Source organism: Lissotriton helveticus, chromosome 7, assembly GCF_964261635.1.
Source record: "Lissotriton helveticus chromosome 7, aLisHel1.1, whole genome shotgun sequence".
Classification (NCBI taxonomy): Eukaryota; Metazoa; Chordata; class Amphibia; order Caudata; family Salamandridae; genus Lissotriton; species Lissotriton helveticus.
The window spans coordinates 1,724,049,794-1,724,121,882 of NC_136068.1; the positions used below are offsets into that span (position 1 = coordinate 1,724,049,794).

At 47.1% G+C, this 72,089-nt stretch overlaps 1 protein-coding gene across 1 annotated transcript; it reads left to right on the plus strand.

The window, feature by feature from the left end:
* The first annotated feature begins 9,204 nt into the window (after window positions 1-9,204).
* Window positions 9,205-49,208, plus strand: LOC144767646 (transmembrane protein 91-like). The gene is made up of 2 exons (XM_078651044.1): window positions 9,205-9,498; window positions 48,815-49,208. The coding sequence occupies exons 1-2, from the start codon at window positions 9,247-9,249 to the stop codon at window positions 49,004-49,006; spliced, it is 444 nt and encodes a 147-aa protein (XP_078507170.1). The 5' UTR covers window positions 9,205-9,246; the 3' UTR covers window positions 49,007-49,208.
* Window positions 49,209-72,089: the final 22,881 nt, after the last annotated feature.

Below are 72,089 nucleotides of genomic sequence, written 5' to 3' on the forward strand. Positions count from 1 at the left end.
TATACTCTTTTACCGCCCCTTCTCCAATGGGCATTTGGTTTACCTTTGGGTTGCGCCAGCAGGCCACAACCAAGATAGCCGGCTCTCTTTAAGTTAACCCCCTTTCCGGTCAACAGAGCCACAGGTGAATAATGTGCCACCACTTGTGGCAACCAACGGCTTCCGGGGTAGGGCTGGAGAAGCCGAGGCCACCAGCAGGTCAGCCCCAACTCTCCCGCCAGCCCGGAGTCCATGATGATTTCGAAAACGTGTTCCGAGATAAAACTGTCACTGGACAAGAAGTTCCCGTGGTATTCTTGTCCGGAACCCCGCCACAGGACGAGGCGCTTACTGGCGGACTCGACCTCCCCCCCCACACTCGAGGGCTTCGGAGATGGCTCCTAAGACTGTCTGTAGAAATATCTCGGTGCCCACCTCAGAAAGGTGCACTCCATCCTTCGCATATAATTCTAACCTGGACGTTTGTATTAATTTGTGCCGAATAGTTTTAATGCTGGATTTCTGTAGGATCTCCGCCACTGACTGGTTTAACCTTTTTATCGATTTATTTACTGCCTTCGCGGGTGCGCCCTGCGACCATACTTGCCTCGGGATGACTTCAGACCATAGTAATACGGCCTTAGGCAAAATATTTTTGACAGCCGCTAGCGTAGTGAACAAGAACTCCTTCACACCTCTCCTCCCGGCCGGGATCATGTCATTGCCCCCACCGTGCAACACGAATACATCTGGAAAAGGCATGCCTCTGGCCAAAGCCGCCTTTAAATCGTTGGGGACGTCAGCTAGGAGCTGCCCGCCTATCCCCACCCAATGATGGTCCCATCTCTGCGCCATGTGCAACCTTTTTTCAAGTGTCTCTTTGAAGAGCACCCCCGCCCTGCGAATGAAGGAGTGGCCGCACCAACATATTTGGATTCTCTGAGGAGAAGTACCTGTAGTAAACGTTAAGAAACACGGTAAGAACAGACCTAGGCAGAAAGACGGGAAAAGTAATGATAAAGACCGTTAGACTAATTGCGGGCGTACATAACGTTCATAGCAAGCTGATTTCCAACGACCTAATCTCTTAATCGCTTGTTCGGGCAGCCCTAGACCAGCCGCTGTCGTTGCTGCACCGATGCGAAAAGAATGGGATGTAAAGTCGGTCGGGTCAACCCCGATCTTTGCCAAGGTCATTTTTACTACCCTTGTAAACTGGAACCTGGTAAGGGGTAAACCATCCATGTGCACTAGTACTCTATCATCAGCCCCATAGGGCCTGATTTGCATGAACCCTCTCATCAAGGTAACTGGACAATAAGATTCCCCTTCTACCCTACCCAATTGTAACCAAGCCCCTTTTCCTAAAGGGTCCGTTTTTGACCTTCGAACTCTGAGCCTAAGTACATCGTCCGACTCTATTATATCTGAACACCTTAAGCCTCCTTCCCTATCTGTTTTTGATGCCGGGAGTAATTCAGAGACCCGTAGAGCTCCACAGAAGGCTAACACGTACGCTACCCTAAATAATTGCGTCTCGTATGGGGAAAAACAAACGAGCGGCAATGTTTCCAAGATCTTAACCAATTTTCCTACATCTATTGGCCTTCTGGAGTCCTTCACCCCGGGCGTCAAGCGCTCCCAACCCCTCACAGCTCTTCTCACCCTCTGGTCCTTCGTTGGATCAGTGACTCCCTTCAACCCCGCATAGAATGCCAACGCTGATAATTGCCTCTTCATAAATGCCACTGACTTCCCCTTCTCTTTCTGCTGTACTATGAATCCCAACACGCTCTGCGGGACAAAAGCATCCACTAGGCCCGCTCCCCTTAAATATGCCTCATAACATTCCCAAGACTTCTGATACATACACTTAGTCTTGGGGGCCAAGGATGCCGCTATCAACTCGGAGGCCGTGGGGCACCAAACTTCCATAGATCCGCTGGGAAAGCTGTCATTGTCTTCTCTGCTTGCGGCCAATGTACACGGAAGTCTGTCAACTTAAAACGAGACAAAGCATCAGCTGCTTGGTTCTCCACCCCAGGAACATGCCTAGCAGTAAAATGAACATTGTGGCGCAAACATTGCAATATTAACTCTTTTAAAAGACGAAGCACCCATGTGCAGGTTGCTCTCTGGTTATTAATCACCATCACTACTGACATGCTGTCTGACCAAAAAACGATGTGCCTGTTTGCCAGCGTATCCCCCCACAAGTGCAACGCCACCACTATGGGGAACAATTCTAGAAAAGTAACGTTACGGGTCAGACCTCGTTGTAACCATTCATCTGGCCAATGCTGCATACACCATTTAGGACCCAAAATTGCTCCAAAACCAATACTTCCTGCAGCATCGGTGAACAGCTCGAGGTCGGCATTTGGGGTGCTGGCTGACCGCCACAACACCGTGCCATTGAATTCCTGCAGGAAATGCTTCCAAATTAATAAGTCCTCTCTCACCTCAGCTGAGAGTCTCACTCTGTGATGTTTTGCACGCAGTCCAGACATCGCCCGTGCTATACCCCTGGAGAATGCCCTGCCCATTGGTATGACCCGCAGGGCAAAGTTCAATTGCCCTAAGAGGACTTGCAACTGGTGTAAAGTTACTTTCTTTGCTCCTAAGCACTTATCAATAGCGGCCCTGAAAGCATCCACTTTTACCCTTGGCAACCTGCACACCCCTAATCTGGTATCAATTTCAATGCCCAAAAATGTCAGACATGTGGTTGGGCCTTCGGTCTTCTCCGCTGCCAATGGTACCCCCAGCGCTTCAGCCAGGTGCTGGAAGCCCAGCAGGGCCTTCCTGCATGACTGGGAACACTTCGGGCCCATGAATAAGAAATCATCCAAGTAGTGTACTACTGCATGGGACTTGTCTGAGGTCAGGAATTGCTCCAAAGCCCACTCTAGGAACCTAGCAAAAGTCTCGAAAACTGCACACGCAATGGAGCATCCCATGGGCATACACAAGTCTATGAAATAATTGTCATCAAAAGTGAAACCCAATAACCTGGTATCCTCTGGGTGCACAGGAAGTAACCTAAACGCCGACTCAATATCAGCCTTGGCCATTAAGGCTCCCTCGCCCAGAGCCTGCAATTTCTCAATTGCTGTGTCAAATGTCGTATAGCGAACCGTACACAGTTCCGGGTCTAACTTCTTGTTGACAGAAAACCCTGGTGGGCTTGATAGATTATGTATAAGCCGGAATTTGCCCTCCTCTTTTTTTGGAACTAAACCCAACGGTGAGCAGATCAGATCAGGGGTAGGCAGATTTTTTAAAGGACCCGCGACCCGCCCCAAGGAGACTTCTTTCATGATCTTGTTTCGTGCTGCTTCCATATTCCGAAGCACCGAACTCTGATTGCGAGGAGGGACATTAGTGGGGGAGGCTGAAGACGGGATACGGAAACCAAATGTAAAGCCGTGAAGCAGAAACTGCGCCTCCTCAAGTTTGTCATATTTACTAAGGAGGTGTGTAACCACATGACGTTTAATGGGAGTTGGTAGCTTTGTCGGATGTTTTAGGTGGCTTACCTTTTGGGGTGGTATGGGTGGACTGATCTTTGGGATTTCCTGCTTTCTTGAAACATTTGATTTCTGGGTGGGATGTCCCTCCACAGAACGAACAGCAGTGTTTGAACCTGCACGAGATCCCCCTAGCACACTCATTTCTGTTGAACTGCCAGCAGGCCTGTTTTTTATCACCGCCTCCTTTGTCACTCCGAAAGGACTGACTCTGAGCCGGGGAACTAGCCTTGGACGTTGAAGGTGAAGAATAAAACACTGTGTGCCAAAGATTGATCTCCCGTTGATCCCATGCTATCCCCGGGTGGACTGCTTTCATCTGCCTGAACATTCTATCATATTTTAACCAATTCAGGCCTGGAAACTCAGCTGCCGCGCCATGTATCAGGGATATGTAACTCATCATTTGAGGACCCAAGACGGGATATTTTTCCAGCATAACTGCTGCATAAATGGCAAAACCCGTGATCCAGTTCTTCATGGACCAATCCACCCAATTCCTCTTATGATTGTGTTCGCCCTCCTTCACTCCCCTGGACTTCCCTGAGGCCACCCCTGCATTAATGAGGTCAAACACCTCGATGTATTCACCCCTAAGGATCTTTTCCTTTATATCTGCTGGAACGTGCCAGGTGATCCCCGTAGATGGTGATAGGGTCATTGAGGGTGATCCAAACATTAACGGGCTGAACGCCAACATCGGTTGACCGGCCGCCTGCCCCCCTTGTGTCTGGCTATTACTAGCCACCACTAAGTCCACTGCGGTGTTAGCTATTGGAGCCTGTGGTGGACACCCCAAATTTGGGTAAGCATTAATCATTACGGGCCCCCCATTTGCCGGGTAAGTCGTGGTGGGGATCATCGGGCCTATAGGACCATTACCAATCGTTTGCCCATGTGAACCATATAACTGCATGCCTGGTAGCTGTGCCACCCCCCCGGGTTGAACCCAAACTTGTGACACCCCGCTACCCGGTTGCGCCACTACTGGCGGTAACGCTACCTGCGAGAAAGGCACCCCCGCATGAGCGACAGGGTACCCTCCTATGTGTGTAGCCTTGGCATTACCGTGCTGTCCCTCCACAGTGTCCTTGTCTTTATCAGCCACTGAACTCACATCAATTGTCTCTAGCACCTCCTCCTCACCTTGCGATGTTGACTGTGGCTCAGCCGCCCTGGGCCTCTTGTCTTTAGCCGCCTCTTTGAACCTTTCCGGCGTACGTCTCATTCTCTTGCCTCTCCCTCTTTCTTCCTGTGACTTCGCGTGTGCTCTCGTCCCTTCTCGCATCATCTTTAGCGCCCAGTCCGCGCCTTTTTCTTTCGTGAACTCCAGAAGCTCCGAAAAAGCGAGCTGCTCCTCTTTTGAGGCTGGGGGCTCTTTGCCCTTCCGAGCCCTTTTTGGCGGCATCCTGCACTTGAAGGAAACAAGCATTAGTAATCTTTAAATGACAGTACATGTATTGCCCAAGTTGAACCGGGTTGTGCCCAGGTGCTATAACAAAGAAACCCGGCTGTCAGCCGTCTCCAATGACATGCTTCACATTACTGTTCTGAATGGTCGAGTGCACACACCAAGTGATCTTAAGGCCCCCCTTATTGATTACAAAAACGGCCCCGCAAAATAGCACATTAACCATCATCTGCACAGCACACCTCCGTCACTTTCATGGAGATATAGATATATCCATACATACTAGAGCCCCGCTGGAGCCACACAGGCTCTGAACACCACATGCCCCCAAACGGTGGAGCTCTCAGGCTCTCAACAAAATAAGGCCCCTCTGAGCCACATAGGCTCTCTCGAACTGCGGGGGTCGTTGGAGTCCCTCACGGGGACTCGAGCAAAAGAAATGTGGCAGGGAGCCCCTCTGGCTCCAAACCGACCAAAATGCACAGATGTGACCGGCTACTAAGTGGGGCAAGGATGTCTTTTGGATTGGTTGCTTCCTGTGTGATGAACAGGAAACTGCAGCTTTTTGGAATATTTAAGGCGCCCTTTAAATTTGAAGGGTATGTTAGCGCTTCGGTGGGGCGGCCCGCTGCCATCTCGGGCCGCCCTTCATACTAGCAGCCCACGCGGGGACTCGAGTAAAAGAAATGCGGCCGAGAGCCCCTCGGGCTCCACACAGACCAAAATGCCCCACGAGCCTCTCTCAGGGCTCAACACCAACCATACTTCGGTGGGGCGACCCGCTGCCATCTGGGGCCGCCCTTCACGCTAGCAGGCCACGGGGGGGGGGGGGGACGGGGGGAGGGGCGTTCACCGTAATGTGCCCCGACGCCACAACTCCATCTGCTCCCTCGCGGAGCAGCAACAACACTGCTTCCCCGCTCACCCGACCTTGCCTGCACACGCAGCCGCGCTTAAGGAAGGGGGGGGGCGCCCACCATCCACACTTTCCCGCGCCCCCTCCCCACATTCACTCTCGACTACTGGCGATAACCACGCTCTCACCTGCGCCGCGCACACACTGCAATGGCCCACCGACCTCCAAGAAAGCGCCGACTTGACCTCGCTGCCGCCTCTCGACGCGACGGTCCCGCGATGTCCTGTCCCGCGATGTCTTCTTTCGCGAGACGTCCGAGCTCCTTGGTGGTCGGAAGACGAAGAGGGGGTCCCCAAGATGGACGCAGGCTTTTAAGCCTGGCGCCCTTATTCTACTTCCGGGGCGCTAACAAGCCCCTCTCCCATTGGCCTTTTGTCTATCTTTGCCTACTTTCACTTCCGGGTCCAGCGACCCGGACGTGATTCCCTGCCGGGGTCGGCCCTTTGGCTGCCTCTAACGTCGCCACTCCCCTAAGGGGGGTGGCGCCTGGCATTTAAAGCACAAATATCTTAAATCTAGTTTCTGCAGTCGCATCGACCTCTGATCATTTGACAGAAGCCCGCTCGGACAGGGGATGTCGTTACCAAATGCTTGCCGTTGTAGTTTGCAAAAAAAAAAAAGCTTTCTTTGTATGTGTTTTCCTATTTCAAAAATGTGTTGTTTTGGTTCAGCTTAATGTTGTATTTGGGTGGGACCGGGGAATTTGAGAGTTCCGTAGACATCATCTGACATGGAGTAAAGGAAGGGGGTGGGGCCGCCTGGCCAGGGACATGTTTGGCATTTATTGCAGTTAGGCCCAACCAGGTGTACAGACACAAAATAGAAGAAATAATAAAAAGCAACCGACGAGGTGTTGAAGCGCTTTTCGACGAGTAGCACGAATTATTGTATCTATTATACGAAGAACAAAGCCAAAAGATTCAATAACTGACACCAGGAAAACTATTTGCAGTTCTGTGGAGAGGTGCAATCTCCCACATCCTGCAAACCTGTCCTCCTTAAATTAATTATCAAGTTAGATATAAAAAAAATGATAGGGCCAAGAAGAACAGTACGCAGTGTCCTTATGCTTTGGAAGATAAACTGTCAAAAACCAGGCAGAGTGAAGCGAACGTTCTGTCTGTCCTCGGTACATCTGAAGCGCCCAGTGAAATGCTGCTGAACGAGAATACAGACTCCCCCGTGGATGGCATGAAGGAAACAGGCGTTAAAACTTGCTCAGAAATGACCAGATGCTGTGTGGTTTTTTTTTTGTGCAGAATAATCTGGATTGTGTCCATATACTGGAGGTTATCTGCCACCCTGATTAATCACTGTGGGGCATATTACCAAGGGCAAGTATCGCCGCTTTTTCGGCGATTTGTGCCGAGAAAGCGGCGATACTGCTAGAGCCCTATTAACAAGGGCATTTTAAAGCCTGGCGCAAGCCCACTTTGCATGTCGGCGATTAACATCGCTAATGACATGCAAAGTGGACGTTCCCACGTCCAACCACATGTAAAATGTTGTTGGAGGTGGGAACACCCTATTACCTAGGCAGGCGTTGGGAGAGGGAGACCTGCGATAAAACTCGTTTATTGCAGGTCTCCCAACGCCTGCTCTGACCAGGTGTTAGGGCATTGATAACATGGGGGAGTGGATCATAACGCTGAATCCACCCCCCCATATTATCAAGGCAAACATTAGCGCATGAAAACAACGTTTGTTTTCATGCGCTTATGTGCCATATTGCCGACTATCGCCGGATTTCAATTCGCCTACGTGATGCGCATTGGTAATTGAGCGCTAAAACGGCGATGAAATCCGGGGATGTGCGTTGTGCGTTTGCTAATGCACTCCTTGGTAATATGCCCCTGTGTTTTCCCCAGCCCAACCTACACACCATTCACATGGGGGGAAACCCTGCGTGAAGGAGGGTGGGAAACCAGACTAGCAGATTACGTCAAAGGGTTTAGTGAAGCCTGCTAAAATATAGCTTTTTCAAGACTGTCCGCCGCTGGCACTGGTCGCCAGAGAAACTATGCAGGGCTAAACTTTGTCATGATTTCAGACATTGGAGAGGCATGGAACACAAGAGTAATATGGTGCACATCTGTGGGACAGCACGAAACTTGACGAATACTGGCTTTAGGTATGGGGCTATTTGAAAGCTGCCCTTCATACGCCCCCTGCCTGCATGGCGCTGCTGTATAATGGTTCATTTTTATCTGCACTAACAAGACATGTAAGATGATTGACAATTGCATTGGGCATTGCTAGATTGGTTATCCTACGTCACTAAAGGACAAGTACAAGCCTGACACTTTTATTTAAGTATTAATTATTTAAAAACATTAAAAGCCATTGTTATTTGTAAAAGCCATATATCTAAGTCACGTATATACAACACATATTGCATTACAAATGCTATAGGTGTCACATTTGCCAAAGTTATAACTATTGGCATTGTAAATGACAAAGCTATTAATTTCGCTATTTTCAAAACCAACACATAAATACAAAATGTGTCATTTGCAATACCATTAGCTCAAACTTTCCTAATGCGAGACCTATTGCATTGCAAATGCTTGTTACTTCTGCCAACAGCTTACTTCACTTCACGTCTAACCTTTGTACATATTAAACATCTTCTTATGCACTTACCTTCAAATGCTTCACACATTCTGCATCACCATTACAAGATGGCCACCATCCTGCCATTGCCGGGATTCCCTTTTTACGTAATGGTCAGAGAAATAAAGACCAGCTCCACGCTATTTATCTGGCAGCCAGACAAATAGGACATCATTGCAGAGACAATGCACTATTTTGCCGGACGCTGGGTAAATAGCAGAGATTATTTAGTATTTGGCCAGTGGATGGGTAAATAGCCACTTTCAATCACTCAATCCACCCATGCATAAAAAAAAATGCAGGTGTGCTTATGTAATGTAACTGGTATTAATATAAAGCACTCCAATACCTTCTGGTCAAGTTCGGACTATATAAAACTGCAAAACAAATCATGACCCCATTCACCCTATTGTTGAAAGATATCTGTGAAGTGTGCAAAGGAACAGTAGAAACAAGTGTTTGCCCTTTACAATGAACAATAGTTTCAGTTCTTCAGACCAGGGATTACAGTCTGACACCCAGGGCAACAGAGCTAACTATGCACAGAGATAGCTTCCTTTCTGTTTTGTTGTTTACAAAACCAAAGGCAACAAAGCTACATATCCATAGAGATGGCTTTCTTTTGGTTTTGTTGCTTAGAAAGATGTACAGGTAATGCTAATGGCTAAGATTTGCCTCAGAACTGATAGCAAGGAGGAATGAAGACAGTGGACTAGGTAGGAAGCCGGTGGATCTGAGGCTGGCACACAAGGGGATCAGCCGACACATTGAGTTGAGTTGAGAACAAGAGATAAGAGATGGAAGAAAGTACAACTTCTCAGCATCCTCCAGCTTACAGCCACAGTTCTCCAGCCATGGCATCCAGTCAGCCTCCACCTTATGCAAATGTAGTCACTGTCCTTCCTGCCACGATGCAGACCACGATACAGACCACGACGGTGACAACCGATCTGCCTGTCTATGTGCCCGACTATATGAGATTATCCACCATGTCCATTCTGTTGTGCTTCCTGCCTGTGGGAATAGCAGCTCTTGTCTTCTCCTGCAAGGTAAGCTCTTTCTCCTTCATCCTTGTCACACATGGCTAACCTTGCAGGGCCATTCGAGAAACCATCGAACACCTACTCTTGGGAGGAAGACTTCTACCCGAATGTGTAGATGTCCTCCCGGTCCTCATCGGTGACACCATGGGCCCGAGTCCCAAAGACAACTGTGCCCGTAAATGTACAGGTATAACCACATTCCTCTTTTTTACACCTGCCAGGAATCCACAGAGGGATTCCTGACATGTATACTCCAATTTAAAGCAATTTTAATAGCTTTTCGTCATGAGTGCGGAGATCTCCAAACCTGTACATTTCAAGCAAGAGGTGGGAAGTGAGCATTCCAAGGCATGGTTTCATTTAGACTTTGGGACTCCTCTAAAAAATTTACATTTGTGTGCATTCCCAAACTTCAATCTAGCCCGTTGCCACTATTGAAAAGACCGAGCATTTACTCTAACACAGGGTTGACATAAATTCACTTTCAGTGTGGAAACATATTGGGTGTGGGTGTAGGGCTCTCTCTATGGAAAACAATATTTCTCAGAGGGAGAAAAAAATGCATTTCCGCAGGGGATCCTATTACTGCTTTACAGTCTGGATAGAAAATCACATGACTTTACCAGAAATGCTCCTAGAAATCTGTGCCTAGTGCAGCATTCCAGATGTACAAAGAAAATCCGGAAAAATCTTCTCTGCCCCTGTTCCTACTTTTTCAGGGCCTTCATATTCAGGGCACCCTACCCTGTGGTCTGTAAATCAAATGTTAAGCAGGAGTTCCAAAGTAGTTACACATAAGATTATTTATTTCCGTTTTCCCTCTTACATGCCTTACCTCATTTCTTCAGAAGATGAAGGGTACTTGATAATGATCAAAAATATATTATGATTTGTTTTCCTTTCTTTAGAATGGTCTCCTTTCTCACTTTCAGCGGTTTTCTTCTTTACTCCGTTTGGAGTCAGGTGCGCAAATTCCATTGCACTGAAAGGGTTTCAGGCTCCCCCAACTGCTGTACTGCCATGACACATACAGTTTTTCAACTGATGTGTACTAGACTTTGCTCAAGATGGTGTTTCAGCGACAGCCATTACAAAGTATTTTCCAACTCATCAAAAGGGCAAAGTACATAAAAAAGTGTTGGAAATGTGTCAAAGTAATCCATGGGGAATGTGTTCTTTTATGTTATGACAGCTCTGTTCAATAATATGATCAATGCATATGTCTTTGTTTTTATAGTGCTGGACAGCTTCCACTGGAGCATGGTCACAACTGATTTGCATATAGATGGGTCCAAACTGAGGTGGCACTGTGTGCAAAATACCAATGGACTGGGATGAGTCCTGAATAATTACCAGTGCCTGAGATTATTTCAAGCATTCCATCCATCACTTTTTTTACACGTTAGGATATCTATACAGGACAAATACCTAGGGATGGTATGATATGCAGTGCCTGGTGAATATTGACTTTGTGATGTTTTTAATCCTGTTATAGATATCCACTAATAAATACAGGCCCATATTTATGAAGTCTTTGCACTGTCCTTCCATCATGTAAGATGATGCAAAGAAAATGAGCTTCAGTAATATTCTCAAAGCCAAGCCGGGCCTGATTTGCATGGCCTTGCTTGACTTTGTAACGGAATGTAACGCAAGGCAGCTACTTGCACGGCATCACATTTCAATTTGGGAGGTGTTTCATGGGTGGGGCATGGGCATTCCCATGCATCCACCCATGAATTTTGGCACGTTCCGAGATGTACAAAAATGCTACGCTTTTGAGGAGAAATATGTGTATTTCCGCTATGCATTCCCTCTTTACACGTGTGTTTCATTCAGCAGCACACATAAAAAGAGGAACATGCCTCTCTAAGAATTGTTTTTGTACAGGAAGATGGCCCTCGCTGTTCAAAAACAATCCTGCTTGTAATGCAGGCACCCTTTTACTATGGTGCAAGGGTTCCAACATTGTTGCTAGGCTGCATACAGTGCAACAGCACAAGGAGAGAGTAGAGTGCTCCATATCTTTGCAAATATGGAGCATTTCTACTTTCTCCCTTTCAAGCACCACATCGCAGCAATTTTGCTTACGGCTCTGCCTTCTGTGAAGTTTTAGCAAATGTTTCCTTCAAAAAGAATAGATATCCTTTTAGACAGTTTTAGCAATGTTACTTCAGATCCCTAAATATGATCTCGAGCTCTTAAGAAACAACAAAGCTAACAAAGCCGTATCAGCATGGTGGACTTGGAGTCCCTGACTTTTATCAGTACTTTTTACTTGCACAGACACACTATGCCTATTACTGGTACCACCCGACGCCCGTCTGCAGTATTTTAAACCAGAATGGTACCCAGGCCCGACCCCACTCGCTCTCCATCCTTATGCTGCACGGAGTGCCCAGCGTGCCCTCTGAAATACAGACACTCCATTCAACATTCTGGGCCTGGACATGAATGTGCTGATACCTTCGGGTCGACCTTTTATACTCCCCACACATAAGATAAGTTAACCCATAGCTTCCTCCAACCATGGAAGCACTGACTAAGAGAACGCTATCCTGGTGTAGGTTACACAGTTTTTCAAAACGCTCAAGATCTACCCATGACTTAGCAGGGGAACAGGAAGTGACATATATGGACAGGTTTCCTATACACAGAACACGCGATGCATTGATAGTCGCACTCCTTACATCTACCGCAAAGCCAATGGACTTCCTCTCCTTTCACTCGTTATTACATCTCCCTCTAGCACCCATCTGATTTCCAGATATCTGGCTCTAATACACGGACCACAAGCAGGCACTGGGGCTTGAACTGCTTGGGAAGCACTAATTCTCTCACGCTTGGATTACGCTAATGCTCTTTATGCGGGTTCACCGCAGTCCACAATAATGAGCCTCCAGGCGGTGCAGAATTGTGCAGCCAGACTGCTAATGAACGTCCCTCGCAGAGAATCAACCAGAAGAGCCATAGCCTCACTGCATTGGCTGCCCGTGCCAGAAAGGATCCCGTTCAAAACCCTCTGTGTTACTCACAAGATCCTGACTGCAAAAAACCCTCCAATACTTCAGGCACTCATTGTCCCTTACCATCCTAATCGAACTCTTCGCTCAGGCAATAAACGCCTAGCAATGACTCCCAGAATTCTGAAAACTAGAAGTGGAGGCCAGTGCTTCTCCTATGTTGCTTCCAGAAGATGGAACACCCTCCCAGACCCCATTCGCCTGGTGGACAACCACCTGGTGTTCCGCAAACTTTTGAAAGCATTTCTATTTCCATCTAGCTAAATGGAGCATTCACAGTCCAGAGTCCACAGCGCTGGGAGGCCTTATGGTAGCCATGCGCTCTACAAATGCTGTTACAATTACAATTACAATTACTTGGGTTACCCACTACCCGAAAAAAAATGGGGCCTATAGTTGTGAATAGATAGATACATCTCACTTAACCATCGCACAAGTTGCTGCACTTTAAGTATATACACAGAGTGCACATCACACCCAAGCTATTGGCAAAGATAGACCCCACCAACCCTCATACTTGCCCTAGAGGTGCTGCAGAGGCTGCAGACTTCTCCGGTATAGCATGGAACTGCGCACCCGCACTAGCTCACTGGACTGAAATCTTCTGCTACCTTGCAGAGATGATTGAGACTGACTTGACATCTTCCTCATCAATGGCGTTACTGGTTTATGTTAAACCACTTCAATCTGGTGTGCATCGTGTTTCAACTATCGCCAAACAGGTCTCTAGGCACAGGTGGTGTCCCATGGTCCCAGATGTGAAAGCCTGGCTGAAGGACCTATAGCCAGATTCATCAAACAAAAATCCACTCGTAAAGGGCCAGATTCTCTGCGAGCGGTATTTTTGCATTTGGGATGCATCATCCCAAATGCAAAAATCGCAATTCTAGAAATTCTAGAGATCGCTAAATTGCGATTATTTGCATTTAAGGAAGCTCAATTTGAGATTCCTTAAATGCAATGCATGAAAGTGTTTAAAATTGCGAATTCGCAAATAGGGCACGCAAATTACCATGAAGTACAACTTTGTGGTAATTTGCAAAAACTTTGAAAAATGCACTAAAGTGCATTTTTCAAAGTTCCATTTTGCGCACACACATACCCTAAGGGCATATGTGTGCGCAACATATGTGCACATATCAATTTCAGGGGTGCTACAGGGTGTCCTTTGGACATCCTGGCACCCTTGAAATTGTGGCAAATTTGTGATTAGCTAATTGCTAATCGCAAATAAGGAATGGCCTATAGGAATGGCCCATAGGAATGACCCATAGGAATGAATGGGAAAGCCATTCCTTATTTTAATCGCAAATTAGGAATCAGTAGGAATCGCAAATAATATTGCAATTCCTACATGCATCCCGTTTTGCGAGTCGTTAATAGCGAATCCATACAATTCGCTATTAAAGACTCGCAAAACATGACTTTGATGAATCGGGAGGCTAATGTATTGTGACACCACTAGAGAAATCTACACCTCTATGCAACCGCTGACTTCCAGACCCAAAAATATTTGGCAACTACTTCATACCTATCTGCTTTTACATTTACACCTTAAAGAGATGGTTTGAATGCTACTTTCAAAATATTACATACAATTAACCACATTGTATGCCCTGCAATATACACCTAGCATATAACTGAATCGTGCTTGTAATAATTAGGATGCAACTTGTCTTGGACTGTCATTTTCTCATCTCAACGCTACAGCCTACGACTGGACAGTATATCCATGTATGTTCTGTTAGTTCTGACATTCACTTGTCTTTGTGGATTTTCTTGAAAATGCCATAAATATGTAGGAAGCTGGCTCTGTATATGTGTGCACAGAGTCCAGTGGAACCCCAAAGGTAGACAGAGGTAAAAGTAGATAGCACCTTACTCTCTATTTGTGGTAGTGTGGATGAGCAGTAAGGCTTTATCAGAGGGCAGTGTTAGGCATTTGTTGTACACACTCAATCAGCAAATGATTGCACACTCAAAGACTGAACTCAGACCAATTTGCTTTGTATAAAAATATTATTTAGTTATATTTATTTCTTAGAACCGAGCAAACGTGGCACAGGTAAGTGATTTAAAATGTGCAGTAACAATACAGTGTGAATTGCAGTTGTATATATACTTTGGTGTTGTTACAGTAGAATTACTGGAAATGCAAAACCTTAAAATATTGTACATATACTTTATAATGACTTTTCAATAGCAGGTCATGTATTTTAGTTTGCAGATTACTTTTCTTACACAGTGTAGTATACCTGGATACTGCACTGGGACATTTCCTGTAAAAAGGTAGGTAAATACGTTTTGGTTATTTATACACAGATGTATAGGCTTTTATAGATTTTCCAACTCCACACTCAGAAACTTCTTAGAAAACAGTCAATATTATCATATGGGAGTAAATAGAGTTATCGATTAACAGGTAAGTACTTTGTTGTGAGAGTTGGTTTTCTGGGGTTAGACTCAGGGGTCTACCAGGGTCGAGAATGTATTCTCAAAGCACCCTCAGTGGCACTAGGGTGGTCAAGTGCAGAGTGCTGAGTCTCAATGTTATCCAATTGGGGACATGGGGGCCTCCGGTTGGTGGCTGCTCAAGAGCAGGCCACAAGGTTGTGGGAGCAAATCTCCTGAACTTTAGCTCAGGGCAAATGGGGTTTCAAGTAAGGACCAAAGGTACATCCTCAGCGGCACTAGGGCAGCTGGATGCAGGGTGCTGTTTGGCATTGGGTGCCCTGTTACTTTCAATGGGGACTCTCCGGTTTGCAAACACACTGCAGTCTCAGGGACCAAGTCTTCTGGGAGCGACCACCACTTGGAGAGGTAAGTTGGGATGCTGGAGGTTGGTTAGACACCATCGGTTAGGCCACCCAAGGCCATGGTGTGTCGGGGGCAGGGGTGTCCTTTAGGGTTGGATCTTCTTACCAGCTCCTGGTGGCGGTTTGCGGGATCCTCTGGATTGAGGATGCAGGCGTCAGCTGGAGACTTGATGCAGGTCAGGGATCACCGGGTCTTGGGTCAGGATCGCCGGGGAGACCTCCTCGTGGTGTTGGACCACTCAAACTCCGGCCATGGGCATCGGGTGCAGATTCGCTGATTTTGCCAGAGCTGGAGTTTGTTGGTGAACAAATCTGGTGTCCACAGGAGACAAAGTATTTTCCTTGGAAGGCAGGGCAGGACCTCGGGGTTCTTGAGGTCGCTGGCTGCAGAACACACCAGAGTTTCGCTTCTACAGGTTCGAGGTGGGTACAGGCCGGTAGGGCTGGGGCCAAGTCAGTAGGCATCCTCCTCTTCCTAGCTTCAGCACAGCTGTTTGGTGCTTCTTCTTCTTTTAGTCATTCCTGGTCTGAGGATGCAAGGTTCGGGTGTGCTCCTAAATACTAAATTTAGGGGCATTACAGGTAAGTAAAAGGTTGGGACCAATGGGTCCCTTCCATGTGGTGGGTACACCCCCTATTATTCCACCCTCCAGTGGGAGGGAAGCATATGCCTCACTCTGGTTGGCTGGTCCCCCATCTGCAAGATAGTGGGAATTTAGAGTTGTGTTTCTTCTCGCCTCCCCCACCTAAGGGGCGGGGTTGGCAAAAGTGAGCACACCTCCCTTCCTCACTTGGTTTTCCCACCGGTTCTCCCGCCCAACATGGGGGTCAGAACCGTTGCAGACCAGTTGCTGGAAGCAGCAAAAGGGCTGGGGAAGCTCACAAAGGAGGCAAGCATTTGAAGCTTCCTCATAATGGACCCTGCCCATCCTGGGGGAGGAGGCTTGGCACCTCATCCTAGGATGTGCATTGTTTCAGGCCCACAAGAGCAGCAGGCTCTCCACCCAGGGGTCCAGAATCATGTCTGGTGGTGGCAGCTGGGGAGCAGCCACTCAGCCTGGACACTAGTGTTAGGTCATTTTTCAGGGGGCACCTCTAAGATGCCCTATGTGTGCATTTTCCATTGAATCCAACACTGACATCAGTGTGGGTTAATGTGCTGAGAAGTTTGATACCAAACTTCTCAGTTTTCAGTAAAGCCATTATGGTACTGTGGAGTCCGTAATGCCAAGCTTCCAGCACCATACCATCTGTTTTTTGTAACCTATTTTTATTGAAACATGCTCAACACAGTATACAGGTACCGAGTGGAATAGCTCGGTGATTTTGACCTTCCATTTGTAACACATCAACATGTAAGATATCTCTTCAATATAGCCAAGCTGTGATCTTCCCCATTTGAGCCCTCCATCACCCCCATCTAGAAATACAACTGATCGCTAGGTTGTTGCAATTTGCAGTGTGCACCCCGTACACCATCTCTTTCAGCCTTCGAGAGAAGAGCTGACGATGTTGTGTTAGGGATTCCCTATTGATTTTTAGCCCTCTATATGTTTGCCATCTACTCCAGACTTTCCCCCACTTTTTTGGGCAGCTCCTACTTTATTAGACTGATTTTTTCAGCCAGGCTACACCAGTCCATATCAGGCTTCCAGTCTGCAAGTTTGTGAGAAGTCACTGCCCTCCTGCATCTTGCCACATTTCGTTTTGCCACTTCCGCTGCGAGGGACAGCCACATTTTCGTATATCGAGGCCATGCTTCCACTCCCATAATGTGCAACAGGAACCATTTGGGTTTTATGAGTACCGGCTGGCATACTTTGCTAGTCAGAATCCCTCCTATCCTTTGCCAGTATGTCTGAATGACCAGGCACTCCCATAGGATGTGGTAGAAGGCCCCCTCTTGGCCACCCCCCTCTGGCACTGGCCTGTCACCAAGTGCCCTGCTGATGTAGCAGCATTCTAGCATAGTGTGTCCAGTGTAAAAGTTTAGCTATATCAGTCTAAACCTGAATCTTATTGCCGCCTCCGTAGACCTTGCAGTGCCTCCACCCATTCCTCCTCATCCAGGCTACCCAGGTCGCCCTTCCATGCTGTTTTCAGTGGCCCTATCTTATCAGGAGAGTTGTTCATTATTTTTTTGTATATTAGTGATATTGCTCCAGACGTAAGCGGGTCTGTGAGCAACCGATTTTCTAACGGGAAGACATCCGCTAGTGCACCCTAAGGGCGTGGCTAAGCTGTAGGTATTTCAGCCACTCAACCCTTTCCATTTCATATTCTTGATGTAGTGTTTCATATTTAATATAGGCCTGATTCCTCCGCACATCCCCAAGTCTCTCAGGGCCAGTAGCTTCCACCTACTAAAGTCCTTCAGTTTGCTGACCTGTCGAAGTCCCTCCTTATCCCATAGAGAGGTCATTTTGTCAACCTCCCTTCCCAGCCTAAGTACTTATTAGCTGTACTCCCGACTGAAACTTTGTGGGTGTGGGTGGGCAGCTCTCTATGCTCCCTCGTTTTGTAGAGCAGTGAGAGGCACTCCTTTTCTACCACCGTCACTATATCCAGCTTCCATGTAGGGTCAGTTCAGTCCCCAAACATTCAGTCATTGGCCATAACCAATTGTGATGCCCTATAGTAACTTTAAGTGCAATGCCACCCTCTTAGACTCCCCTCTGTAGTTTCAGAAGCCGTATGCTCGGGGCATCTCTGCCCTGGAGCAAGGTGCGTACTTTGGCCTCCATTCTCAGAAAGAGTGTTTTGGGTATAACACACCATATTTTGCAGGATATAAAGGAGCCTAGGTAGGGTTCTCATTTTTATAAAGGGCTGCACGGCCCATCAAAGTAAGGGGCAGTGTTTGCCACTGTGCCACGTCCTTTGTGAGCCTATCTAACTGTGGAAGAAGGTTCAGCTATTAGAATTCCTGCAGGCCTCTAGTCACCCTAATGCACAGATATTTAAAGTTCCTAGTCTCTATGTGGATGTTGCATCGGGATGTTAGATTAGGGATGCCACCTGCCAGTGGGAATAAGAGGGACTTGTCCCAGTTGATCTGATAATCCGAATATTCTCCAAAGATATAGTAATCTTCGTATAGGGAGATACGTCCCTCCCACTCCCCTCCCCCCCACTGGAATCTCCCAAATCAGGGGGTACTGCCTGGTCCTTGCCACCAGTGGATCGAGAGGCAGAACAAACAGTAACAGTGAAAGGGGACAGCCTGGTCTTGTTCCCTTCGCCAGAGGAAACTCCCTGGACACTGTGTCATTAACCCGCACTCTTGCCAGTGGCCTGCAATAAAGTAGTTTTACCCAGCCGATAAAGCTTCGGCCAAACCCTTGGTGTCCCAGAACCACATGGAGGTAGTTCAACTCTACACCTACAAAAGCCATTCTGGCATCCAACGACAATAGTGCCTCTGGGTCTGGCTCTTCCCCATCAAATGAAGGGCCCCAAACAACGGCCATAGGTTTAGCCTGATATTCGTTTGCGGAATAAATCCAAACTGAACTGGGTGGATTAGCGTAGTTATCACCTTGCAGTCACATGAAAAGGATCTTGGCCAGCACTTTCACCTCATAGTTCAGCAGGGAGATTGGCCTGTAGGAGCTGCAGTCTGTTGGCGGTTACCCTTCTTTGGGGATTCTTTGGGGATGATACTACCAGCGCTGTCCTTTGGACACGGGGAGAACTCCCTTCTCCTGCGCTTCCATGAACATGGCTAATAGATGGTCTGATATTTTACTCAGTGTGCATTTATATAGCTCCTCCGGGAGGTCTTTCGGTCCTGCCACTTTCCCGGATTGCAGTGCATGGGTTGCATTTCTAATTTTGCCCCAACCGCCGTCATGTGTAAATAAGTAGTTGAGTCTGGACAGGCTCCTATGGGCTGCCGACGTGTGTCTACTGTTTAGTATGGGATGTTGACTTCTCCATAGGTCCGTATGGTCCAATACCAGCAGGAAGTCTTCCAGTTTACCCACTTTTCTTCCCTTGGCGGGACATCCCAGCACATCTAAGTCGGTAGGGATTATGTAATTCCTGCTTCTCTCCCATCAGCAGGCACGCCTCCGGGAGCTCTAGGAGTATGTTCCCTAGCGAATCTAAGGTGGAAGTCTGTAACCCAGGCGGTGAATACACCGAGCAGAAATTGAGCCGTCGTTCCTCCCAGTAGCCACTCACTGCAACAAATCTGCCCAGTGCCTCTGTCCATGTCTTATCAGATAGATATGGGAGTGAGGTTTTACACAGTATGCCCACCCCCCTAGAACCTGTTGTGTAGCCCGAATGTGCAAGGACGGTATAGCCTAAACGATTCAATTCTTTACATCGATTACCACAGAGATGCATTTCTTGCAAAAGGACAATGCCTGGGACATGGGTCTTGATCAATTGCAGCACTACTGTTCTTTTAATTCCATTATTCAACCTATTGACATTCCAGTACCATATTTTCATTCTCTTTGTTTGGGCTTCCTGTGCTTCTGAGATATTAATATGTGTCCTTCCTTACTCTATGCGCCTGGGCCTGTCTGTCTCTTAGTGTCGTGAGGTGCCCATTACGTGGGGGGGGGGGCACTCTGTCTACTTTGACCTGTGTGAGCACACCAATGAACATTTGTAACACAACAATCATAACATTCCCCCAAATAACAGCAATATCCCCCCCTCCCTGGTTCCCTGCTACATCAGCTTTTTTACACCCCAACTTCCTGAGCTGCAGAGAGCCTGTCGCCCTAGAAAAATCTTAGCCCGATCACTCTATTGAAGGGGTGTGCCTCAGCTGCACCATGAAGAACTTTATCACGTTACGAAACCTTTCGATCCAATACTTTACGTTACTTTTGAATTAGCCAAACATTGTCTCCAGTTCGATTTTTATAGTGAGTATTGGACAACTCCTTGCCACTATGCCCTTCATGTCCTATCTACTCCAAATTGTCCTAACTTCCCAATTAGAAAGTTCCACCTTTCTCAGTTCCCCTCCACCTTGTTCAGTGAGTCTGATCACTGCTTTAGCAGCTGTCGGGTTGGCCCCCTGCCTCGCTTCTATCATAATGTGCCATCATCTTTTTTCCTTGCATTAGGTCTTTTTTGACGGATCGGTGACCTTTGTTTCCACGCTGGGAGGCCATGTGCCAGCCCTCCAGCCATTTCCCTGCCTCTCATGTGACGTTCCATGTCTTGCCCTCCGCCATTATTCAAAGTCGTTCTGGATATAACATCATGTATTTTATTCCCTTCTCCCTCAGCTCTCGTTTTTGCCCCTCAAAGCTGTGACGTTCCTTTTGCACTTGTGGGGTGAAATACAGGAAGAAACAGATGTGGGTGTTCTCAAATTTTATTTCACCTTTTCATCTCGCCGCTTGAAGGATAGCGCCTCTGTCTCAGTAGTTGCATACCTTTGCAATAATCATCTGTGGGGGCACCCCTGGCATGGGCGGGGGAACTGGGTCCCAGTGTACCCTCTCAATCGAGAAGAATTTTGACAGCGTTTTTGGTCGCAGCCTATTGGTTATGAACTCTTCAAGAAATAGGTCTGCGCTCTGCCCCTCAACCCTCTCTGGGACCCCCACCACCCGAATGTTGCTTCTTCTTGCCCGTCCCTCTTGATCTTGAACCTTGGCCACCATAATCTTGGTTGATGGGTCAACGTTTGTACTTGGGATTCTAGGCGTTTGTTCCTGGATTGTAACTGCAAAATTTGGGTCTCGACTGATGTGACTTTTTCAGTCAATTTTTGTAGGTCTGCTCTGATTAGGGTGGCCTCCATCGTCACTGAGTTGATTTTTGGCTCCAACACCCCCTTAAAGTCTACAATGGCAGCCATGATCACTCCCAGCGAGGGCTCTGCCGCTTCTTCTTCTTCACTAGTCTGGGGGGATTTGAGGATTGAGTAGTTGTCCATCTTGTTGGTCTGGCAGATCCCCGGCACTTTTGGTTTCACCACTGTTTCATTCTGCACCATGACTAGGGCATCCCCCTCCTTGTATCTGCAGGGAAGGCCCCCTGGATAAACAACACTCCATGTGTTACTACACTTCAATACCTCCAATGTCCCCCCTTCAAAACAACAGCAGTGCATTAGTTAGGCCTCTCCATCTGCCCTCTGCCCCACCAGGCTCGGATTCCATCCCCGGGTGCCGTCTACATCCTCCTCGTGGCCTCTGGGAACCACCAGGCCAGGCAACACGAGGGGGTAGGCGAGGCAATAAGGAACTCAGCACTGCCACGCCATGTCTGTGTCCGGGGGGGTGGGAAGTTTCTCTCCCTTCAGCACTCCAAGCTATTCGCCCCCTCTCACTTCCTCTCCAGCTTACATTTAGAACATCAGCTGCCCCTCCTTTCACAACAGGCCAGAGTTACTCCAGGCCCTGTCTCTGCTGTGGGCCTCCTCCTAACGCCCTATCAAACGTAGACACTGAGCGCTCCTGGCCTCCTCCCTGCGCCCGGTGCTGTGGAGGCTCTGGCGTTTCGCTAGCGCATCTGTGACTGGGTTTTTGGATCTAGGGAGAGTTCATTTCACCTCGGCTCTACCAGTTGCTCACCGGGCTCACTGCTCTACAGCCATGGCCTTTACTGGCCACCGCACCCCAGCTGGGTTTCGGCTGGCCAACATCACTGCACGCTTCTTCCTCTCAACAGGCCTCAGTGCTAAACTTATTTCTCCACCGAATGCTGAGGATAGGGAACATGAACCCCCCTGGCAGCCGTCCTGCACCTGATATTCACTCTCCCACAGTCGCAGGAACCATACCACGCTTCCGGCCCTCCTCTCTGCATGCTGATCTTCATCTACGCACTTGCTCGATGCCACGCCAGGTAGGCTGCCACTATTCAATCTGCTATACAGTGCTTAGTTGTTGAAAACACAGACCGGGGGGCCCACAATCTGGCCACTGAGGTCTGCGGGCTACCTCCTACCTTAGGAAATTTCTGCTGGTCCAGATTGTGCATGGATAGTAGGGGTCAGGTCCTATGTTTTGTGGAGCTCCTTCAACTTGCAGCCAAGCCCCCGTACTCCCTGGCCCTAGAAACCAGATGGCGGATGTCCACCACCAGAGCCTGGTCTCCATCTGCGGTTACTGATCGTGAGGCTCCCGCAGCACAATTTACGGCGCGAAAGACTTCCCCCTGAGGAGCGGTGAGGCAGTAGACCAACCGTCGGCACCTACGGAGCAAGTCACATTGCCTACAGGAAAGAGCGGAGCCGGACTGGCAGCTGCGAATGGCCTCTTTAGCCCAAGGATTCAGACCCGCACTGGCTGACGTCGCGGCAGCGGGCAAGGGCCACTGCTGATACGGCCTCAACCTGGATTCCGGCACCATTGATCGCTCACAGACGCTTGACTCCAAAATGGCACCCGCTATACATCGTGGCTGATTCTGGGAAGAGTGGAATGTTGCAGCCCACCACCGGAGCACTCTGATAACCATGAGGCGGTAGGCTGCCGTACCCAGAGACGTCCGCTGCCCCCACAGAGTGGCCACCGCATCCCTACATGCGCCCAGATGCTGCATCAACACTGGACCGTGCCTGGCCTTAAAATGGCGACCCACACTGGACCTACGCTCTGGAAGTCTCCCCCACACAGAAGCAATCAGTGCGGATAGCGTCTGATGCAGTGGTGATCGGAGGAAGGAAGGCATCGGCCGCCCCCTGTTCATATTTGCGGACTATGTCTCCTAGGGGTGCCCAGCACAACCTACATTGGGCCGGAGCTTACAATGATCAGCAAGCATTAGTAAGATAGGCCCGTGGGTTGAGCACATGCTACAGACAGAGACTTGGATGCAACAGAAGCTGTAAGAAGGCGGATGGAGGCACATTAGTACAAAATGTAAAAGTTCTGAGCATCATCTTCTGCACCCAAGAACATAATATGAAAACATCTGAATTGCTGATGTGCAGCGTACTATAAACTTCTGTGAATTGTGAAAAATAATTGGAATTACAAACTGTGTGCTTCATGTCCTGGATGGCAAAGCTTCTGGAATGACCTGTGCTAGGTTTTTACCTTAGAGATGGGGCAAACTCATGTCCACAGAGTGAAAACAGTCTGTCCCCCTAACTGATGCTGTGTGTTCTCATTTAGTACTCTTTCTTTCTTTGTCTACTTCGTTTGCTCCTATCCCCTCTCACCTGAAGCTCTCCCCTTGCCAGCTACACCGCATAGCCCCCTGTCCTTTTGTGCCTTTTGACTAAGCACTCCTTCTCCCCTTGTTGGGGACAGATCCAATATTTATACTCTGGAGTCCCAGCGAACCTGCTGAGAGAGTCCACTGCGCCAAGGGAGCCCTCACACTAGAGGTATGGTATGGCACCCCTTGCCAAAGCACTCCCTCTCCCCCTTTTGGGGAAGGATCCAGTATGTAGGCCTTGGAGTCTCAGAGACCCCTCTGAGAGAGTCCACTGCGTATAGGGAGCCCCTCGCAACAGAGATGGGGAAATGACACCACTTCGCCTGGGATCACAGCTTACTGAACTTTGGACGCAGCTTTGACTCGTCTAGCGGTTTGTATCCCCGTCACTCTCCCCCTCCTCTTTCCATGCTGTGTCTCTCACCCTACCCTCCTCTTTCCCTCCTCCAATCTCTGTTTTCTTACCCTGCTCCTACTCCCCCTCCTCTGAATCTCTCCCCTTGCCTGCTTTTTCCCTTACGTATATGTCCTTTTTGTTTGTCTCGACCTTACAAGTAACCATGTTAGCCAAGCTCTAATAACTGTGTAACCTTTGTAACGATGTAACCTGCAACTATGGTCTGATACTCATGTAAAGCTCTCTGATACCTCCGGGTCTAGCCAGCGCTACATAAAGCCTTAAAAATGTATTTATATATATATATATATATATATATATATATATATATATATATATATGCCACATTCCCCTTCCGCAAGAAAAGAGACGTATCCCAGAAGAGAGACTTTTCAGGAGCACTTTATTACACCATGGGCTCAGGCGGATGCATTTCGGCTATTACTGCCTTCCTCAGCGCCCCTCTCCAACTGCTCCTGGTGCTGCGAGGCGTCGTCCCATCACGCTGCTGTAGACAATCACCTGGCTCCTCCCACTGGGTGTGGATCAGCTCTCAGGTGTAGTCCCGTGTGGTGGAACTACAACTCCCACAAGGCTAGTGTGATGCCTCGTGTGGACGTGAAAGTGCTGTGGGGAAATCACTATGGAGCCGGTATTCGTGATGGACGCAGCCTTCAGAGTTCATTGGGAGGTGAGGCCAAAGTGCAGTTCAGAGCCCCCTCGAGTCCCCTTCTTAACCGCTGCAACCTCTCCGCCTGGTTACCTTTACGGGGGTTGGCACAGGAATCCCGGTCACCCATAAGAGGATACAATACCCTCTGACCGCGTTGTGTCACCAAGCGTCCTGGTGGGTGCTGGACTCCATTGCTGACGCAATGCAAACAAAATTGCTCCGACGAGCTGGCCAGTAAGTCCAAACCACATGTGCAGCGGGGGATCACGTACGTAGCGCTCTGGCAAGGCGCTCAATGTCTGCCACATTCCCCTTCCGCAAGAAAAGAGACGTATCCCGGAAGAGAGACTTTTCAGGAGCACTTTATTACACCATGGGCTCAGGCGGATGCATTTCGGCTACTACTGCCTTCCTCAGCGCCCCTCTCCAACTGCTCCTGGTGCTGCGAGGCGTCGTCCCATCACGCTGCTGTAGACAATCACCTGGCTCCTCCCACTGGGTGTGGATCAGCTCTCAGGTGTAGTCCCGTGTGGTGGAACTACAACTCCCACAAGGCTAGTGTGATGCCTCGTGTGGACGTGAAAGTGCTGTGGGGAAATCACTATGGAGCCGGTATTCGTGATGGACGCAGCCTTCAGAGTTCATTGGGAGGTGAGGCCAAAGTGCAGTTCAGAGCCCCCTCGAGTCCCCCTTCTTAACCGCTGCAACCTCTCTGCCTGGTTACCTTTACGGGGGTTGGCACAGGAATCCCGGTCACCCATAAGAGGATACAATACCCTCTGACCGCGTTGTGTCACCAAGCGTCCTGGTGGGTGCTGGACTCCATTGCTGACGCAATGCAAACAAAATTGCTCCGACGAGCTGGCCAGTAAGTCCAAACCACTTGTGCAGCGGGGGATCACGTACGTAGCGCTCTGGCAAGGCGCTCAATGTCTGCCACATTCCCCTTCCGCAAGAAAAGAGACGTATCCCAGAAGAGAGACTTTTCAGGAGCACTTTATTACACCATGGGCTCAGGCGGATGCATTTCGGCTATTACTGCCTTCCTCAGCGCCCCTCTCCAACTGCTCCTGGTGCTGCGAGGCGTCGTCCCATCACGCTGCTGTAGACAATCACCTGGCTCCTCCCACTGGGTGTGGATCAGCTCTCAGGTGTAGTCCCGTGTGGTGGAACTACAACTCCCACAAGGCTAGTGTGATGCCTCGTGTGGACGTGAAAGTGCTGTGGGGAAATCACTATGGAGCCGGTATTCGTGATGGACGCAGCCTTCAGAGTTCATTGGGAGGTGAGGCCAAAGTGCAGTTCAGAGCCCCCTCGAGTCCCCCTTCTTAACCGCTGCAACCTCTCCGCCTGGTTACCTTTACGGGGGTTGGCACAGGAATCCCGGTCACCCATAAGAGGATACAATACCCTCTGACCGCGTTGTGTCACCAAGCGTCCTGGTGGGTGCTGGACTCCATTGCTGACGCAATGCAAACAAAATTGCTCCGACGAGCTGGCCAGTAAGTCCAAACCACTTGTGCAGCGGGGGATCACGTACGTAGCGCTCTGGCAAGGCGCTCAATGTCTGCCACATTCCCCTTCCGCAAGAAAAGAGACGTATCCCAGAAGAGAGACTTTTCAGGAGCACTTTATTACACCATGGGCTCAGGCGGATGCATTTCGGCTATTACTGCCTTCCTCAGCGCCCCTCTCCAACTGCTCCTGGTGCTGCGAGGCGTCGTCCCATCACGCTGCTGTAGACAATCACCTGGCTCCTCCCACTGGGTGTGGATCAGCTCTCAGGTGTAGTCCCGTGTGGTGGAACTACAACTCCCACAAGGCTAGTGTGATGCCTCGTGTGGACGTGAAAGTGCTGTGGGGAAATCACTATGGAGCCGGTATTCGTGATGGACGCAGCCTTCAGAGTTCATTGGGAGGTGAGGCCAAAGTGCAGTTCAGAGCCCCCTCGAGTCCCCCTTCTTAACCGCTGCAACCTCTCCGCCTGGTTACCTTTACGGGGGTTGGCACAGGAATCCCGGTCACCCATAAGAGGATACAATACCCTCTGACCGCGTTGTGTCACCAAGCGTCCTGGTGGGTGCTGGACTCCATTGCTGACGCAATGCAAACAAAATTGCTCCGACGAGCTGGCCAGTAAGTCCAAACCACTTGTGCAGCGGGGGATCACGTACGTAGCGCTCTGGCAAGGCGCTCAATGTCTGCCACATTCCCCTTCCGCAAGAAAAGAGACGTATCCCAGAACAGAGACTTTTCAGGAGCACTTTATTACACCATGGGCTCGGGCGGATGCATTTCGGCTATTACTGCCTTCCTCAGCGCCCCTCTCCAACTGCTCCTGGTGCTGCGAGGCGTCGTCCCATCACGCTGCTGTAGACAATCACCTGGCTCCTCCCACTGGGTGTGGATCAGCTCTCAGGTGTAGTCCCGTGTGGTGGAACTACAACTCCCACAAGGCTAGTGTGATGCCTCGTGTGGACGTGAAAGTGCTGTGGGGAAATCACTATGGAGCCGGTATTCGTGATGGACGCAGCCTTCAGAGTTCATTGGGAGGTGAGGCCAAAGTGCAGTTCAGAGCCCCCTCGAGTCCCCCTTCTTAATATATATACTCTTAGTAGCATTACTGTATTTACACGATCCAAGAATTGGCTTAGACACTTTAGGGGTACAGGGCTCATGCACCTGTACCCTCCCCACTGGTATAGTGCGCCCAGCTAGAGGGGTGGCTGATCTATGCCAGGGCAGTGGGTTGTAGGCATGGCACACAGGTATGTGTGCCATGTCGACTCTTCACTTTGTTCTGCACCAAAACACGCAGCCTGCAAAGGCAGTGTGTGAGTGTAAAGTTACAGGGCATCTAAGGGTAGCAAAATAAGAGCTGCAGCCCTTAGAGGCCTTCCATAGTCACAGATCCCTGGGTACCTGTGGTACCATTTACCATGTGCTGACCTGTGGCCAGAGTGCCCTTTTGGGTTTGGTCTTCAATGTAGTTTTAGGGAAAGAACATAGGCCTTGGGTACCTGATTATCAGAAGCCCAGGGAACACTCAGTCAAAGTACATCAGTAGTTCAGCAACAAGTGGGGGCAAACATGCAGAAAGAGGGCACTTTCTCACAATGGAGCTTAAAAAAAACCCAACCAAGCTCCACCAACGTTCACAAAATATGTACAAATGATTAACTGTGGGCGAGAGCACCGCTCCGTCCGCAGACGGTGCAGAGTTTTGCTTACTCTGCGCTTCGGGAAGTAGGCAAAACTCTGCACACTCCACAGCAGCAAGGAGTTTGCAAGCCCCTGCCTCCCTCCTGCCCTATTAATAATTAAACCAATTTAAAAGTAAGGAAAATGGCTTACCTTAGCTGCGGCGTCCTGGGGCTCTTTCTCATTCACATTTTATTGCACCTACTAAAGCATACAGCATGGGGCAGATGGTCAGCCCACTTCAGCCACTGATAACTTCACTTTGAGTGACTACATTTTGCTCTTTTACTACGAGCACATCCGCAAACAATCTAGTTCCTTTCTGGGCTAATGTTTTTGCTTTTAATTTATTAATTTGATATTTCCTTTGTGTTTAGAGTCTGATGGGACAGTAGGATGCTCAATACCAGATGTATGCAAAAGAAACAATTGATTGACAGAATGCTGAACAATGCAAACATTCACCACTGGTCACAAAGTTAAATCCATCATTCCTTTTCTCATCACATCACCCCAGTTTGGACCCAGCCATATGCAAATCAGTCTTGACCCTGGTCCTGTGCTCACTACACCATTGGATTCAAGCTACTCTGGCTGATGAAGGGTGATGCCCTGAAACCGGTCCCAGGATGCTTGTTTCTGGTCCACGAAGTATCTGGCTAGGAAGTTAGGGCTGGACTATTCCCACAAGAAACAGGTTCATCACTGATTTGCATATGGCTTGGTCCAAACTGGGGTGGTGTGGTGAGCAAAAGAATGATGGATTAAACCCAGATCCTTGTTACTGGGGGTGAATGTTTGCATTGTCCAGCATTCCATCCATCAATTGTTTATTTTGCATGTCGCCCTAAGTGGGAAGAGTGTGTTTAGATGTGGGTCCAGTTCTCAATACACCATTGGATTCAAGCTAGCCTGGCTGATGAATGGCGTTGCCCTGAAACTGGTCCCAGGAAGCTTTTTTCAGGTCCAAGGAGGACCTGGCTTGGCAGTTCGGGTTGTGCTGTTCCCATGAGGAACAGGGTCAAAACTGATTTGCATATGGATGGGTCCAACCTGGGGTGGTGTGGTGAGGAAAAGAATGATGAATTTAACCCAGATCCTTGTGACTGGGGGCAAATGCTTGCAGTGTCAGCATTCGGTCCATTAATTGTTTCTTTTGCCTATACCAGATATAAGCACAGCCCTTGTCCACAATGTATCAGTTCCTGTCACCTGTTAATGCTGTTGTAAGTACCTTTTGGGAAACCTTATTGTTTATCTGACTTTTTCAGCTAAGAAAAGGGCACTCCAAAAGGTATTTCTCAGCATAACAGATCGCATCCATTTGAAACTGATCTGTATTACGTTATCCACAGCTTTAATAGTATTCACTTCTTTCTTTCTTTCTTTCTTTCTTTCTTTCTTTCTTTCTTTCTTTCTTCACAATTTGAAGTCTGTTCAGTAAGAACTCCGGCACGCCCAAATAGAGGACATTTACATAGTCCAATCTGGAGGTGACAAGGGCCTGTACGACCGTCTTTCTGTGCGGGATCAGCAGTAGGTAGAGACATTTCCTGAGCATTTTCAGGAGTCCGAAACCCATGCCAGCTACTGCCTGGACTTGTGTTTGCATGGATAAGGCGTCGTCCATTTTTACTCCCACGTTTTTGACAGTATTAACCGCTGCCTGGGGAGGAGACATTTCAGCTGGCCACTATTGTTTCCAGACATCCTGTGGAGGGGTACCAAAGAAGATAATTTCAGACTTTTTGGGGTTGCATTTGAGTTGGTTAAGTCTGACCCAGGAGTCAACTTCTGTCAGTCCAATCTGGAGGTGACAAGGGCCTGTACGACCGTCTTTCTGTGCGGGATCAGCAGTAGGTAGAGACATTTCCTGAGCATTTTCAGGAGTCCGAAACCCATGCCAGCTACTGCCTGGACTTGTGTTTGCATGGATAAGGCGTCGTCCATTTTTACTCCCACGTTTTTGACAGTATTAACCGCTGCCTGGGGAGGAGACATTTCAGCTGGCCACTATTGTTTCCAGACATCCTGTGGAGGGGTACCAAAGAAGATAATTTCAGACTTTTTGGGGTTGCATTTGAGTTGGTTAAGTCTGACCCAGGAGTCAACTTCTGTCAGTCCAATCTGGAGGTGACAAGGGCCTGTACGACCGTCTTTCTGTGCGGGATCAGCAGTAGGTAGAGACATTTCCTGAGCATTTTCAGGAGTCCGAAACCCATGCCAGCTACTGCCTGGACTTGTGTTTGCATGGATAAGGCGTCGTCCATTTTTACTCCCACGTTTTTGACAGTATTAACCGCTGCCTGGGGAGGAGACATTTCAGCTGGCCACTATTGTTTCCAGACATCCTGTAGAGGGGTACCAAAGAAGATAATTTCAGACTTTTTGGGGTTGCATTTGAGTTGGTTAAGTCTGACCCAGGAGTCAACTTCTGTCAGACAATTATTAATCTTCTCCCCGTTAAAGTCCTCCCCCTTCCTACTTGTAAACAAGAACTGAGTGTTGTCGGCGTAGGATATAATCATTGCCTCACCAGCTTCATCTAGGGTGGCCAGGGGGGCCATTTACAGATTAAAAAGTACCAGGCTCAGGATGGAGCCCTGCAGAACATTGACTTTCAAGGGAGGAATACTGGCTACCAAAGGGGGGGGACCAGACCTCTTGTTTTCTATCCTTCAAGAAGGAAAACCATTTCAACACCATGCCGCCCAGGCCGCACTCCTGCAGTCTCTGTACTAAAGTTTGGTCTGAACCCCGACTGGCTCGTATGGAGGAGATTATTTACAAAGTTGGAGATCACCAAGTGTACGTATGATTCTATTGTTTTTGCAAAAAACGAAAGTAATAAGATAGGTCTGTAATTGTATAGTATTGTTGGGTCAGCTGAAGGTTTTTTAGGCAAAGGAATGACTTTGGCACTCTTCTAATTTGAGGGAACCTGGCCATTGCAAAGAGACAAGTTTGGAATGCTATTGACTGTAGGATTAAGTATCTCCGCCATTGAGGCCAGAAATTTTGAAGGGCAAGGGTCCGAAGGGGAGCCAGACTTCAGGCCCTTCATTATTATCAAAGAGGTTTCTAGGGAAATTGGGGGGTAAATAGGAGAGGGAGGCACTTCCCGCCTGGATCAGACGGCAGAGTGAGGAGGAGGCCTTAGTTTCTAGCCTACAAGACACTCCAAAGGAAGATTGGATAGTTGTGATTTTTGTATAGAAAAAGTTTGCTAACTGTTTAATCCAATCCAAGGAGAAGGAGGGATGACTGGACACAGCACTAGGTGAAGAGAAACTTTTCACAATACTGAAAATTTCGCTGCTTTTGTTCCCCGAGGACTCAATTTTAAATGCAAAGAATGTTTTCTTTTCCTCCTGAATCCTCTTGTGGTAGGCTCTTAAGGAATTTTTATAACTTTCTTTGTTTTCCTCACTAAAATATTTTCTCCACGCTCTTTTCCAGACGTTTACAGTCCTTTCTACACTGTTTCAAGGTTGCATTGAACCATGGAGCTGAGCATCGTACAGGTTTGGGAGGGCGAGAGATCAAAGGGACGCGAGGCCCACGTACCTTGCTTGACCCAATTTTTTAGGGACTGAGCATCCCTCTCTATGTTTCCACTCAGCCAGAGCGAGTGCCGGGCCTGTTTGTCTTTGAGGGCCTCCAGGGTAATTCAAAGCAAAGGCCTAGATGTGAATGATACCTGCTTCACCTGGGTCTGCCGGTGTTTCAATAAATTTGGTAGCTTAAAGCCGATTAAAAAGTGGTCTGACCAAGGTAAAAACATAGGTGCATCCATTTGAATTGTAATGTTGGAAAAGATTTTATCGAGGATATGACCCTTGTTACGCATGTGGGCAAGAAGTGGGCAAGGACTTATGGGGAAAGATTTAAAGTGTCCATGGATTCCAGTAAAGAAACTGTGTCGGCAATTGCCTGATTGTCCATATGGATGTTGAAATCCCCCAAGACAAGAAAATGTTTGAATCTTGGGGCCAGTGATGCGATAGAGTCATTGAAAGACTTTAAAAATGCCCCTGTATGGCCTGGGGGTTCATAAATTAGAAGTCCAGCTACGCATTGATGGGAGTAGAGTGTACACTGAAAGCTAAGGCACTTTGCCCATTCAATATCCTCCATAAGAATGGAGGTAATGGGGAAGTCCATCTTGCTGACAATTGTGATTCCACCCCCCTTGCCTCCAATACGGTCTTTCCTCAGAATAGAGTTGTCTGGGGAAATGGCTATTGCAACTGTCGAGTTCGAATTTTCAGTGAGCCAGGTTTCGGTCAGAAACAGTAAGTCTGGCTTTTCCTCAAGTATTAAATCATGAATATGTAAATCATGTTTGTTCAAAGAACGGCAGTTTAGCAGGAGGGCACTGATATTATCTTGTCTAACTGTTACCACGTCCGGACTGTGAGGAAGACTGGCTACAACGCTGACCTGAGTAAGCTGGTCCGCTCTAACAGGCAGGCACCCCGGTCATGCTTTAAAAAGTTAGTTAAATAGGCACACACAGTAATTAACACTGAAATCACACTGATAAAAGCAAAGAAATAAAAACTAGGGCTGATGCCCAAAGTGCAAGTGCAGTGTGACCAATATTACTGGCACACACGCTCCTGGGAGAGAGGGAGGTACCCGGACTCAACTGTCCCAGGCTGCGCGTTCGCCGCATCCGGTGATTTAAAGAGGCAGGGCCTAAAAAGACCACAATGCTGACCTAAGGAAGCTGGTCCGCTCTAACAGGCGGGCACCGCGGTCATGCGTAAAAAAGTTAGTTAAAAAGGCACACACAATAATAACAATGAAATCACACTGTTAAAAGCAAAGAAATAAAAACTAGGGCTGATGCCTAAAGTGCAAGTGCAGTGTGACCAAAATTACGGGCACACACGCTCCCGGCAGAGAACGAGGTATCCGGACTCAACTGTCAATGATGTTCTTGTGGGTGACCGGGATAAAAGGATGAACAAACTACTCGCTGGGGTAGTACTTATATCCCTTTGCTGAAACATCTTGTCCTTGTTGATGGGCAGATTTTTTGGACTGTTGAGGCCAGAGTCCCCAGTAAGACCAGTATGAATCAATCTATTATGTGTAATGTCCTCAAAATGGCCCATCTCTTCCCACATAGTCATGTGAAGTAGGCAAAGCTCGGAAAATGGATGATAAATGATTTGACTGAGGGCAGGTTTTAGGTTCCAAATCCCCTTCCCACCCTCCAACTGCACTAGTTTCATGGATGAAGTCAACAAGAGTTCATGTGATGATTATCAATAAACTACACACAAAACACCATTATTTTGTGATGGCCAAAGAGACCCAACTATTTATAAGCCATACAGTGAAGCACACAACCACTAGCCCAAGACATACCTTGTTCAATGACATATACTGCTTTTAAATGAATCACCAACTAAGTCGTCAAACAAACATCGCAGCAAATAGTCAAAGGATTAGTGGCTGGCAAAAGCCATGCCTGGTTTGTGATGCCAACATACAACCAACTGAAACAACAATCCTATTTACAAGAATGTTTCAGGGACCACCACAAGAGGAAACTAAGTCTACTGAGGTTGGGGTGGTTCCCGAGCAAAGACCGTACCCCTGCATGGCTACGGACCTGGTCAACTTTGGATTGTCGCCTCTGTAACAAGGGAGCAGAGTCGTTACTGCATCTAATATGTATTTGCCCGGCCTTACAAAATCCAAGAAATATCCTCCTGAAGCCACTCTTAAGAGAATTACAAGTCAGGACCTGCAGGGCAGCTGTGATAAATGCCTCAGCGGGACCTCAATACAACTTTCCTGTAAAACCGTAAAATTCCCGGTATTTGCTGCTCAAGAGATTGGAAAAAATACGGCAGTAAAAGAGGAACTGGGACTTATGGACTCCCTGTAGCTGGACACAGATCCTCCCTTATTCTCTTTACAGCCACTCTTCTCCCTCTCCCCTTCTTTGTTATTTTTATACATTGCAAGCACTTTATTTGAGATAAGAGGGGACAGTTACATCTAATCAAATATAAGCCCCTATTTGTGCAGCACCCCCTGTTATAACAGTCAGTTGCAGGCCCCTACACCTCAACGAGAGGGCGACTGCCTTACAATAGTCCTACCCCTGTTTCTTTTTACTTTTGAACATTTAAAAACTCTCTCCCCGTTTTTATTTATTATGTATATTTGTGCAAAATCGCTCAGGACATGGGGGCTAGTGTTGTTTTATGTTCTATGCTGATTTAAAGATGCTGTTTTATGTTGTTTTATTCTGATTGAAAGATGCTGATGTATCATATGGTGGTAAGTTCCACCCTTTATGATTTTAACAAATCAAATAAAGTATTCTTCTCTCTCACCTTGTTCAAGGATGGAACTGATATGAATGTAGGCAAAGGACTCCAGGTATGGGGAATGAATAAACCTTTCACAGTGCATCAGCAGCAACCCCCTGCCTTAAGAAATAGTCTACAAAGGCTCCAGCCTAGTGGGGAAATGCCTGGTGGTAGTCACAGCCACTTATGCCACTCAATGCATAATCTGCGTTGGGTGAGAGGTAACAATTGGTATTTAGAATGAGAATCCCCGTATATCGGAACTCTGGTATCGACAAAAAAGCAGGCTGGAGGAGAGAATGTGGGGTAATGGCTAGAGCTGCCAACTTTGTAGCTGTGGAACCGGGGTTGAGTCTTGTGTCGGCTTAACATTCTGTAATTCTGGGCAAATCACTTAGGGCCAGATGTATGACCAATGGCTTTTGAGACTCGTAAATTGTGAAAAATTGTGAGTTGCAATTTGCAAGTTGCAAAAGCCAATGTTCAACAGTGTCACAGACACTGTTAGCGATTCCCATTGCCGTCGCAAAATGCGAGGCTCATGAATATCAATGACCCACTCGCAATTTGCGACCCCCTTGGAAATAGCTCGCCCTCCCAAGGATGGTGGCCTGCTGGGCCCAGCAGACCTCCATGTCTGGGACCGCTTTTCAATAAAGCTGTTTTTTTATTGCAGCCCGTTTTCCTTAAAGGAAAATGGGATGTATTTTTTTTTTAATTAAACCTTTTTGTTTTATTTTGTAAGGGCAGGTAGTCGCCCCGGGACCACTGCCTGCCCTCAAGAAATATTTTTTAGAGTCAGTCACAAAGGGGAAGAGGTCCCTAGGGGAACCATTGCCATTTGGGCCTCCATTACCACCCTCATGAAGACCGCAGTAAATTGCGAGTGTTTTGCTAACATAATTACAGTCGCAAAACATTCATACATGGCTTTTGAGTCGCTATTAGGAAGGGAGCGCCCCTTCCTAATAGCGAGTCCCAAATCGCACTTATTTACGACTCGTAAAAAATAGTGTTAGTACATTAGCCATGTAGGTTTTTGTATGCGCAAACGGGTCGCAAACCTGTTTGCGCATGCAAAAACTGGTCGTACATCTTCCCCTTAATCTCCTCGTGCCTGAAAATGAATGCGTACTTCTGGAATGCAACAGTTGCTCATGTAAAGCGCTCTGATACCTTGGGGTTCAGATCGCACTACATAAAACTCCCAAAGGGAAACAAAAATGCATGGAGTACTGCCAGCGAGCTTGCATGGTTGAAGAGGTCACTGTAGAAAAAATATAGAGCTATACCTATAAATGTGCCAGAGTAGGGCATCACACCTTTCAATACCCTGCATTGGACTTTTGTCCCAAAGCCACTTATGTGTGGTTGCCCAGCACATGATGTGCAGCCCAGAACATGATGGATCAACATTTGTTTTAACTGTTAATCAAATGTTGTCGCAGGGTTTCTGTTCTCACACAGAACTGTGCACAGAGGATTGGAACCTCGGAGAATTAGGGTGACCCAAAACTCACCTAAGTACCCAACAAACCCCTTACCGAGCTAGCTACAGTGTCTCATTGGTCATAACAAACTCCCAATGTTTAGACAAACCAGAACATGAACTTACAGTACCTCAGGATACGTGGAACTCATGAACACTCTTTCGTTATACTATCATTACAAACCAGAACATGGAGTAAAGAAGAACACATGTGCATTTGAAATGTTTATTTACTAATGCCGTCTTCTCAGGCGCAGTATCTTAGATAATACAAGTGAACATATTATCAATAGCAAAGTTACCAGCATAGTTACTAGTACATAAACAGCGAACGGTGACAGCATGATAACATGCTGTAAATGAATAAGAGTTAACAACACTTATATCTCACCCTCCCTAACACACATATTATATTATTAGCTAAGAAGGTCTCTTTGGGTTGTATTAGGGCGGGCCCATACCTTAGTGTCCTAGCATGAAGGAATCACATCAGCATACACCAGCTCTCTCTTCATGTGAACCGCATCAAGTGTGTATTTGTGCCTCAAGCAAAGCAATATAAAACCAGCCTCAAGCCCAAAGTTGGCAGAAGCTGCACTTATGTTATGTCTATGAAGCCGTGAAGATCAGACCTCATAACAAATCTGTATCGTGTTGTTCCTGAAACTTCAGCACTCTCTGTACAGACATTGTTTATTAAGCAAAGCTGATATCAGAGCAATAACATATTATTCTCATGTAAACCACAACGAACTACTAGGGTGAAAGCTAAATCAACAATTAAGTGTCGTGTGCAGAAGTTGCAAAAAGGAAAAATGGCGTTTAAACCTCTAATGAGCCTATGCTAACTTAACACGGTATAAAGATATTCAGTAGCTACATGACACCCCCCCATGATCCGGGAACGGACTAAATAAGATAACAGAAGTGCCATCACATGAGAGCTGAGTGCAACATTATATGAGCATGGTTATCAAACTAAACATTAAAAATACCTCAATATTTGTATTAAAATTTAATGCTAAAAAATAGCCAAAAAAAACAATAGTGGCTCAAGCCAATAGGCAAGGGAATAATAAAAAACTGCGACAGATAAGTCAATAAGTGTCAATGACATGCTAGCACTTCAGCACGTCAATACACGGAAGTGTCTAGGACATAACTGTGTATGCAAAATAAGCAGCAACAGCCTCCAACAGGAAATCACCGTCTTCATCCGAAAACAGTTCAGCCATCCAATTTAAAAGTGGAAAAGAACATACGTGTTCTCCCAGCACCGGATCCTCTATCACCATCAGAGGATAGCTCGGTGGGTTTTCAAGAAAGCTCAGTTCCAAGAAATCCTGTGCTGCTGCCAGTATATTCCAGGGACCAATTAGTCCATGCATAACTGCTAAGGCCATAATCCTTTCGCCAGGACAAACCAACTCGTGAGTAATGATAGGACTCATCAGCTGATTAAAGTCGACGTCAGGAGAAACCGGTCCGCAGAGACACAAATCAATGGCCCAATCGAAATCACAGGCCAGGCAGTGAAATACAGGCTGGACACAGGTGAAGTAGGAGAATCGAAAAGATAATCCATATGCCGTGCTCAATATCGCTAACGGCAGCGTGCCATAATATTCAAGCATGCGATTGCGGAACAGCGTCAGCAGCTGCCGGGCGGTGCCTTGTACAGGAAGGACATCCATATTTAAAGATACAGAAAACCACTAGAGCGCCCGCTGCTAATGCAAGTAAAACTGGGAATCCACCAAACAAAGATGAAAAAATAGAATGAAAGAAAGCAGGGATGACTCCAAAAATTGTTTCAAAGGAAGTCACGAGACCACTTTGTGGAGGATGCGTTAAAGATAGTACGAATCATCTCGCCGAAATGTAAAGGCAAATCAGTATTTAAAAGGGCCTGAACCTCTGTGTGGGGGGCGTTCGCTACGTGAAGAACGAAAGTTTCACGAGCCGAACTCAAGGCCACCTCCTCTGGGACAAAAGAGCCCTTATTCTTGCCATGCCGCTGAATTCTGCTCTCAAGGTTGGTATCTGTGGCCAGATGGAGGACTCCCTATGTTCATGTGTGGGTGGATACAGAACATTCCTACAGCAAATAACACGTTCACTTACTGTTACAATATAAGGTACACCCTTTATTAACCCGCAACACTCTTCATTATTTAAAAGTAAATAACTACCATTACCTAATAAGGTAAATGTGGGGATGATAGCAGGAACCGGTGTGCCTTGCAAAACACAAGCCAAATTCGGTCGGTGTTGGTTGCATGAACCGTGTAATTGTATGTGTCTACACATCAATGAATGATCTGGTGTCTCAGTACACTCCTCCCCATTTAGATAAACTGCTTGACCATCTTTGAAACACCTGTATGTGTATGGAAGGGACCAGACTTCATGAAGAAAACCACTACCCAATGGTTCATAACGACCAATTGGTACATATTTCATACAATTTGAAAATGTATATAAAGCAAAAGGCAGTGTTATTAAACCGTGGATAAGCCACGTTGCAGCAGTGGCCTCTGCCACGGAAAAAGGCAAAGATTCTAACCTCTCAATATGTAACATACTAAAGGTAGCATCACGTATTGAAAGCAAGCGTTGTTTGTCAGTCAAATTAAACGGGGCAAAGAGTGAAGAAACGTTCATGTACGTCCAGGGAACCTTATTATTTTTCAGAGTCTGAAGGGTCCATGCAAATTGCATGATTGACCGTAACTGATTTTGACCATGGTACAATACTGACACTTCATCATGCACAATATCCACAACGGATGACACAATATTATCTAAAGTGTAAATACGGGAGGAAAGCACGTTAATACTATTGTCAACAACTGCAAGCACTTTCTCCAAATTCGCCTGATCAATGGCCCTAATGCGTGTAGCAGCCTCAATCTGTGATGTTTTCCAAATTTCATTGTAAACTGCATATATCCACCTTTTTGACCTGCCACTAGCCGGACCTTTAATGAAATCATTTAAATCCACGTCTGCATTCAGTTTAGAAAGGTGACTTTTAACTGCAGGTAAAGTAGAATGTTTCAGCCAATTTTGACACAATTTGCCTACAGAATAAGTTGTGACAGTGTGGACTAAGTCAAAACGGGGATCAGACCTAACAGTTTTAAAACCGTCAGATAAACCTAAGAATCGATGCTGACAAGAATCAGCACCACGGTGCCAAAGCAACCAACCTTTTGGATCCAAACTGGAAATGTTAAAGGAAGAATTAAGGAGTAGGGCCTGTAATTCTCTAATGGACAACTGAGTAAAATTACTCCAACCATCATATTCCTCCAAATCCGGGACAGTAGGGGTGTTTAATTTTTTAGAAGTAGCCAATCCAAAGCATGTGGTCTGGGAAATAGTTTCATTAAAAAAAAACATATGATTCGGGATGAGACATGCACGGTGCAAAGCCTCTATGCCTTGTACCTGCCAGGCTCTTGAACCCCAGACTGATTTAAGGTCTATTGTTTCCTTCCATACATCGTAGCCTCCAATAACTAATTGATCAAGGAAGGCCTTCGAATACAACAATTTAGTATCGGTAAGTCTAACCTTGGCCATTGGCATTTTTATGAATTTAAAATAAAAGGACTCGGGATTGGACTGGTTAAAGTCAGTGAAATAAGTATACTTTTTCAGAAAAGTTCCTGAACTGCCTAGTGCAGGCGCTGGGCAATGTTCCCACTGTGTAAAATTAACAGTATCGCTTCGTGATGATGTTTTATGTAAGTGGTTGCCATAATGTTGGTCGCAAAATAAATCACCATAATTAGCAGATTCTAAATATAAATCCTCAGCATCAAAGGCAGCATAATATTGCAAATCAGAAAACAAACTTTCAACTGTATTAACATCCCAGTCATCAGAACGAATGTTTTGTTTCACTACATCCCCCATATTTACTCTAAGTACATTAGGAACTTTAACGACTTCCGTTGGGCCATGAATTTGAAATCGAACCGCATCCCACACAATTCCATCAAGGACGGGCCATGCTGTGATGTTAACCAAAGTTAAGTCTCTTTTCAATCTGTGTGTAGAATGAGATGAGGAAAGTGGGGCCAAAGTTCCATTTAGATGTGTAATGCACGTTCTTTCCTCGACATAGTGTCCATTGATGAGTCGAAAAAAATAAAACACAAAACCAATTGACATAAAAAGGTAAACTGTAAAAAGGACCAGCCAAATGTATGTCCAAGGGGGAATCAAAAAAGGTTTTTTAAACAGGCTGGCATAAACTGCAATACGAGAGGGTTTCTTCGAGGCAAGGGAAACAGAGTGAAATGAAAATCTGGATTCCGTGGCTAAACGTGCTTGCAGGTCAGGCATGGACAAATCAGTGGGGTAGGTATAGTCTATCTCATCATTGTTAGTTCCGTGTAAAGTATTTAACAAAGGACTGGAAACAGCAGGTAACTCGATGGCCACTTCAGGCTCAATAATAGAAGCAGTGGGCATAACTGAATTTCTCACAATGGAAGGACATGAAACAGCCGGTGTCATGCTAAGAAGAATCGGCCACTCTGTGTATCTTGACATTGTCAATTGAAATAAACCTGTTTTCCTTACGACCAGGAAGTGGTGGCAAAATGACTGTTCTGGTGCCCTTCACTCCAAGGACTGGAACGGAGCTCGATAGGAAGGACCAAATTCTTTCTAGTTATCGATCTTCTCTCGAACCAGTTCTCCAACTTGGGGTAGCCAGCCGACTACCGGGATCTGCAACGCATCATCCGACGTGGAGGGCAAATGTTCCTTTGCAAGACTGTCTCTGGTCTTTTGTAGATTCTGTAAAACATTGCAATGTTCATCTGCGTCAAAGGAAGTGGCGCGAACCACACAGTCTAGACCGTCAAGGTCAGGGACGTACATCTTGATGCCAAAGAGCATTTCGTATGGGGTCCGCCCACCCAGAGACCTTCTAGGGAGATTATTAAGAGCACGCTGCACGCCATTGAGGTGGGTAAGCCAGTTTCTGCCAGTGCCTATAACTCGAGCTGTCAATGATTGCTTTAAATCACGGTTCATTCGTTCCATCACACTGTTACCCTCAGGTCTGTAGGGAGACGAAAACTTGACTTGGACCCCCAACGAAGTCATGGCATCCTTATACGCCTTAGAGGCGAAAGCCGGACCCTGATCCGAATGGAAGGTACCACAGGCAAAAATCCCTATAAAGACACGCAAATCTCTAATGACAGTCCGTGAATCAGCGCTGCGATGGGGCCATACCCACACAAAGCGTGTGCATGAGTCAACTGCTACTAAGATGTACTTATACGCAGTATCAGATGAAAAAGGACCGCAGTGATCCAAATAAACACAACCCAGTGGTTTATTACAAATGTACAACTGTGTCTGTGGCGGACGCGTAGCAGTTGAAGGTTTAATCTGCTGGCATATGTCACAAAGAAGGACATAATCACGCGTCTGTTTGTACAGTCCCCGCCACCAGAAACGTTGTTGTAATTGAGTTACAGTGGCCGAGACACCCGAATGCGCAGACGCCACACCTTCATGCGCCGCTGTAATCAAGTCAGCCCTGCGATCCGAGTTGGGAATCAGACGTTCTCCAACTCCAGGAATTGTCACAAAAGGAACCTTTTCGGGACTTAAGTGGTATTTGTACTTCGAAGGGAATCCCGAAGGATGTTTACCTCCCTTCTCACAGGCAGCAACCGCTGCCAAGATGTCGCTATCAATCTTAGTTTTGGACCTAGTAACTGCTGCAGCTAAGTATGTAGATACTGCTGATTTCGCCGCTTCATCCGCAAGCGAGTTACCGACAGCGTGAACCCCAAGACGCTGATGGCCAAGAGTATGAATTACATAAACGAGCGGTAACTTATCCTTAAGTTCCGCCACTCGAACCCAGATCAATTTATTTTTTATTGTGCTACCCTTGGAATCACGAAAGTCATTCTGAATCCAAAAGAACAAGTTTTCATTGTAAGACTGGACACAGTAGAAAGAATCACTTACAATAAGAGTAGTAACACTAGGATCTGCGTACTCCAACGCAAGTAAAAGAGCACGAAGCTCAGCCAATTGTGCTGTGCAATCTCCAAGCGGCAACGTGTGCACTTCCCTGGATATGAACTCATCGTTCAACATAGCACCGACCACAATGGCGCAAGCGGAAACGTAGGCATGTTTAGAGCCATGCGCAACCTGCGCCGAACCATCAGTGTAAATGATGCAATGGAAGTCCTCCAAAGGTCGCATAGCTAGAGGAGCAGGGTGAACAAACTCATACTGCAAGTACTCCTGCGACCGCAACGAGGCGTCAAAAATAAACGTGACATCCGTGGACGTCAAGGACGCAGCCCACTGAATCCACCGAGGGTGCAAAGCTTTCGAATTAGGTACACTGGCTTTCGTGACTGCCTCCAAGTGAGGACAGGGTGTTACAACCAACATGCGTTTCCCTTGTGACAGAGCCCGTTCCTTAAGAATAGCCATCTGTACAGCTGTTAAAACCTTTTCCACAGTGGGAAACCGCATCTCAGCCGAAGTGTACAAGTGTGACTTGTAAGCAATAGGTACTGTGTCTCCTTCATTAAAAGTGAGGTACGTGAAACCCACTGTCCCTGGTATTATTCTTATCACCAGGTTGGTATGGTTGTCACGAGTCAGTAAGAACTTAGAAGCGAGCAAATCAGCCTGCAAGGATTGCAAAATGGCTGAATGCTCAGGCAGCCAGCATGATTTAGAAAAATGTGGTTGTATCAAAGCATACAATGGCTTGATACGCTGGGCATATTCCGGAATGTATGTTCTCCCGAAATTTAGGAAACCCAGCAAGGACTGTAATTTTTTCAGTGTAGTAGGAGCGCGCAACTGTGCGCACTTCTCTAAGAAGTGAGGAGCCAAACCTCTACCTTCATTGTTGAGCTCATAGCCCAAAAACAACACTGTGTGTTCAGCAATGTGAGATTTTGCAAAGTTAAATTTGTAACCCATGTCAGCGAAGTTACAAATAACCGAATTTACACGACACAGATGCTCCCAAATATCGTCGTCTGTGAGATATATATCATCCACATACGAACAAGCATCTGGGTCGAGTGCCTCCAGAATAGAGACAATGCGAGCGGTAAATATACCAGGACTATTCTTATAGCCCATTGGGAGACGCCGGAATTGTTTTTGGACCCCAGCGCACGTAAAACTGGTCCATTGGGAGCGAAAGCTGTCCAATCTGTGGGCATAAAAACCGTTGGATATGTCAAGCGTTGTCTTGAAACGCTTTCGCACGAGACTATCCACAAGGGCAGAGCCGTGAGTATTCTGTACTGCACAGTTACGGCAATGCAAGTTTAAATGCCGGTAATCCAAAACCAAACGATATGATCCGTCAGGTTTGTTCACAGTAAAAAGGGGATTATTCATCGGTGACACACACGTTTCAATAACTCCCTGATATTCCAATTGTTCAAGGATTTCTGCGACGGAAGATTTTGCTTCACGCCGAATGGGATATTGAGGTTGAGGGTGCGGCTGAGACCGCAACGGAATTTCGTGGCAAGGCGACAATTTATCCCAACCACATTGGTTACGGTACAGAGCCGGTGCGAGAGCCCGAGCCCACTCTTCTGCAAAATGCTGCGCATGCTCTTTCGAGACAGTGTTCGCGAAACTGGGGAGGACTACCTCCTCCCCTCGCGGCGCCGCGAGCACAAAAGGTGGGGGCCAGTCAGCCTCCGAAAGCAAAATATCATACGTAGAAGACAGATTTTCCCAAAATACCCCTTTAACGGAGCGCTGTATGTCACCTTCAATTAACAGGACAATTTCATAAAGTCTTTCAGGGGAAGCAAGTCTCGTATCTGCTGTTTCTATTACAACGTACACATCAGTCGCTGTCACCCTCAGTAGTGGACGCAGCGCCTCTCTGACTATGGTAATCTCCGCCGCGCTGTCCAGCAAGGTCAGAGCCCACGTCAGATTCCGAAGCCGCGTTCTCACTATCTGTGGCATATCTATGCGCTGTTAAGGCTGCGACTTTCTTTTTCGCAAACTGCGGTCGCTGTGGTGTGGAATCCTCCTGCTTCGCCGCGCCGTCAGTCTGGCGGGGTTGGCCACGTCCCTGCTGGCCACCACGTCCCCGTCCGCCTCCTCCTCCATCGGTCTTCGGGGCCGATGTGTCCTGAAAGGAACGAGGAGAGCGTTGATCAGAACCCTGAAATCGATCAGGTGATTTAATCATCGCGCGATCGCGCAAATCATAAACTTTTTCTGTCGGCGCAGGAGCTTGTTTTGCAGGTAAAGAATCCTGAGTCTGCTTATTTTGCTTCCCCTGTGTCTGTTTTTTAGGCCAATTTTGTTTTTTGGACTTGGGCTGGACATCTGACACAGCAGATTGTCCCTGTGGTTGTTTTTTCTCCTTTACTGAAAAATATTTCAGACCTCTACTTGTGCGGCCAATTGTCTTATAAGCGGCCACAACTATCTTCGCTAACTGTTGGGGTTTATCGGTATCGGGCAGAGCAGCCAAAGCATTCGACACCTGAAAGTTCACTGCATCTCCTTTAATATTGGAGAGTATGAGATCACTTACTATCTCAAACGAACCACACAGGCGCATACCCAATTCAACCGCTGCCTCCGGTCCGTGATCATCCTGAACACGTTTAACGATCTCAGGCAGTGCGGTCATAGACGGGGTGCCGAAGCACCTCGTATAAACGGCCGCAAATGTTTTTCCCCAGCTCTCACAGTCAACTAGCTCAGGAGTTAAATCCTTCGGTAAAGTGATCGTCAACATTCTATGTTTATCAGCAGGAGTAGAATTCGGAAACACTGCCTCCAGTTGGTCAAACTTCTCAGCTAGCCAAAAAGGGAAGTCATCGTTATCTACCGGACGTGCACCAAAAACCGAATTTACCATCACCGGATTAAGACGTAAACCGCCTCGATCCGTTGGAACGGCCGCACCCCCCTGGGGACCACCCGGGAGATGTCGACCTATGTATTGCACTAAAGCCCGAATCACGGAAATTGAGACTACATGTAGCCTTCGAATTTCTGCAAGGGTACAAGCCCCGTGATTCGGGTGCGGGGTAAAACCACCCAACGCAGGCCAGTTTGTACCTGGAATTGAGAGTGGACCTAACCTCGCAGCGGACAAAGAGTGGGGGAGGGCGCCATCAAACCAAACTCGATGCTGCCAATGATCAATAGGTATTTCCAGTGCCCTGTACGGTGTATACTCAGCCGGTACAGGGGAGGCCGTGTAGGAGTGGAACAAACCAGAATTTGCGTCCACAGCCGGAAACGTAACCCAAGAGTAAAACAATTCAAAAGGGAACACCGGATCAGCACACACCACTAAAATCACAGCCATTCCATCCACCGGGACTTGGTACGTCTGTAGATGTGTGCGTACCGCTACGCGACTATGTTGCGCAATTGCCACCGCCGCCATGATAACACTGGAATTACGGAAATACAAAGAATACTTTGTAGCACAACTGGGTAGTAATTCAAAGAAACCGTTTTAGAAAGAATCGAGCTTGAAAAAGACCATAAATAGGTAGGTTTCACCTACACCACGTTTTCCGGAAACGGATGTGAAGGGGTTAAGGTTTGAACGATATACTACTCGAGTGTCATGATATAAGACCACCGAAAACGTTGGGCGCCATGTCGCAGGGTTTCTGTTCTCACACAGAACTGTGCACAAAGGATTGGAACCTCGGAGAATTAGGGTGACCCAAAACTCACCTAAGTACCCAACAAACCCCTTACCGAGCTAGCTACAGTGTCTCATTGGTCATAACAAACTCCCAATGTTTAGACAAACCAGAACATGAACTTACAGTACCTCAGGATACGTGGAACTCATGAACACTCTTTCGTTATACTATCATTACAAACCAGAACATGGAGTAAAGAAGAACACATGTGCATTTGAAATGTTTATTTACTAATGCCGTCTTCTCAGGCGCAGTATCTTAGATAATACAAGTGAACATATTATCAATAGCAAAGTTACCAGCATAGTTACTAGTACATAAACAGCGAACGGTGACAGCATGATAACATGCTGTAAATGAATAAGAGTTAACAACACTTATATCTCACCCTCCCTAACACACATATTATATTATTAGCTAAGAAGGTCTCTTTGGGTTGTATTAGGGCGGGCCCATACCTTAGTGTCCTAGCATGAAGGAATCACATCAGCATACACCAGCTCTCTCTTCATGTGAACCGCATCAAGTGTGTATTTGTGCCTCAAGCAAAGCAATATAAAACCAGCCTCAAGCCCAAAGTTGGCAGAAGCTGCACTTATGTTATGTCTATGAAGCCGTGAAGATCAGACCTCATAACAAATCTGTATCGTGTTGTTCCTGAAACTTCAGCACTCTCTGTACAGACATAGTTTATTAAGCAAAGCTGATATCAGAGCAATAACATATTATTCTCATGTAAACCACAACGAACTACTAGGGTGAAAGCTAAATCAACAATTAAGTGTCGTGTGCAGAAGTTGCAAAAAGGAAAAATGGCGTTTAAACCTCTAATGAGCCTATGCTAACTTAACACGGTATAAAGATATTCAGTAGCTACATGACAATGTCTCTGGAGAGCCCAAAATGTCTTTTGCCATAATCACCCATATTTTTGTGGACTGATGCAGTAGTTTTTGTGACTTGAGTGCACTGGGACTCTGCTCACCAGTCCCCAGGGCATGTCCTCTGGCCCCCTAAAACATCTTCCTGGACCAGGAAGTTAAATGTCACTAGAGGAATGCAGCACATATTGGCCAACACTAAAGTGAAAATGCAAAACATGACTGCAGGCCTACCACTTGTAACCTGGCTGTCAGTGTTTAAACTGTAAATTCGACTTGTCAAAATAACCCCTTTTGACCAAACCCTCGATTTAAATATTATTAAGTCATTCCTAAGTTAGCCGTAGATGCCCATGCGACAGAGTGCATGGCGTTTAAATGTAGGTCATGTAAATGTTTCATGTTAAAAATGCCCTTACAGCGAAAAGGTTTAAAAAACTATTTTCACTGAGGATGTTTAGCTGTTTCATAGGAAAACATTGTGAGGTATTATTGAAATTAAATGATGGATTCTCTACCTCGGATCCAGATAAAAATATAGTTCTTCGACTTTTTAAAATATTTATTACAAATCAATGTCGTTAGTAAAGTCAAATTTCTATATAGAAAATATTTTACAAAAGGTAGTTTTAAGAAGTTACATTTATCCTGTCTGAAAAAGTTAACATCATATTTGCCTGAACTTCCTACTGTCACCAAGGAGATGTGTGCCTTCTTGATTAAATGTGAATTTGCACCCAGACCAGAGACAAAAGACTTGGGGTTAGGTGTCCTGTTTCTCTGACAGGATGACTATCAGGGTAGTGCACAATAACTTAATTACCTTCAGAAGGAACTGTCCTGTGTCACCAGGGACTGCCCATCTATTGTGATTCCAGTCACCCAGACACCAATCCCAATGAAGATTAGCTGCCTCCAGAATTAGATTTGAATGAGCACAAGGGAAGGTTTCCTCATTTATATTGTCACATCTTGATGGTAGTCATAGGAGCACTGCACAGGGAGAGAAGGGTTCTGCCATATTGGTTTTAGGAAGAGAGGGGTATTCTTTGCATTATAGCATTAAGGAACTGCTACAAAAGTGGACAGGGTTAGCCCTGAGATTGTATTACCCCCTGGTAAGGTAGGGGACAGGCATCACCCCCACCCAAAGTCTAGTGTCAAGCAAAACTGTGGTGCATTGTGGCACACTTATTTAGTGCCCTAGGGTGCCACTACTGGACTAGTGGAAGACAGAAGAAGAACTGCACCTGCTTGTGTGACCTGTGAAGTGAACTCCGAGGCTGGACTTGCTTCCACATTTATCCAAAGGTCTATTGACTGACCTCCAGCTACGCTACAGGAACACAAATGCTGCAAGAAGGTCACCTGCCTAAAGGAGTTCAGCTGACCAGTTTCAACTGGAGTTGCACTGGACTCTGCTTGTGGCTTGTGTTGGAGTCCTGAATCCCAAGTTCTATTCCTAAGGTCCTGGAACCCTTGGCTAGAGTTAAAGTGTACTGCCCACGCCCTAACTGCAAAAGCTGGGGATTGTTGCCAAATTTCTCCCTGAGGAACCAATGAAAACTGGGGTCACCGGTTAAGCAGCAGCCGTCAACATAGAACCGCTGGTAGACCTTATTTTACTGGTTTGCCCCGCTTAAGAAAATCAGAGTTCCAGAAAAGTTTCTAATTTCGAACGTTGATGCCTTTGCTGGGACTTTCAATGAGCAGCATCCGAGCACGGACTTTGCTCCCACGCTTTCTCAACTTTAATGCTGACACAAAGGTGCATCATCCTTCAACAACCCGCGGTCACCAAGTAAGGCTTCAGATCTAGATTTCAGCTTTTCCCTTTTTCTCCATAAAAGTTTCTAAGTACAGAGGTACCTCTTTGGCCGGGGCCAAACTAGTCCTTGTATCCTATCCGCATCCATCCGCAAGCCCTACCTTTGACTGGGTGAAGATCGGTCAGCTGCCTGTGGTGGATGCTTTGCGCTTTTTGGGGCTATTTTTATTTACAACTTACAAAATTCACATCTCAGGTTACCCTTCTCAAATTCTTACTGTTTTGGTCTCATTTTGTTCATCAAAAGTCTGTATTTTTATAAACTGGAGTGGGATTTATATTGGGTTGTGTTTCGATTTTTTTACTGTTTTGGTTCTTTAAATGCTTTGCACATTGTGTTCAGCTAAACCTATCTGCTCTGTGCCACAGCTACCAGGGGTTGAGCTTGGATTTAAATTACTAAAACCCACCCTGTACTGAACAAGAATAGTGTCATTATTACTTGTGGTGGACTTTCATCCACCCCAATTTATAATCGACTTTTTCACAGTGATGCACATTTATCTGTAAAATGAAATTGATTCAAAAATAAATGGAATAACATGCAGCCTTATAGGCAATGTCATTATGATACTCATTATTATTAACATCAGTAAATACTATTAACAATTAATATTATTGTTAATATTACTATTATCATATTATTAAATAATGGTATAACACCAATAATAATGATATTAATAGTAATAATAAAAATAATTACATTAGTAATAATACTAATGATTATAACTTACCTTCATTCAGGTCTTCATACCATATTTTGCAGTTTCTAATGGAGGTGATTAACAGCTTCTTCTCTCTCCCTACAGACCCGCAGCTGTAACCTACGTGGGGATGTGGCTGGTGCCCAGGAGAATTCAAAGACCGCCCTGAATCTGAACCTGATCTCTATATGCATCGGAATTCTGACTACCATCGCTTGGGTCATTTACCTGATATACTTCTTGGCGACAAGAACGTCCTCCAGCAGCAGCTACTACATCCCCTATTATTACGGATAGTACTATGATAAATCAGGCTTGGAGTTTAAGTCCAGGCAGAGTGTTCACATCCAAAATTCTGTTTCAAGGAAGACTGAAAGACATGGCTTTTCTTTTTAGAACTGATTATATTTGTTATAGGTAGCATGCCTATTGAATAAAAGGATTTTTTTTCACCAAAAGCTTTTTATGTTGAACTAGCGTTTGTCTGTGGTGAGGATGTTTGAAAGGTATCCTTGAGCAGAACTTGGGGGCATATTAGCAAGAACCTCGTTAAAATGATCGCAGTTTTAGCGGCAGGAAACTGCTGCTAAAACAGCGATAATGGGCTTGCTAATATGCGTTATAGAATTCCAATAGAAGCCCAGGTTAGATGTCTTGCACATCTAACCTGGGCTTCTATTGGAATTCTATAACGCATATTAGCAAGCCCATTATCGCTGTTTTAGCGGCAGTTTCCCGCCGCTAAAACTGTGATAATTTTAACGAGGTTCTCGCTAATATGTCCCTCAATTTGTAAAAAAATAAATAGTGCCTGAAGCTCTGTTGAGATACTGGTGGTCTTAGCAATTAAACCTCAGTGCTCTAAATACCAAGGCTGGTAGTCTTAAAAACACCTCAGGACTCTTTAATCCATTACCACACACTGCTACCCCTTTATTTCACTCCTGCAGAGCTTTGTTTTCTACCTTGGGGAAAGATTTTCATCTTAATTTTCCTCCGTCTTTGTGTGTCTTTCCATTACTTGCTCTCAGAAAATGTCAGTTAGAACAAGTGCCGGTGGCCGACACCGCCAAACATCGTCTCAAATTAAGCACTTACCTTGCCTCAAATAGTTTTCCTTCAGTTCGTAGACCATAGGCCAGAGCAGAGGATCACATGGATGAGACAGACTTGTAGAGGAGAAGTGAGCTTGCAGTTCTGGGCATCGCAAGGCTGGATCCCAAACCCTCCAGTGCTAGAATTCGAGAAAAAAATTTACTCTGGGAAAACACATACACTGGGTCTCAAGGTGTGGCAGACTGGTGGAGTCATGGTAAGAAGGATCTCACAGTCAACCTATACATTTTGACCCAGATCTACAAACAATTTACGTTGGTTTGGCATTACTTTTGTAACACAAACCTGACATAAACTGTAGTGTGTAGTGGTGTTATAAACAATCCAATACAAATTACAATTTGCATTGACTTGTAACTAAAAACAAATTACACAATACTCTGCTGTGAATTACTTTGCATCAAGGGGGCCTTCCATGGCCGGTGAATGGGCATTCCTCTGCAAACACCATGGGGTTTGATACAAAACCCTACCTACAAAGAATTGTAGATGGGGATTTGTACCAAAATCTTGCATCTCCTTGAGGCAGACTCAACGAGGAGTATTGTTTTCAATGTTCCTTGCTTTGCTTTAGCATGTGTGCTGAATTTTGCAGCTCACATTCACAACAGGAACCCCCTAAGGTTTTGTACTGGAATGGACCCCTTCCTGTAAACCTATGTGCTTATTACACAGATATCCTTGCACTGTGGCACAAGAGTGTCGGTTGATGATTGGCAATTATGAGCCCTATATTGTTAAAATATGCTGCAAAGAAATTGGGAATAAGGACAAATGTGACATTAAATCTTTTCTGCTCCACTAATTGGTCTCAAAGAGGCTGTGTTTCTTTAAACATATTATGGGTTAAGGCACCTTCTGCAGAGATCTTTCTGTACTAACATTACTGGTGGTTACTACACTTGCCAGAGAGATCTGTTGGTTTGGTCACAGTTTTGAATCAGAAAGTTGCATAGAAGGTTAATTGTCTTCTGCAAATCACATAGTGTACCATGCAGATCACAGACTTATAATTGATGTAGATAGGTAAGTGGGAAGTTGGTTACGACTTGTCACACAGAGATACTTTTGTTACTTACATTTCATTAGCTGCAATCCTTTCAAAATCACACAGTGTTGTATTAACCGGGGTGGCATGCAAACTACGTTTGGATCTTTATTGTGTTTTTTTCTCTATCTGTTAATATGCTAAGTTGCAAAGAAGTGTTCCTTTGGGAAGTAATACAGTCTTGTTACTACAGACATCCCAACCACCGTACTGTGGCTTGGGTTAAATCCTGACTCTGTGACTCTGTGATTCTCCAGGCCATGCTCTCAACATGACATTTCTACAAGTATGGGCGATATGTGACTCCTACGTCTTATAATCCTAATTTTGTTAAATAACATTTTGTGTACAACGCTTTTGCACATGTATATGAGTTTTGGTGTCTCTATGTGTGACACATCGTACACTGGGATGAGTAAAGCTATAAAAGAATACAAAAATTAAATAGCAGGTGCCTTTTACATCCTTACTTGTCTAATTACTCATACATACAGGTACATTAGGCCTTCTGACAGTGCAACCATGTCTCTTCATATAGGGTGGTTGACCAAAGTAAAAAACCTGCCTCCAAATCGTAGTTTATGTTAAGTACTTGTGAAGTGATAACAAGGTATGTGCCGTATTTGTTTTTTAATTGCACTCCAAATGGCACCCAGCCAGGATGATACACAAACAAAAGGTGGGCTGATGCCCCTTTGAATCGGGCTTTGTCTCCTGTCCAGCTGCAAGAGAAAATAAGAAGCCCCCCTAGTCACTTGAAGGCTGCTGCTGTGTGAGATGAATGAGTCCTTGTATTGGAAAAAGGCACCAGGACAAATTAAGAATATCTCACTTGGTTGGTTGTTTTCCAAATTCCTGCTCAGAAATATCTGCTGGAACCTGGATGCAGCATAATCCCCCTCATTCATGTACTGCATCTCTCTCATAGCTTCCTATGCTACAACAACATACCATGTCATAACCCATTTGTTCCTTAACCACAGCACACTCCACGAAATAATATTCCACTTTGCAGTATGTTTTGATGCACACCCCTCCGTACACTGTACCACACCTAATATTGTGCTTCCTTCCTCACAGTATGCTATCCCTTGCAGCCTTATAACATCCTTTATGCTATACCTAGCTGCCTTAAAGTACCCTATCCCAATACAAACGGTATCCTGTTGCAGAGCCCTCAGTATCCTATCCCAGCTCACACTATATTCTGCCTTCACATTTTGCTTTCCTTCATCACACATTACGCTATCATACCCCACAGCATCCTATCTAATATTACACAGTATCCTGCTGAGTACCCTGCAGTATCCAATAATTCCATCACAGTGTACTATCCTGTACCCCCACAATATCTTACCATATGTCACAGTCTATCCTTCTGCACACCCCATAGTATCCTCTCCCACATTGTCCTGCCACACCCCCTATTTTATCCTGTCCTTCATAGCAAAATGAGCTATTTAAAATCCCACGGTATCCTAACCCACATCACACAGTATCCTGCTGTACAAAATACCACATCATGTCCCAAACCATACTGTATCCAACTGCTAACCCCAGATTATAACATTCCACAGTATCCTGTCCAGCTATCCCACACACCACAATATCTCACATCACAGAATATCCTGCCCCAGAACCCATATTATCCTATCCTTCACACAGCATGGGATCTCACACCTAAAATACACTATCCTATAGTATCCTGCTGCATCCCGTACCTGTCGCCCTTCACAATGTGCTATGCCACAACAACAGTACAAGATCTCATCCTGCTGAACACCCCACCGTATCCTATCATTTCATTACATTACAAAAACACCTAACAGTAACCTAGACCACTTGACACAATATCCTGCCACACCGCCGTTATTACCCTAGGCTTTTCCACATGGTGTACTATTCCACACCCGACAATAAACATCCCCACATCACACATTATTCAACCTTAATGCCACATCATCCTCTCCAGCATTACACATTATGCTACCCCACTCCACATCACACTGTATCCTGCTGCCCACCCAACAGTATACTATCCTACAGCATCCTGCCCCACTATGCCACAACATCTTTCTATTCTGCACTACAGTGTGCTATCTCTCACCATACAGTATCCTATCCCATCACACTGGATTGCGCTTTACAACTGTAATACCCCCACTTCCTTCACAGTGTGCTTTCTCACAATAGAACATTCTGTTCCACATCACACAATATCATGCCCTCATATTATTCTATCCTTCCTCACCCAGTGTGCTATAAGACACACCATATTATCCTATCCTGCAGTGTTTTACCCCAAACTTCATATTATCCTATCCATCATCATACAGTGTGGTATCTCACAAACACAGTATCCAATCCCACTTCATATTGTATCATAATGCACACTCCACTGTATCCTATCTTTCATCACACTACACTTTCCTATACCTTCCCATATCTTATACCACATCACACAACGCCCTGCCAAACAACTCAGAGTCCTATACTTCATCTCACAGTATGCTATTCCTCAACCCAAAATATTGTGTTGCCTATCTCATTGCATCCCATGGCACACCTTATCCCACACTGCCCTGCCCCGCCATCTCACAACCCACAGTGTTACCCCACTACACACTGTATCCTGCTGAGCTCCCCAGAGTACACAATCATGTCCTTCATTACATAGTGTGCTATCCCACTCCTCAAGCCCTACCACACTTCCTACTTTGTCCTGCTTCACACAGCACAGTATCCCATCTTTCATCACAGGACCCTGTTCCACACACTACAGTATCTTATTCTTATACCACTTCATACAATATCCTGCCATAGTCCCCAAAGTGTCCTATCCTTATAAAAGTGTGGTATCCCTCAACCCACAGTAACATATCCCACATCATACTGTATCCTGCTGCACATACCACATTTTCCTATTCCACATTATCCTATCCTGCTATGCCACACTCAAGGCTATTCTAGCACGCATCACATTGAATCCTGCTGGAAACCAAGTGGTAGCCTATCCCACAGCATCCTGCCGTACTACCCACACCCCACAGTGCCCTAACCCATCATATCCTACTCCACACTCACATAATATTTGCCGTCATCACATCGGTAATTTCTTTCCTTACAATGTCCTTTCCCACATCAAACAATATCCTGGTGGGCACCAGTATTCTGCCCTGTTATTCGCCATCCTACAGTATCCTCTCCCACATCAACTAGTGTTTAGCACCTCATGCCATATTATCATATCACAAAGCATGGTGTCCTACTCCCCTTAGTGTGCTATACCACTTCACACTGCATCCTGCCTTGCATATTTTTCTATCCTTCATCACACAGTGTACTATATCACACCCACAGTTTCATGTCACACATCACAGTGTATCCTGCCACACACACCAAAGCCCCTTATCCTACATTATTTAATATTATGTTTCACACATTAAGCTATCCTTTATCTCACAGTGTGCTACTCCTTACCCCATGTGGTATATCCTACAGTATTCCAACCCCATATTATCCTATCCTTCACCACACATGCCCTCATTACAAGTAGCCCAGTGTCGTATCCCTAGTAGGTATATGGCTCTGGGCAACTACAAGTTTTCAGGTGTCTCTGTTTGTGAAATGATCAGATCCGCAAACTCCAGAAGTGACAATTCTGAATTCGGAGAAGTTGAACCTGTGGACCTCTGACTGGATGGAGTCAACTACTGCACCCAGCACACGTCGTCTCTCTAACATCAGCTGCGGGCAGCAGAAAAAATGTTCCCTCTGGCTGCTGCCCCTGACCATCACACCAACCTCACAGCCAACAAAAATTCCCCCCAAAATTTACCAGTTGCTCCAAGCAGGTGGTAAACTTTTATTTATTCAGGCCAACTTGTAGAACTGGTACTGGTATTACCACATCCATGTGTTATTTCTCATTCTTGGGGGAACAGCTTGTAATCTCCATTATTTCACAGGGAGTTACCATATTGGAACATGACATCCAGCACAGGTATTTTCCCATCAAAAATATCAGGGAAATTGGAATTAGGACCACAGTGTTGTCATAGACTCCACAGTATCCTGTTGTCAATCACAGTGAGCTATACAACAACCTTCATTAGCTGAACACATATCAAACAGTATCATGCTCCACACCCCATATTATCCTATGATTCATCACAGTGTGCCATACACATCCTACTGTACACATTCCTACAACACACTGTATGCAACTGCACATCCCACAGAATCCTATCCCATCTCACACTCTATATCATCCAACAACCACCGTATCCTATACCCCATCACTGCAACCTGCTCCACACCTCACACTGTGCTATTTTTCATCATTGCATGCTATCCCACAACCACAGTATCCTGTCCTGCATTACACTCTATCCTACTGAGTATGTCACAGTCACCACACTCTTCTAACTTAACATCACAGCATGCTTACCAACACCCTAAAGTAGTCTATCTTACATCACACTGTATCCTACCACTATTGTGCTGTGAGTCATCAAAGAGTGAACTGTCCCAAACCCCACAATATATAACCACACTTCACGCATTAACTTGCACTAATCTAAGAAAAAAAATCCTCTGCAGCATTAGACAGTACCCTAGCCTACACCATGCAGCATGCTATCCCGCATCATGTTCTGCTACACATTTCACAGTATCCTGTATTCCACTGTGGAGTGCTATCCCATACCTTATAATAGACTTTACCATATCACACAGTAACCTTCTATTGGAATGGGGCTTTTTCCAGAGTTACCCCAAACGTTTGGTCTTCTTTTCTTCTCTTTTCTTGTTGTGGTTCTGTTGGTGTTAGGTCTCTGACCACTTTACCACTGCTGATCAGTGCTAAAGTGCTTGATATCTCTCACCTAAACATGTGTGTAATTGGTGTATACCTGATTGACATATTTGATTTTCCTGTAAATCACTTGCCCAGTGGTATACCATATACCCAAGGCCTGTACTTCAAACGCTACTAATGGCCTTGCAGCACTGATTGTGCCACCCACAGGAGTAGCCTGTCAAACCTATCTCAGGTCTGCCATTGCAGGATCTGTGTGTCCAGTTTACTGCCACTTCAACTTGGTAGTTAAAGCTATTTGCCAGGTCATCAACTCCTCTTTTACTACATATAAGTAACCCCTAAAGTCTGCCATTGTTAGCCCAAAGGGTATGGTGCTATGTAAGTAAAAAGTAGGACATGTACTGTTATGTTTAGCACGTTCTGGTGGTAATAAACAGCCTACCTCTCTCAAAGGTTAGCAATGGGAATTCCTTAATATACTTTTAAGATAGGTCGGAAAGTGCCCCTTTTTGCATGGTTGCCTCCACTTTATGCCTGATGTTGATGCTCCTTGACTGGGTGTGCCCTGGGTCCCTGCCAACCAGGTACCCAGGACCTATGCTCTTTCCCTAAAGCTGGCACCTTTTTTGGCCGCATGTAAGTCCCTTGTAAAAGGTACCGTATGTACCAAGGGCCCTGTGACCAGGGGAGACCTCTACAGGCTGCAGCACATATTGTGCCACTCTTAAAGGCATTGTATCCTAACAAACACTCACTGCCTTTGTAGGCTGAATGCTTTGGTGCAGAGAAGTGAAGAGTCCACATGGCCCACATCCCTGTGTGCCATACCTACCGCCACTGCCTCTGGTTTAGGTAAGTTACCCCTATAGCACAGTGCACTATACAACTGGTGAGGGTATAGGTGCATGAGCCATGTGCCCCTACAGTGTATAAGCCTATTCTTGGGCATTGTAAGTGCAGTAAAGCCCAAAAGAGTTGTCTGGGAGTTTGTCATTGTGAATTCCACAGGACCATAATGGCTTTGCTGAAATCTGGGACGTTTGGTATCAAACTTCTCAGCACATTAAATACACATTGATGCCAGTGTGAGATGTAAGGAGGATATCTTAGAGATGGCCTCTGAAAAACTACTCAACACTAGTGTCTTGGCTGACTGACTGCTTGCCAGCTGCCACCACCGGACTTTTTTCTGGACCCCTGGATCGAGGGCCTCCAACTATCAGGGTCCTGAAACAAAGCAAATCCTGGACAGGGGTGCCAAGCCTCCACTCCCCAGGATGGGCAGGGTCCAAGAAGGTGAAGCTTCAAAGGCTTGCCGCCTTTGTAAGCTGACCCAGCCATTTGCTGCTCCCAGCATCTGGCTCCCACCGGTTCTGACCCAAATTTTTGGTGGGAAAATGGACGGTAAAACCAAGATAGGAGGAGACGTGTGCCCCCCCTTGCAAACCCCACCCCTTGGGTGGGGAGGCGAGGTAAAGCATAACTCTCAGTCCCCGCCATCTTGAAGATGGGGGGACCCAGCCACCCAGAGTGAGGCTTATGCCCCCTCCCACTGGAAGGTGGCCTACGAGGGAGTGTACCCACCCCAAGGAAAGGACCCATTGGTCCCAACCTGTACCTACCTGAAACACCCCTAAATCTAGTATTTGGGGGCAACTCCGAACCATGCCTTCTCAGAAAAGAAGAGAGAAGAAGAAGGACCAAAAAGCTGTGTTAAAGGAAGAAGCGGAGGACACCAATGGACTTGGCCCCAGCCCAACCTGCCTGTTCCGACCTTGACCTGCTCCAGTGGAATCCCGGCATGAGGGGAAGCCAGCAGCCCCCCCCCCGAACCCGGTTGACCTCCCTTTGCCTTTACTGAAAAGACTTTGAATCCCGTGAGTATCTGATTTTCACAACAGGCTCCAGACAAATCTGTGAGTCTGCACCAGATGCCCATGGCCCGGGTGGCCCAACATTGCAAAAAGGTCTCCCCGGCGATCCTGACCTGGTATCTGGTGATCCCTGACCTGCCTCAAGTCTCCCAACATCACCTGCAGACCCTACCTGGAGGATCCCCTGGACCGTAGCCGTTAAGGAAAAACTGACACCAAAAGACACCCTGACACCCCACAGCCTTGGGTGGCCCAACCAATGGTTTCCCGGTATCCCACGACCTCCTAACTTACCTCTCCAAACGGTGGTCGCCAACAGAAGATCTTTGTACCATAGCCTGCCGGGTTTCTTGAAACCGGAGAACCCCCAGTAAAAACAACAGGGCACCCGACGGCAAAAAACACCAGCCACCATGCCGCTGTGGGTGCACTTTGTGGGTTAACGTGAACCCCCTTTGCCCTGAGCTAAACCCCAGGGTCTCTACTCCCTCAGCCTTGTGGCCTGCTTGCGAGCAGCCACCAACTAGATTCCCCATATTCCCTATTAGATTACATTGGACCTCAGCACTCTGCACCTGGCCCCCCTAGTGCAGCTGAGGGTGCTCTTGGAGTGCCTCCTTGACCCTGAGGGAACCCTTGTTGTAACCCAAGAAACCCAACTCCCAAAACCAAGTACTTACCTGTAAACCGATAACTTTCTTTCCTCCCATAGGATTGCACTGACTGCTTTTCTGTGTAAAAAGTGTGGAGTTGGAAATTCTATGAAAAGTCATACATGTGTGTTTTTATAACATACTTACCTTTATCCAGGAAATGTCCCAGTGTGGCAGGGGCGGCTCCTCCTAGTGGGCGTAAGAGCACTGCCCCAGTCTTTATTTTGCTTTCCTTTTCTGTCTGACATAAATACTGAAAACTACACACAATAGGAATAAAAGGCAAAAGCAAAACACACTGGTATTAACACTTGTGGCTAGTCACTCATAACACACACACACATACAAACACACAACGTAACTAACTTAAGTTGTTACAAACACAGTACTCACCATCTGTCATAGTGACTAAACTCTGGTGGATGGCACGCATGAGCAATTTGCGCAGCCTTTCGTCTCAAGCTGCCAAATTGAAACTGAGGGGCTGACGATCTGACATCCCTGAAGCCTGTGATGTCATCAACCCCACATAGCAATAGCCTCCTGAGCTGAGCTCCACCCTTGTGGACGTTTTATTAAAGTTAGCACCGGACGCAGCAGCCTAATGCCCTGCAGCGTCAGGGGCTACACGTCAGTCAAGGTTTGATACGATGCCACTGACTCCACCCTTCCCCAACTTATCACAGGGTGGGTTCAGGGGGCCTCATTGACCCACCCCACTCTGTGACAAGTTTGGGATGGGTGGTGTTGAGATGCTAAGCACTGGATTCTGCGCAGTGTACCAGCTCAGGTTTCAAGGACCCACTGTGCAGAATCCGGTTCACTGCTTCCCACGAATATCGCCAAATCCTAACGCCTGCTCAGACCACTTCTTAGCCTGTATATCCAATGGGAGGTGGATATTCAGGTTAAGTCCCTATTAGCAATAATGTCTGAATATCGCTGAATTACCAGCGATATTCACGCAATTCGCCGCTATCGCTGGATATTTTATCGCTTTGGAGATATATGTTGTTAATAGCACGTTATCTCTGCGATAAAATCCGGCAATGCGAGGCGATAAAAAAACAATGTGGCTGAGCTTAGTTAGTGATAAATATCGCTAGTTGTTGATAATATGCCCCTATGTTTTCCTGTTTTGTACAAATAGGGGTGTAACAAATGCCCCTGTGGTGCACGGAGGTCCCAATCCTTCAGGACACCCCCATTCAGCCAACATATGAATATTTGGTACCGGAAACTCACATTCTGCGGACGGTCCCTTTATTTTGCTTACACATAAAACATCCCTTTCCCAGTGTGAATTGGTAGCTTGTGACGGTCTTTTTAAATGAACCTTTGGATGTAGTAGTGCCCTCTCAAAGGCTTCTGTAACTGTGGAGTGCTTATAGATATGCAGTGATTTCAGCAGCACTAAATTTGAGCTACATTCCGCAGTCTGCCCTAACCCTTAAGCCCCAGCCACCTGCTCAGCTTGATGGGTCCTGAATAAATCATTGTAGGAGTGCATTTGAGAAAGCACATTGGGTAGAAGCCTGGAGGTATGTTTGTAGCTCAAATTTTTAAATTATTAGAGAAGGATTGGTTAGAAATGCCTCAATTTCAAGTGTTCCTGTAATCTTGCTTGTGGTTTCTCCATGTTTGTAATTCCATGTCAAATAGGAATAGTTGCGTCTCGTTTTACATAAGCCTAGCATGACCCTACCCTTTCACCTTAGAATAAGGCTGCGTGGTTTCTTAGGTGCGATACAGAAAAGGGGGTGGTGATGAACAGAGTGTCTGAATTAAGCAGACCACTCTTACCCAGTCCAAAGATCAGGGCTTGATCCATCACCGTTATTTATCTCACTGCCCCATCCCAGCTCAGAACCTGGCTATATGCAAATCAGTCTGTCCCTGGCCCAGTGCATCATGGGAACAGGGCAGACCAAACTACCAAGCCAATTCTTCACCAGAAAGGAGACAAGCTACCGGGGACCGGTTTCTGGCATTTCAGCCTCTTCGGCCCGGCTTGCTTGAATCCTGATGGAGCAGTGAGAAAGGGACTCATGTCTGAGTATACCCTGCCACACCTATAGTGGCCAAAAACGATACAGAAAAGGGGGTGGTGATGAACAGAGTGTCTGAATTAAGCAGACCACTCTTACCCAGTCCAAAGATCAGGGCTTGATCCATCACCGTTATTTATCTCACTGCCCCATCCCAGCTCAGAACCTGGCTATATGCAAATCAGTCTGTCCCTGGCCCAGTGCATCATGGGAACAGGGCAGACCAAACTACCAAGCCAATTCTTCACCAGAAAGGAGACAAGCTACCGAGGACCGGTTTCTGGCATTTCAGCCTCTTCGGCCCGGCTTGCTTGAATCCTGATGGAGCAGTGAGAAAGGGACTCATGTCTGAGTATACCCTGCCACACCTATAGTGGCCAAAAACGATACAGAAAAGGGGGTGGTGATGAACAGAGTGTCTGAATTAAGCAGACCACTCTTACCCAGTCCAAAGATCAGGGCTTGATCCATCACCGTTATTTATCTCACTGCCCCATCCCAGCTCAGAACCTGGCTATATGCAAATCAGTCTGTCCCTGGCCCAGTGCATCATGGGAACAGGGCAGACCAAACTACCAAGCCAATTCTTCACCAGAAAGGAGACAAGCTACCGGGGACCGGTTTCTGGCATTTCAGCCTCTTCGGCCCGGCTTGCTTGAATCCTGATGGAGCAGTGAGAAAGGGACTCATGTCTGAGTATACCCTGCCACACCTATAGTGGCCAAAAACGATAAAGAAAAGGGGGTGGTGATGAACAGAGTGTCTGAATTAAGCAGACCACTCTTACCCAGTCCAAAGATCAGGGCTTGATCCATCACCGTTATTTATCTCACTGCCCCATCCCAGCTCAGAACCTGGCTATATGCAAATCAGTCTGTCCCTGGCCCAGTGCATCGTGGGAACAGGGCAGACCAAACTACCAAGCCAATTCTTCACCAGAAAGGAGACAAGCTACCGAGGACCGGTTTCTGGCATTTCAGCCTCTTCGGCCCGGCTTGCTTGAATCCTGATGGAGCAGTGAGAAAGGGACTCATGTCTGAGTATACCCTGCCACACCTATAGTGGCCAAAAACGATACAGAAAAGGGGGTGGTGATGAACAGAGTGTCTGAATTAAGCAGACCACTCTTACCCAGTCCAAAGATCAGGGCTTGATCCATCACCGTTATTTATCTCACTGCCCCATCCCAGCTCAGAACCTGGCTATATGCAAATCAGTCTGTCCCTGGCCCAGTGCATCATGGGAACAGGGCAGACCAAACTACCAAGCCAATTCTTCACCAGAAAGGAGACAAGCTACCGGGGACCGGTTTCTGGCATTTCAGCCTCTTCGGCCCGGCTTGCTTGAATCCTGATGGAGCAGTGAGAAAGGGACTCATGTCTGAGTATACCCTGCCACACCTATAGTGGCCAAAAACGATACAGAAAAGGGGGTGGTGATGAACAGAGTGTCTGAATTAAGCAGACCACTCTTACCCAGTCCAAAGATCAGGGCTTGATCCATCACCGTTATTTATCTCACTGCCCCATCCCAGCTCAGAACCTGGCTATATGCAAATCAGTCTGTCCCTGGCCCAGTGCATCATGGGAACAGGGCAGACCAAACTACCAAGCCAATTCTTCACCAGAAAGGAGACAAGCTACCGGGGACCGGTTTCTGGCATTTCAGCCTCTTCGGCCCGGCTTGCTTGAATCCTGATGGAGCAGTGAGAAAGGGACTCATGTCTGAGTATACCCTGCCACACCTATAGTGGCCAAAAACGATACAGAAAAGGGGGTGGTGATGAACAGAGTGTCTGAATTAAGCAGACCACTCTTACCCAGTCCAAAGATCAGGGCTTGATCCATCACCGTTATTTATCTCACTGCCCCATCCCAGCTCAGAACCTGGCTATATGCAAATCAGTCTGTCCCTGGCCCAGTGCATCATGGGAACAGGGCAGACCAAACTACCAAGCCAATTCTTCACCAGAAAGGAGACAAGCTACCGGGGACCGGTTTCTGGCATTTCAGCCTCTTCGGCCCGGCTTGCTTGAATCCTGATGGAGCAGTGAGAAAGGGACTCATGTCTGAGTATACCCTGCCACACCTATAGTGGCCAAAAACGATACAGAAAAGGGGGTGGTGATGAACAGAGTGTCTGAATTAAGCAGACCACTCTTACCCAGTCCAAAGATCAGGGCTTGATCCATCACCGTTATTTATCTCACTGCCCCATCCCAGCTCAGAACCTGGCTATATGCAAATCAGTCTGTCCCTGGCCCAGTGCATCATGGGAACAGGGCAGACCAAACTACCAAGCCAATTCTTCACCAGAAAGGAGACAAGCTACCGGGGACCGCTTTCTGGCATTTCAGCCTCTTCGGCCCGGCTTGCTTGAATCCTGATGGAGCAGTGAGAAAGGGACTCATGTCTGAGTATACCCAGCCACACCTATAGTGGCCAAAAACGATACAGAAAAGGGGGTGGTGATGAACAGAGTGTCTGAATTAAGCAGACCACTCTTACCCAGTCCAAAGATCAGGGCTTGATCCATCACCGTTATTTATCTCACTGCCCCATCCCAGCTCAGAACCTGGCTATATGCAAATCAGTCTGTCCCTGGCCCAGTGCATCATGGGAACAGGGCAGACCAAACTACCAAGCCAATTCTTCACCAGAAAGGAGACAAGCTACCGGGGACCGGTTTCTGGCATTTCAGCCTCTTCGGCCCGGCTTGCTTGAATCCTGATGGAGCAGTGAGAAAGGGACTCATGTCTGAGTATACCCTGCCACACCTATAGTGGCCAAAAACGATACAGAAAAGGGGGTGGTGATGAACAGAGTGTCTGAATTAAGCAGACCACTCTTACCCAGTCCAAAGATCAGGGCTTGATCCATCACCGTTATTTATCTCACTGCCCCATCCCAGCTCAGAACCTGGCTATATGCAAATCAGTCTGTCCCTGGCCCAGTGCATCATGGGAACAGGGCAGACCAAACTACCAAGCCAATTCTTCACCAGAAAGGAGACAAGCTACCGGGGACCGGTTTCTGGCATTTCAGCCTCTTCGGCCCGGCTTGCTTGAATCCTGATGGAGCAGTGAGAAAGGGACTCATGTCTGAGTATACCCTGCCACACCTATAGTGGCCAAAAACGATACAGAAAAGGGGGTGGTGATGAACAGAGTGTCTGAATTAAGCAGACCACTCTTACCCAGTCCAAAGATCAGGGCTTGATCCATCACCGTTATTTATCTCACTGCCCCATCCCAGCTCAGAACCTGGCTATATGCAAATCAGTCTGTCCCTGGCCCAGTGCATCATGGGAACAGGGCAGACCAAACTACCAAGCCAATTCTTCACCAGAAAGGAGACAAGCTACCGGGGACCGGTTTCTGGCATTTCAGCCTCTTCGGCCCGGCTTGCTTGAATCCTGATGGAGCAGTGAGAAAGGGACTCATGTCTGAGTATACCCTGCCACACCTATAGTGGCCAAAAACGATACAGAAAAGGGGGTGGTGATGAACAGAGTGTCTGAATTAAGCAGACCACTCTTACCCAGTCCAAAGATCAGGGCTTGATCCATCACCGTTATTTATCTCACTGCCCCATCCCAGCTCAGAACCTGGCTATATGCAAATCAGTCTGTCCCTGGCCCAGTGCATCATGGGAACAGGGCAGACCAAACTACCAAGCCAATTCTTCACCAGAAAGGAGACAAGCTACCGGGGACCGGTTTCTGGCATTTCAGCCTCTTCGGCCCGGCTTGCTTGAATCCTGATGGAGCAGTGAGAAAGGGACTCATGTCTGAGTATACCCTGCCACACCTATAGTGGCCAAAAACGATACAGAAAAGGGGGTGGTGATGAACAGAGTGTCTGAATTAAGCAGACCACTCTTACCCAGTCCAAAGATCAGGGCTTGATCCATCACCGTTATTTATCTCACTGCCCCATCCCAGCTCAGAACCTGGCTATATGCAAATCAGTCTGTCCCTGGCCCAGTGCATCATGGGAACAGGGCAGACCAAACTACCAAGCCAATTCTTCACAAGAAAGGAGACAAGCTACCGGGGACCGGTTTCTGGCATTTCAGCCTCTTCGGCCCGGCTTGCTTGAATCCTGATGGAGCAGTGAGAAAGGGACTCATGTCTGAGTATACCCTGCCACACCTATAGTGGCCAAAAACGATACAGAAAAGGGGGTGGTGATGAACAGAGTGTCTGAATTAAGCAGACCACTATTACCCAGTCCAAAGATCAGGGCTTGATCCATCACCGTTATTTATCTCACTGCCCCATCCCAGCTCAGAACCTGGCTATATGCAAATCAGTCTGTCCCTGGCCCAGTGCATCATGGGAACAGGGCAGACCAAACTACCAAGCCAATTCTTCACCAGAAAGGAGACAAGCTACCGGGGACCGGTTTCTGGCATTTCAGCCTCTTCGGCCCGGCTTGCTTGAATCCTGATGGAGCAGTGAGAAAGGGACTCATGTCTGAGTATACCCTGCCACACCTATAGTGGCCAAAAACGATACAGAAAAGGGGGTGGTGATGAACAGAGTGTCTGAATTAAGCAGGCCACTCTTACCCAGTCCAAAGATCAGGGCTTGATCCATCACCGTTATTTATCTCACTGCCCCATCCCAGCTCAGAACCTGGCTATATGCAAATCAGTCTGTCCCTGGCCCAGTGCATCATGGGAACAGGGCAGACCAAACTACCAAGCCAATTCTTCACCAGAAAGGAGACAAGCTACCGGGGACCGGTTTCTGGCATTTCAGCCTCTTCGGCCCGGCTTGCTTGAATCCTGATGGAGCAGTGAGAAAGGGACTCATGTCTAAGTATACCCTGCCACACCTATAGTGGCCAAAAACGATACAGAAAAGGGGGTGGTGATGAACAGAGTGTCTGAATTAAGCAGACCACTCTTACCCAGTCCAAAGATCAGGGCTTGATCCATCACCGTTATTTATCTCACTGCCCCATCCCAGCTCAGAACCTGGCTATATGCAAATCAGTCTGTCCCTGGCCCAGTGCATCATGGGAACAGGGCAGACCAAACTACCAAGCCAATTCTTCACCAGAAAGGAGACAAGCTACCGGGGACCGGTTTCTGGCATTTCAGCCTCTTCGGCCCGGCTTGCTTGAATCCTGATGGAGCAGTGAGAAAGGGACTCATGTCTGAGTATACCCTGCCACACCTATAGTGGCCAAAAACGATACAGAAAAGGGGGTGGTGATGAACAGAGTGTCTGAATTAAGCAGACCACTCTTACCCAGTCCAAAGATCAGGGCTTGATCCATCACCGTTATTTATCTCACTGCCCCATCCCAGCTCAGAACCTGGCTATATGCAAATCAGTCTGTCCCTGGCCCAGTGCATCATGGGAACAGGGCAGACCAAACTACCAAGCCAATTCTTCACCAGAAAGGAGACAAGCTACCGGGGACCGGTTTCTGGCATTTCAGCCTCTTCGGCCCGGCTTGCTTGAATCCTGATGGAGCAGTGAGAAAGGGACTCATGTCTGAGTATACCCTGCCACACCTATAGTGGCCAAAAACGATACAGAAAAGGGGGTGGTGATGAACAGAGTGTCTGAATTAAGCAGACCACTCTTACCCAGTCCAAAGATCAGGGCTTGATCCATCACCGTTATTTATCTCACTGCCCCATCCCAGCTCAGAACCTGGCTATATGCAAATCAGTCTGTCCCTGGCCCAGTGCATCATGGGAACAGGGCAGACCAAACTACCAAGCCAATTCTTCACCAGAAAGGAGACAAGCTACCGGGGACCGGTTTCTGGCATTTCAGCCTCTTCGGCCCGGCTTGCTTGAATCCTGATGGAGCAGTGAGAAAGGGACTCATGTCTGAGTATACCCTGCCACACCTATAGTGGCCAAAAACGATACAGAAAAGGGGGTGGTGATGAACAGAGTGTCTGAATTAAGCAGACCACTATTACCCAGTCCAAAGATCAGGGCTTGATCCATCACCGTTATTTATCTCACTGCCCCATCCCAGCTCAGAACCTGGCTATATGCAAATCAGTCTGTCCCTGGCCCAGTGCATCATGGGAACAGGGCAGACCAAACTACCAAGCCAATTCTTCACCAGAAAGGAGACAAGCTACCGGGGACCGGTTTCTGGCATTTCAGCCTCTTCGGCCCGGCTTGCTTGAATCCTGATGGAGCAGTGAGAAAGGGACTCATGTCTGAGTATACCCTGCCACACCTATAGTGGCCAAAAACGATACAGAAAAGGGGGTGGTGATGAACAGAGTGTCTGAATTAAGCAGGCCACTCTTACCCAGTCCAAAGATCAGGGCTTGATCCATCACCGTTATTTATCTCACTGCCCCATCCCAGCTCAGAACCTGGCTATATGCAAATCAGTCTGTCCCTGGCCCAGTGCATCATGGGAACAGGGCAGACCAAACTACCAAGCCAATTCTTCACCAGAAAGGAGACAAGCTACCGGGGACCGGTTTCTGGCATTTCAGCCTCTTCGGCCCGGCTTGCTTGAATCCTGATGGAGCAGTGAGAAAGGGACTCATGTCTAAGTATACCCTGCCACACCTATAGTGGCCAAAAACGATACAGAAAAGGGGGTGGTGATGAACAGAGTGTCTGAATTAAGCAGACCACTCTTACCCAGTCCAAAGATCAGGGCTTGATCCATCACCGTTATTTATCTCACTGCCCCATCCCAGCTCAGAACCTGGCTATATGCAAATCAGTCTGTCCCTGGCCCAGTGCATCATGGGAACAGGGCAGACCAAACTACCAAGCCAATTCTTCACCAGAAAGGAGACAAGCTACCGGGGACCGGTTTCTGGCATTTCAGCCTCTTCGGCCCGGCTTGCTTGAATCCTGATGGAGCAGTGAGAAAGGGACTCATGTCTGAGTATACCCTGCCACACCTATAGTGGCCAAAAACGATACAGAAAAGGGGGTGGTGATGAACAGAGTGTCTGAATTAAGCAGACCACTCTTACCCAGTCCAAAGATCAGGGCTTGATCCATCACCGTTATTTATCTCACTGCCCCATCCCAGCTCAGAACCTGGCTATATGCAAATCAGTCTGTCCCTGGCCCAGTGCATCATGGGAACAGGGCAGACCAAACTACCAAGCCAATTCTTCACCAGAAAGGAGACAAGCTACCGGGGACCGGTTTCTGGCATTTCAGCCTCTTCGGCCCGGCTTGCTTGAATCCTGATGGAGCAGTGAGAAAGGGACTCATGTCTGAGTATACCCTGCCACACCTATAGTGGCCAAAAACGATACAGAAAAGGGGGTGGTGATGAACAGAGTGTCTGAATTAAGCAGACCACTCTTACCCAGTCCAAAGATCAGGGCTTGATCCATCACCGTTATTTATCTCACTGCCCCATCCCAGCTCAGAACCTGGCTATATGCAAATCAGTCTGTCCCTGGCCCAGTGCATCATGGGAACAGGGCAGACCAAACTACCAAGCCAATTCTTCACCAGAAAGGAGACAAGCTACCGAGGACCGGTTTCTGGCATTTCAGCCTCTTCGGCCCGGCTTGCTTGAATCCTGATGGAGCAGTGAGAAAGGGACTCATGTCTGAGTATACCCTGCCACACCTATAGTGGCCAAAAACGATACAGAAAAGGGGGTGGTGATGAACAGAGTGTCTGAATTAAGCAGACCACTCTTACCCAGTCCAAAGATCAGGGCTTGATCCATCACCGTTATTTATCTCACTGCCCCATCCCAGCTCAGAACCTGGCTATATGCAAATCAGTCTGTCCCTGGCCCAGTGCATCATGGGAACAGGGCAGACCAAACTACCAAGCCAATTCTTCACCAGAAAGGAGACAAGCTACCGGGGACCGGTTTCTGGCATTTCAGCCTCTTCGGCCCGGCTTGCTTGAATCCTGATGGAGCAGTGAGAAAGGGACTCATATCTGAGTATACCCTGCCACACCTATAGTGGCCAAAAACGATACAGAAAAGGGGGTGGTGATGAACAGAGTGTCTGAATTAAGCAGACCACTCTTACCCAGTCCAAAGATCAGGGCTTGATCCATCACCGTTATTTATCTCACTGCCCCATCCCAGCTCAGAACCTGGCTATATGCAAATCAGTCTGTCCCTGGCCCAGTGCATCATGGGAACAGGGCAGACCAAACTACCAAGCCAATTCTTCACCAGAAAGGAGACAAGCTACCGGGGACCGGTTTCTGGCATTTCAGCCTCTTCGGCCCGGCTTGCTTGAATCCTGATGGAGCAGTGAGAAAGGGACTCATGTCTAAGTATACCCTGCCACACCTATAGTGGCCAAAAACGATACAGAAAAGGGGGTGGTGATGAGCAGAGTGTCTGAATTAAGCAGACCACTCTTACCCAGTCCAAAGATCAGGGCTTGATCCATCACCGTTATTTATCTCACTGCCCCATCCCAGCTCAGAACCTGGCTATATGCAAATCAGTCTGTCCCTGGCCCAGTGCATCATGGGAACAGGGCAGACCAAACTACCAAGCCAATTCTTCACCAGAAAGGAGACAAGCTACCGGGGACCGGTTTCTGGCATTTCAGCCTCTTCGGCCCGGCTTGCTTGAATCCTGATGGAGCAGTGAGAAAGGGACTCATGTCTGAGTATACCCTGCCACACCTATAGTGGCCAAAAACGATACAGAAAAGGGGGTGGTGATGAACAGAGTGTCTGAATTAAGCAGACCACTCTTACCCAGTCCAAAGATCAGGGCTTGATCCATCACCGTTATTTATCTCACTGCCCCATCCCAGCTCAGAACCTGGCTATATGCAAATCAGTCTGTCCCTGGCCCAGTGCATCATGGGAACAGGGCAGACCAAACTACCAAGCCAATTCTTCACCAGAAAGGAGACAAGCTACCGAGGACCGGTTTCTGGCATTTCAGCCTCTTCGGCCCGGCTTGCTTGAATCCTGATGGAGCAGTGAGAAAGGGACTCATGTCTGAGTATACCCTGCCACACCTATAGTGGCCAAAAACGATACAGAAAAGGGGGTGGTGATGAACAGAGTGTCTGAATTAAGCAGACCACTCTTACCCAGTCCAAAGATCAGGGCTTGATCCATCACCGTTATTTATCTCACTGCCCCATCCCAGCTCAGAACCTGGCTATATGCAAATCAGTCTGTCCCTGGCCCAGTGCATCATGGGAACAGGGCAGACCAAACTACCAAGCCAATTCTTCACCAGAAAGGAGACAAGCTACCGGGGACCGGTTTCTGGCATTTCAGCCTCTTCGGCCCGGCTTGCTTGAATCCTGATGGAGCAGTGAGAAAGGGACTCATGTCTGAGTATACCCTGCCACACCTATAGTGGCCAAAAACGATACAGAAAAGGGGGTGGTGATGAACAGAGTGTCTGAATTAAGCAGACCACTCTTACCCAGTCCAAAGATCAGGGCTTGATCCATCACCGTTATTTATCTCACTGCCCCATCCCAGCTCAGAACCTGGCTATATGCAAATCAGTCTGTCCCTGGCCCAGTGCATCATGGGAACAGGGCAGACCAAACTACCAAGCCAATTCTTCTCCAGAAAGGAGACAAGCTACCGAGGACCGGTTTCTGGCATTTCAGCCTCTTCGGCCCGGCTTGCTTGAATCCTGATGGAGCAGTGAGAAAGGGACTCATGTCTGAGTATACCCTGCCACACCTATAGTGGCCAAAAACGATACAGAAAAGGGGGTGGTGATGAACAGAGTGTCTGAATTAAGCAGACCACTCTTACCCAGTCCAAAGATCAGGGCTTGATCCATCACCGTTATTTATCTCACTGCCCCATCCCAGCTCAGAACCTGGCTATATGCAAATCAGTCTGTCCCTGGCCCAGTGCATCATGGGAACAGGGCAGACCAAACTACCAAGCCAATTCTTCACCAGAAAGGAGACAAACTACCGGGGACCGGTTTCTGGCATTTCAGCCTCTTCGGCCCGGCTTGCTTGAATCCTGATGGAGCAGTGAGAAAGGGACTCATGTCTGAGTATACCCTGCCACACCTATAGTGGCCAAAAACGATACAGAAAAGGGGGTGGTGATGAACAGAGTGTCTGAATTAAGCAGACCACTCTTACCCAGTCCAAAGATCAGGGCTTGATCCATCACCGTTATTTATCTCACTGCCCCATCCCAGCTCAGAACCTGGCTATATGCAAATCAGTCTGTCCCTGGCCCAGTACATCATGGGTCCCCGGAAGCTTGTTTCCTTCCCAGTACAAGAATTGGCTTGGTAGTTTGGTTTGCCCTGTTCCCATCATGCACTGGGACAGGAACAGACTAATTTGCATATAGCCAAGTTCTGAGCTGGGATGGTGCAGTGAGCTAAAAAACGGTGATGGATCAAGCCCTGATCTTTGGACTGGGTAAGAGTGGTCTGCTTAATTCAGGCACTCTGTTCATCACCACCCCCTTTTCTGAATCATTTTGTCCACCATAAGCGTGGAAGGGTATACTCAGATGTGAGTCCCTTGCTCATTGCACCATCAGGATTCAAGCAAGCCGGGCCGACGACGCCTGAAATGGCAGAAACCGGTCCCCGGAAGCTTGTTTCCTTCCCAGTACAAGAATTGGCTTGGTAGTTTGGTTTGCCCTGTTCCCATCATGCACTGGGACAGGAACAGACTAATTTGCATATAGCCAAGTTCTGAGCTGGGATGGTGCAGTGAGCTAAAAAACGGTGATGGATCAAGCCCTGATCTTTGGACTGGGTAAGAGTGGTCTGCTTAATTCAGGCACTCTGTTCATCACCACCCCCTTTTCTGAATCATTTTGTCCACCATAAGCGTGGAAGGGTATACTCAGATGTGAGTCCCTTGCTCATTGCACCATCAGGATTCAAGCAAGCCGGGCTGACGACGCCTGAAATGGCAGAAACCGGTCCTCGGAAGCTTGTTTCCTTCCCAGTACAAGAATTGGCTTGGTAGTTTGGTTTGCCCTGTTCCCATCATGCACTGGGACAGGAACAGACTAATTTGCATATAGCCAAGTTCTGAGCTGGGATGGTGCAGTGAGCTAAAAAACGGTGATGGATCAAGCCCTGATCTTTGGACTGGGTAAGAGTGGTCTGCTTAATTCAGGCACTCTGTTCATCACCACCCCCTTTTCTGAATCATTTTGTCCACCATAAGCGTGGAAGGGTATACTCAGATGTGAGTCCCTTGCTCATTGCACCATCAGGATTCAAGCAAGCCGGGCCGACGACGCCTGAAATGGCAGAAACCGGTCCCCGGAAGCTTGTTTCCTTCCCAGTACAAGTATTGGCTTTGTAGTTTGGTTTGCCCTGTTCCCATCATGCACTGGGACAGGAACAGACTAATTTGCATATAGCCAAGTTCTGAGCTGGGATGGTGCAGTGAGCTAAAAAACGGTGATGGATCAAGCCCTGATCTTTGGACTGGGTAAGAGTGGTCTGCTTAATTCAGGCACTCTGTTCATCACCACCCCCTTTTCTGAATCATTTTGTCCACCATAAGCGTGGAAGGGTATACTCAGATGTGAGTCCCTTGCTCATTGCACCATCAGGATTCAAGCAAGCCGGGCCGACGACGCCTGAAATGGCAGAAACCGGTCCCCGGAAGCTTGTTTCCTTCCCAGTACAAGAATTGACTTGGTAGTTTGGTTTGCCCTGTTCCCATCATGCACTGGGACAGGAACAGACTAATTTGCATATAGCCAAGTTCTGAGCTGGGATGGTGCAGTGAGCTAAAAAACGGTGATGGATCAAGCCCTGATCTTTGGACTGGGTAAGAGTGGTCTGCTTAATTCAGGCACTCTGTTCATCACCACCCCCTTTTCTGAATCATTTTGTCCACCATAAGC

Coding starts and splice junctions, on each gene's coding strand:
- LOC144767646 (XM_078651044.1), top strand. CDS start 9,247: ATGGAAGAAAGTACAACTTCTCAGCATCCTCCAGCTTACAGCCACAGT. Junction 9,499..48,814: donor CTCTTGTCTTCTCCTGCAAG/GTAAGCTCTTTC, acceptor CTCTCCCTACAG/ACCCGCAGCTGTAACCTACG.